Consider the following 72,089-nt stretch of genomic DNA (forward strand, 5'->3'; position numbering starts at 1 on the left):
ACTAAACTTTAAAAGCTAATTGAAGTGTACTCTGAGTGGATTTTATGGGATATGAATTATATTGCAATAAAGCTGCTTAAAAAATGCTTAGTACAATGCCTAGTACGTTTCCCAATCCATGAATGTTATTTATTGTACAATGTAGAAGGTGTCCACCCTTATCTCACCCTACACGTGTCCAAGTTTGAACCCTGAGTATTAGACTCTTAATTTATCGGCGGATACATGCGCACCTGCGCAAACTGGCCTGTGTACAAGGCAATTCATCCTGGCATTGTCTATAATAACAAAAGATTGGAAACAACCTAAAAGTCCATCAGTGGGGGGAATAGTTAAATAAATTATGATGTACTCAGTCACAAGAATACAAAATAGTCATTAAAAGACTATTAAAAGGAGAATGAGAGGGCTTCCCTGGTGGCGCAGTGGTTGAGAGTCCACCTGCCGATGCAGGGGACACGGGTTCGTGCCCCGGTCCGGGAAGATCCCACATGCCGCGGAGCGGCTGGGCCCGTGAGCCATGGCCGCTGAGCCTGCACGTCCAGAGCCTGTGCTCCGCAACGTGAGAGACCAAAACAGTGTGAGGCCCGCATACCGCAAATAAATAAATAAATAAATAAATAAATGAGGGAGTCTTAATTTACTGATAATGAAACTCTTTCCAAGATATACTGTTAGGAGAAAAAAATCAAGTCTAAACAGTGTAGGAGAAGATAGATAGATGATGAATACATAGATAGATGATAGACATATGTGTGTATATATATATGTATATTTGCTTTTTTTCCTTTGTCTTAGTTTTAATTAACTCTACAATAAATGTATAATCCGATAAAACACAATAAATTTTAATTTTAAGAAAAGATGGTGGGTTTAGAGTCAGAAAACAGAATTCCTATATAGACCTGGTGAAAATATTCATCTTAACTCAAGTGATGGCATTCCATCATACTTATAACATAATGAAGAATGGTAGATTAAAGAAGATATATATTTATATATGCATATTTGCTTTTATATGCATGAAATATACCTGGAAGGGAAGAAAAACAAAAACAATAATAAACAAAAGATACTGAGGTTACTCCTTACCTCCAGGGAAGGAATTAAGCGACCATGGGGCAGAGAACATATCACTATCTTTCACTGACTTTTCAATTACGAAACTTGTGAATGTGCCACTACTCAATAATAAATATAGACACCAAAGGTCACATATTGTATGATTCCATTTATATGAAATATCCAGAATAGATGGAGCCATAGAAACAGAAAGCAGATTGGTGGTTGCTAGGAACCGGGGGGTGGGGGGGGGGAGGCGGGATGGAGAGAAACTGGTTCCTGGGTAAGGGGCTTTACTTTAGAGTGATGAAAATGTTTGGAAACTCAATAGCGGAGGTGGTTGCACAATACTGTGAATGTACTCAATGCAACTGAGTTGTTCACTTTGAAATTGTTAATTTTATGTTATGCAGATTTCACCTCAATCATTTTTTTAAAAAAGAAAGAAAAATGGAGAGGTAGGGGAAAGAGAGAAAGAGAGAGAAAAAAGGAAGGAGGGAGGAAGGGAAGTATGCAGAATTTCCATCTGAGGCAGCTGGCTTGGAGGGGTTTTGTGCAAACAGCCTCTCATGGAGTAGCCTGTTGCTAAGAAAGGAAACGAGGGCGGAAACAATTGACACAGCGACCAGGGAGGTACCGGTGAGAGGACCAGGCACTGGGATCGGCGCCAGAGCACAGCGACGCATGCTTCCTTCTGTCTTCTGGGCCCTCCGCTGTGATGTTCAGTGTGTGTCCTTTAACTACCCGCACAACAGCTGGAATCGGCCATGGCCTCGACCTCCCACCCTCGAGAGGACTCAGAACACTACACACTCCTTCTTCCCACCCCCTCCTCAGAACCACCCTCCTCCGGCCCCTCTGCACTTAGGACCACTCCCATCCGGTTGCCTAGTTGGCAGTGGCCCCCATCACGGCCAGGCAACTCATGCTTTTAAAATTTAACACAAACGGCTGATTCTCCCAGGAGAGTAGAGGTAGATCTGCTCCTCTCCAGGGCCTCCCAGAACTTCCCCTCTGCACAAACCTCATTTTGTCATCCTCAGCAGTGATCCACCCTTCCCAAGGTGAGCAAGCCAGCTCTGACACCTCCCCACGAGGGCAAGCAAAAAATCTCAGTGGCTCCCACTGCACGGTTGTCACTCTGCCTGCCTACCAATCTCTCTTGATCCTACCCTTGTATTGTTACTACTCTACCACCTGTCGTTTGAACCTACCCTTATCAGCTCTAATTTATTTGAAGGAAGATTTCCTTCAAGTTTTCTTCTCCCCTCCATTCCCCCTGCTTCCCTCCCAGTCGGGTCCCAGTCACCTCACATGTGGGAAACTGCACTAGCTTCCTAAGTGACCTCCCTGTCTTTTCCTTGCTTCTACCTCAGATCCCTCCTGCCACCAATGCACATTTTATCACCTTCAGTTACCGTTTTCATCAGGTCATGCCTCTGACTCCAAAGCCTGCACCTGCTTCCCCCTGTCTTCACCATCAAGTCTGAAGGTCTTACCTGCCACTCAAGGCCCCTTTAAACTTCCCCAAACTGACTTTCCAGTCTGTTCCCCAAGCATAATATTCTGTTCCCCAAATCATTACGTTCCCCAAACATGATGATTTAAGCATCATGCTCTGCACAATATATACTGATTGACTTTAAACACTACACATTAAAATTAAAAATGGGGGCTTCCCTGGTGGCGCAGTGGTTGAGAGCCCGCCTGCCGATGCAGGGGACATGGGTTCGTGCCCGGTCCGGGAAGATCCCACGTGCCGCGGAGCGGCTGGACCCGTGAGCCATGGCCGCTGAGCCTGCGCGTCCGGAGCCTGTGCTCTGCAATGGGAGAGGCAAGCACTATTCCTGCTAAGCATTTATCAATTGTACGGTGTCAAGTCATGAGCAGGTTCTGATAGTCTAAGAGAACAATATTACTTGTAGGTGATTTCTGCATTTAAATGTAGCTAAACCATCCCACTAAGAACCAGGAATTCTTTCAGTGCTGCGCATAAACAATATCTATCTTTTAGTGGACTGGTTCAACAAGTTGATCAGAGGCCACTGGGTGAAATGTGCTCCATCTGATGGTTTTCCAGCCACCTCTGCTCAGGAACCTGATTCCAGAACATTAGTCATCACCGGAATGTGCTTTGTTGAGTCCTACTCATGTGCCAATCAATGTATCATATTTAGTTTACTCCTCTCAACAACCCCAAAAGGTAGATACTATTATCATAATCCAGCTTTCACAGATGAGGAAATTGAGGCTTAGAAAGGTGAATTAACTTGCTCTGGGTTTCTGAGTTCCACATTAATCAGTCTAACTCCTAAGCCCCTCTTCTAACCAAGGCTGCTACCCAGGGTGGGTACAGTGAATTTGCTGTAACTTCCTTCAATCCACTGTTCCACCATGCTATTTCATGTTAGGTTTAATAAATGTCTTCAGAGGGTTCTTTCTGACTGGGTCGCTCCACTCCCTGTAGGATCTTTGTAAACCTAAGTGTTGCCCTGCTTAAAATCTCCCACAATGTGGTAAACTGAAAAATGTCCCCTACAAGGTATCCATGTCCGAATCACTGGAATCTGGGGATGTTATCTTATATGGCAAATAAAACTGTGTGTGTGGCAGGGCATGGGGGGATTATGCAGATGTGATTACTTTAAGAACCTTGAGATAGATTATCCTGGTTTATCCAGGTGGGCCTTAAATGCAATCATATGTATCCCTAGAAGAAGGAGGCAGAAGATTTGACACAGACAGAAGAGGAGAAGGCAACGTGACCAGAGATTGGAGGGACACAGCCATAAGTCAAGGAATGCCAGAGGCCACCAGAAGCTGGAAGAGGAAAAGAAAGGATTCTCCCCTAGAGCCTCCAGAGGGACGCAGCCCTGCCAACACTTCGACTGGTGCCTTTCTGGCCTCCGGAATTGTGAGAGAACAAATTTCTGGTGTTTTAAGCCATCAGATTTGTAGTAATTTGTTACAGCATTCCCAGGAAACTAATGCACATGAGTCCCCACTACCTACAGATAAACTGTGGCTGACTCAGCAGCACATACTTTCCTTTGTGAACTCATTTCTCCCCTTTCTCTGACATGCCTGGGCCCCAAACATAAGAGAGAGTAGTTCCTGAACTCATTGCATTCCCCACCTTGTCCTCTGGGAAAACACCTGCTCTCTTCCCATCCTTGACCCCTTCTCTCTCCCAGCACACAGTACTCCCAAGTCACCTGATTCTTACCTCTATTTTAACACTTAGCACAAAATGCTCTAGTTGCTCGTATGCTGTTTCTTCCATTCACATAAAGGTCCCTACGTGGCATGGACCCTGTCTTATTTGCCTTTGCATCTCCAGCACCAGCACAGCGCAGGAACACGTAGTAAGTGCTCAATGAATGAATAAGTTTAGCACCATAGTAGGTGTTAAGTAACCTACTGCATCATTGCTATTAGCCATTCTTCTCACTCCCCACGGTGCAATGCAGAGGCAACCAGCTCCTCCAGGCTGTGTGATGCACTCCTGCGGAGCCTCTCTGTACGTCTGTCTTGCCAGGGCGGACAAGCAGGCAGCTTTTAGTTGAAATTTCATGTGTGCCTTGTCGATTTGCATCCTCAGCAAGAGCTAAAAGGAAAACAGCTTTTAGAGAGTCTCTAAGAAATCTGTATTCAGGGCACTTTACGGAGGTAGCCCCGAGGGAAGAGAAAACAAGACAGACCTCTGATCCTTAATGCATGAAATTAAGACGGAAACCGTTGGATTTATCCAATGGATTTTCTTTAAAATCACATTCCTGGTGATTTTAAAGAAAAAGGCCTAAAAGATGTTAAGATATCAAGATTGAATGTCTTAATATATCTGGAAAGGAAAAAGAGGGAGAGAGGGAAGGAAAGCCGATTCCTCAGACTGATTCATCCTAGAGGCTAAAGAAGAGTCTAAGGCAATGTTGGCAAAGCCCATTTAACCACGGGACAGGTAAGATGTGGTTCTGGTGCATGAATTCTGCCTAAACCAGGTGCATCCCCATCACACTTGTGAGAACCTGGGGCCACTGACTGTGCAAATCCTGAACTTTATTCTTTTGCCCTGGTTTCTTGCTTACCAAGCAGCTTTCTCCATTATAACCTGCCGCTCCCAGGAAGACATCAGACCTCCGAGTGGTCGCAAGTCAGGCCTTGAATATGTAAAGCCAAAAGGCTGGACTAGGGAGACCTCCTCAGGGTTATGACACCCTGTGGGGATTTGTCCGGGCAGCCAGACTTCCCCTCTCCATCCAATGCGTATTCTTGCCTTTTCTTGAATCCTCCACATGAAGTAAATAAGTGAAGTAGAAAAGGAGCCTTGGTGAGCCAATGAGGATAGCGGTTCTTATTCTCTTTTGTTGTCATAGACCTTTTTGAGAATATAATTGTATAGAGCCTCTCTTCCTAGCCCATGTGAAGAAAGGTTGCCTCCGATTCCAGGGGAGTTAACGTAGAGCAAAAGTTCAGCCATTGCTTATGGGTGCCTGGTTGAGAACGCAGGTTTAGCAGGGAAACAGACACCAGCTTTCTTTTGCTACAAGCCCTAGATTGTTTTGCGTGTTCACTTGATTTTAATGGTGGTGTGAGAGTTTAGATATATTTTTTCAAAGTCCCTTTGGGGAGAGGCAAGATCATTTAAAGGAGGAAAGAGAACTGAAGAGAAATTGTTTGACGTCCTATCATCACTCTTCAGGGATTCTCACCACCTGGTAGCCCCTTGATCAATTACAACACAGCTGGCTGATAGAGGAACAGTTAAGTGGGCAGGGGCCAGAGAAAGCATTTCAGTTCAGGAGTGCACAGAATTGGGGATAATAAAAACAAGACTCTTCTCGTCTTCGCCACAGGGGAGTAAGTTTGCAATACATGAATTTGGGGTTTTTAGTGAGGGCTGTTGATGCCCCCTTTCATATTCCTTTGCCCACCTGAATCCACTTGCACCTGTGGTAGACATCCTGCATGCAGATAACATCTCTTCCCAAGCCCTTTCTTGCACGCACGCGTGCGTGCGTGCGTGTGTGTGTGTGTGTGTGTGTGCTGGGGTGTGGCAGTTAAGGGGGGAGCTATCCCCTGGAGCCAGGTCCAGTGGGGTGGGATTATAAATGCCCCAGGCCCCCCTCCTCTGCTCGGACAATTCAAGGCTCGTTCCTTGGGACAAAGCATCTCAGAAGTCTCCAGCAAGAGGTAACCTGCTCATTCATTACACCACATTTTGCCTTGCCTCCCTATCTCCCTTTCTCCACGTTCTCACTTGTTTGTTCTTCCTGAGATCACGTCCCAACTACCTGCATCTTAGTGCTGGTCTCAGGCTATGCTTTGCAGAAAACCCAAGCCAGACAGGGGTGATATTTGCTGCAATGAGCTTTTATTTCTGTCTCTGACAGAATCAGGTCTCATGCTCACACAGAGGCCTGTCACTCTAACACTAGTCCAGCCTTCAAAGCCACTCGGGTGTTTCTCTGCCAGTGCCCTAAATACATCCTGAGTAGGAAACCCCACACACCTAAACATGTTTCCTGGAGATGATATCAGTGCAGGCAGATTTCCCATAAGCACCGCCTGACCTAATAGTTACAGTGCAACTCAGTGAAGCCCCAAAGCAAGAACAGGGCTCACATTTACAGGAGTATTAATTACAGTATTACATCCTAGGGACAACTAGGAGAGATTAGGGAAAGCCTTTGATGTTCTGTAAATGCCTGAGGGAGGCTATGTGGTTAAGCAAGTAAGGAAAGAAACTAGATGATTTCTGGTTTTTGGAACCAGTGTTATCTGGAACCTTATTTTGATAGACTTAATAATAATTCTTTACAAAGTTATTGTGAGAAATGGCTGATAAACGAGTATAAAGCATGAGGCTTTCAATCGCTTCACTTACAATAATACCAATTGTTCCACTGGTTATACCCTCTCCTGAATCACCAGTCTGATTACTGGACTATTCCCATAGATGTGACTGTCCCAGCAACACCACAGCTACCAGCCCGTTTCTGTGAAGGCAGCTTTGCTGAAAGCTCTATCATTTCTACATTTGCTTTTCACAGTCCAGTCTGGCTTCTGACGTCACTACTCCCCCAAAACTGTATCAAAACCAGCTATACCTCCATGCTGCCATTAGAAACCTCTGTCCCCTTACTAGCTGCCTTGACAGCATTCCCCACAAATGACAACTCCTACCTTTAAATATGCTGCTCTTCCCTTGGCTTCTGCTGCTTTCCCTTGGTTTCTATCTACTCACTGGCTGTTCTTTCTCCCATCTCTGGCGTCCAAGGGTTGCTCAGGGATCCCTGCAAGGCCTTCTTCATTTCCTTAAAAAATTCTCAAAGCGATCTCATTCATTGCTATGACTTTAAATGTTATCTATATTAGCGATAACTTTTCTCTTTTTTAAAAATATTTATCTATTTATTTGGCTGAGTTGGGTCTTGGTTGCGGCACGTGGGATCTTTGTTGCAGCAAGCGGGGTCTTTCGCTGCAGTGCGCCGGCTTCCTCAGGGCGTGTGGGATCTTGGTTCCCTGACCAGGGATTGAACCCGTGTCCCCTGCATTGGTAGGCAGATTCTTAACCACTGGACCACCAGGGAGGTCCCCACTGAGCTATAGATTTCATTACCCATTAAACTACACATTAAACGTTTCCACTTGGACATCTCAAAGGCATTCCAGACCTCACGTGTTCAAACACAACTTTCATTGCTCTAAATTTGTCTCTCCTTTCTGTCCGCATCACATTGCATAACACCAATATCTCCCTACTTGGTCAAAAAAAAAACTTAAATGTCCCCCTTCATTCCTCCATTTCCTCCATTCCTCATGTTGAATTTATCAGAAAACCCACTGAATTCAACTTTAAAAGTATGTATATATATATATATATATATATTTTTTTTTTTTCGGTACGCGGGCCTCTCACTGTTGTGGTCTCTCCCGTTGCGGAGCACAGGCTCCGGACGCGCAGGCTCAGTGGCCATGGTTCATGGGCCCAGCCGCTCCGCGGCATGTGGGATCTTCCTGGATCGGGGCACGAACCTGTGTCCCCTGCATCGGCAGGCGGACTCTCAACCACTGTGCCACCAGGGAAGCCCCAAAAGTATATTTTGAGTCCAGTTTTCTTAATAAGCTCTGCTGCGATCCTAGTTCAAATGGCATCACCCCTCACCTGGCCTACTGCTACAGCCTCCTTAATTGATTCTCTGCTTTACCTCTTCACACCTTCAACCCATCCCCACATCACAGCTAAAGTGAATGGAAAATATGTCAGATCACTTGCCTCCATACTTAACTTCTCATTGTTTCTCACTGCATCAAAATCTATCCTCCTTAAACATGGACTACAAACCGCTAAATGATCTGGCCTTAACCAGTTTCTTTAACCTCATTTTGTGTTCAAGCAACCCAGCTCTGTCCACTTCCCTGAATTTGCCGGTCTTTCCTACCTCGAAGACTTCTCATAATGTTCCTCTCTTGGAAAGCTCTTTCCACTCCCAAACAAATCACACGGCTAAATTATTTTCACCCTTCAGGTTTTAGTTTCAATGCCATGTCCTCAGAATAGTTCCCAGACCAACTCTTCTTGTTTTTTAAATTGCTCCTCAAATTCTTTTTGTTTTTAAATTCATGTTTATTGAGGTGTAATTACATATAAGGAAATTCACCCATTTTATGTGTACAATTCAATGAGTTCTGAGAGACCTATATGGTCATGTAACTACCACCGCATAAAAATATGGCATATTCCATCACCTCCCCCAAAGTTCCCTCATATCCCTTTGTGTTCAATAATCTCCCTTTCTCTTGCAACCACTGATCTGATTCCTGCCCAGTAAGTTTGCCTTTTCCAGAATGTCATTGTGATGGTTAATTCTATACATCGACTTGTATGGGCCAGAAGGGTGCCCAGACATTTGTTCAGACATTACCCTGGGTGTGTCTGTGAGGATGTTTCTGGAAGAGATTAACATTTGAATATGTAGACTGAGTAAAGCCAATTGTCCCCCCTAATGTTGGTGGGCCATATCCAATCAGTTGAAGGCCTAAATAGAACAAAAAGGCTGAATAAAAATGCACTCCTGACTACCTTGAGCTGGGACAAAGGTCTTTTCCAACCTTTGGACTTGAACTGAAACATGGGCTCTTCTTGGGATTGGCTTTCAGACTGGAATTTACCCCATTGGGTCTCCTTGGTCTCTAGCTTGCTGACTATAGATCTTGGGAGTTTTCAGCCTCCATTATCACATGCGCCAATTTCAAATAATAAATCTTTTATACATGTATATATCTCCTATTGGTTCTATTTCTCTGGAGAGCCCTAATACAGCTATATAAATGAAATCATACAGTGCATAGTCTTTCACGCCTGGCTGCTTTCACTTAGCATAATGGTTTGGAGATTCACCCATGTAGTTGCATGTATTAGTAGTTAGTTCCATTTTATTGCTGAGTAGTAAAGATGCACCATAATTTGTTTATCTGGACATTTGGATTGTTTCCAGTTTTTAGCAATTATGAATAAAGTTGTTACAAACATTTGTACATAGGCCTTTGTGTTGACGCGTTTTATTTCTCTAGGATTATTGGGTTGAATGGTAGGTGAAAGTTATTATGAAACTGCCGAACTATTTTCCAAAGTGGTTGAACCATTTCACATTCTCCCTGGCAATGTGTGTGTGAGACTGCAGCTGTTTCACACCTTCACTGCCAATTGGTATTGTCAGATTTTAAAATTTTAGCTATTATAATAGGTGTAGTGATATCTCATTGAAGTTTTCATTTGTATTTGCCTAATAACTGATGAATTTTTAGCATCTTTTTTTTTCTTTTTAGCATCTTTTCATATGCTTATTTACCATCCACAACTTTAAAAATTGGATTATTTGTCTTATTATTGAGTTCTTTATATATTCTGGATATGTCCTTTATCAAATACGTATCTTACAAATATTTTCTTCCAGTATGTGGGTTATCCACTGATATCCTTAACAGTATCTTTCAGAGTAGTTTTTCATTTTAATGAAGGCCATTTTATCATTTTTTTTCTCTTTATGTTCAATGCTTTTTGTGTTTATTGAAGAAACTTAAAGTCTAAACCTAAGATCTTTGTTTACCTCCACAACTTTCATCATTTTAGGTTTTACATTGAGGTCTATGATTTAATTTTTGTACATGGTGTGAAATAAGGTTCAAAAAAAATTTTTTTTGCATGTGGATGTCTAATTGTTCCAGTGCATTTGTTGAAAAGACTAATTTCATATAAAATAAACAAGGACCTACTGTATAGCACAGAGAACTATACTCAATATTTTGTAATAACCTATAAGGGTAAAAAATCTAAAAAAGTATATATGTATGTATGTGTGTATATATATACATATATATATAACTGAATCACTTTGCTGTACACCTTGAACTAACACAACATAGTAAATCAACTATACTTCAATAAAAATATTTTTAAACGTTAAAAAAAAAAAGACTAACGTTTCTCCACTGAATTACCTTGGCATTTTTGTTCAAGGTAGATCTTTAGGTCTCTTTCTTGATTTACTATTCTGTTCCATTCATCTGTATGTCTATCCTAAAACAATTGTCATGTGGTCTTGACTATTGTAGCTCTAAATGTTGAAATCAGGTAATCTGAGTGCTCCAACTTTATTCTTTTTCAAAATTGTTTTGGCTGTTCTAGATTCTTTGGATTTCCACACATATTAGAATCATCTTAAAAATGTCTAATGAAAAAGCCGCCTAGGATTTTGAATGGGATTACATTGATTCTGTAGGCCAATCTGGGGAGAACTGGCATATTAACATCTTGAGTCTTTCATTCTATGATCATGGTATTTGTCTCCCTTTACTTCTTTCTCTCATCAGAGGTTATTTGGGTATTTTCCAGATATCTGTTACTGGTTTTTACTAATTTAATTCTGTTATGGTCAGAGAACATAATTCACAAGATTTCAAGTGTTTTATTTGTTGAGGTTTTATGGCCTAGAATATTCTCTATCTTGGTGAACGTTCTAGATGCACTTGAAAACAATGTGCATTCTACTGTTGTGTGAATTTCATGCCCATCTCCCAGTGGTAGACTTCTCTTTTTGCTATCCATGTAGTATCCTGGGCCCAGGTTTTTCTGTTCCTCCTCCAAGGTCAGAGGTTACTTGCTTATACTCCTTCTCCAGCAGTAATGGTTCTTCGTGGCCTGAAGGCAGAGCATTTCCTATTCCTCCTCCCAGAAGCAGATGGGTTTTGCTTTTATTCCTCCCCCAGAAATAATGGATTTTGCTGGGGTCCTGGGGGGTGATATTTGTTGCTCTTCCCCCAGCAGCTTAAGTCTTTTGCATCCTTCAAAAGAGGGGTCTAGGACAAATGGGCAGGGTTTCATACCTATCCCTCAGCAGCAGCCAATCACCTCCTGCACGCTTGAACCACTGACAGGGACTTTCTGGTCCCCTGCCCTGCCCCAGTGTTTCTTGTGAGCACTGGGGTAGACCCCTGGGAAAGAACCTGTGTGAGCATATGAAGTCCTCTTATTTGAGACTCTCAGCTCTTCCAAACTGACAAACTAGCCCATACTAAGCCTTTCAGAATTTATTAAAATTTTAGTTAATTTTTTTCTTACCTGCTTGTACGTACAGTGGCCACCTGTTTCTCTCATGCTCTAAGATGAAATGATTGGTAGTTTCCACCTCTTGTTGGAGGGCTTATCACTCTTTGGGATTTAGTTTACTTTGCTTTGCAACCTCAGCTGTCTGATATGCTCAAGAAAAACTAATTGTATAGATTACCCAGATTTTTCTCCTGGGTAAGTTAGGAGTGACATTCTCTTGAGGCTTTATACATGCTTTTCCAGGTAGAACTCTACTTCTACCAAAGGTGATTTTGTTATTCTCTTTAAAGTCAGTATTATTTCTGTCATTGCAATTACTAAAATTTGTAATTATTTTTACTTTGTCTCCTCCATTAGACTTTAACTCCATGAAGACATATAATACAGTCATCCCTCAGTATCCACAGAGGATTGACTCCAGTCCCCTCCCCCCACCAAAATCTGAGGATACTCAAGTCCCTTATATAAGATGATGTATTTGCATATAACCTACACACATCCTCCCATATACTTTAAATCATCTCTAAATTACTTATAATACCTAATACAATGTAAAGGCTATGTAGATAGGTGTAAATACAATGTAAATGCTATGTAAATAGCTGCCGGGTACACCGCAAATTCAAGTTTTGCTTTTTGGAATTTTTTTTTTTTTTTTTTTGCCACGCCGCGGGGCATGCAGGATCTTAGTTCCCCTACCAGGGATTGAACCTGTGCCCCTTGTATTGGGAGCACGGAGTCTTAACCACTGGACCACCAGGGAAGCCCCATGGAATTTTTTTTTTCAATATTTCAATCCATGATTGGTTGAATCCGCAGATGCAGAAACTGAGGATACGGAGGGCCAACTGAATAATCTCTTCATTACTGTAACCCCTCTACCTAGCACCATATTGGACAGTACTTAAAACTAAATGGAATGATACATACCGCAAATATTTATATTTTCAAAAGCAGAAAGCATTAATCTATCATAGAGAAAACAATGGCTAATTAAAACATCCACAGAAGTACTGGGTTGGGCAAAAATTTCATTTGGGTTTTTCCATAAGATGTTATGGAAAAACCCAAATGAACTTTTTGGCCAACCCACACTAGGGGACAGAGGGAGAGGAAGAACAAGAGCCCAGTAGCTAAACTGGAGGATTATATTCTGGACTATCTGTTAGATTTTCATTTACAATCTGTCTGGAGAATCTGGCTATAATGTTGACCAAGTTCAAAACATAAAGCACAAACAAGAAAGGTATACCAAACCATTTTTTAATTAAGCTTCAAGAAAAACGAAAGTAAATGAAATAGCAAAACACAGATGGGTAATTACTTATTGTTTATTCTCCTCTTACAAAAAGACACTTGGAACAAATAAATATAAAATGGTATATGTCTTGTTTAGCAATGGGCAAATATAAGTTTTCTTGGCATTCTCCACAGGAATAAACTAATGAAGCTTTCAAAAGTACACTCATCCTATCCACCTCCCACCTTCTTCTATAGAACAGTCAATTCTACAATTTTTAACAATGGATTCTCAAAATAAGTAATTTAAGACTGACTCAGGGACTAAGACATCTGAATCAAGTTAAAAATATATGTGTAATATGATGCTGCCCAGAAACCTCTAATTCAACTAATAAATATTATTACAGTTTTTCATTTTTTAATAATTTGTATGACTAAAGAGTCTGCTCTGTTCAAATCTGCATGGCAAATAAACAGAAAGCAGAGTACAATATATACACTTTTCTGTCCTAAGGGAAAACATTAAGTACCGGTATACTTAACATACAGTGAACATGCCACGTATTTTCTCAAAGCCAACAAAATCCTGATTTCCTATACCTTGAAGGTGATGTAGCAGAGAGCAAACAAATACCCAAATCATTTGTGACCAAATTTAGCTAATAAAATTAGCTAAAAAAACAATATACACAACAACACACCAGAGTCTGAGTAATGATGAATATCCAACTGTATTTGTTTCACTAAAATTTATCTTCAGGCTAATACCTGAAGAGTTTTGCTAATACTTACAATTAAATATTCTTCTTTAATGATTTATGTATCAAGTGGAAATATGTACAAGAGCTGTTTCAAACAAGAAAAAAAGGGGGTAATTCTTTTCCCCTGCCCTTTAAAAAAAATATTTTTTTAAATCCATTTAAAGTAATTTCTTACTTGGTGCTTTATAACCACTTGCTACTTTATGGACACCATTTTAAAAGGCAGAAAAGAATATAAAATGTTTAAAGGGTCACCATCAAAATAACCAAATGGATTTCAAATTTACTTTTGTAAACTTTCTGTACTACCTAGATCTTGTACTAATTAATTACACTTTATTGGATCCCCTGTAATGTTAAAAACATGAATCTTTTTTTTTTGGCCATGCTGCACGGCTTGCTGGATCTTAGGTCCTTGACCAGGGACTGAACCCAGGCCCTTGGCAGTGAAAGCGTGGAGTCCTAACCATTGGACTGCCAGGGAATTCCCAAAAACATGAATTTAAAAAAGAAAAAATGGCTTTTAGATTTTAAAATAAGCCCCTTCCTCCTCCACAGCTACCCTTCAAATATTTTAGGCAGAAAATTAATCTGGTTGCTTCAGAGGCTGATGTAATTTTTGCTTAAAACAATCCATATTAACACTTCAAACTTTTTAGGACCAATATCAAATTCAATATCCAAAAGATTTATTCACTCTGAGGGTGCGTGGAAGCTGGAAGTAAAAAACGTCAGTACAAATAGAACCACACATAAGAAAAAGCACCTAAAGATGGAGGAGAGACAGCTCTGACATCCTGTCAGTGGCAAACCATGATTGTGTGTTTCCATGGACATAACACCTTAAGTTCTCCAAAAACCTTGTTTATTTGTTTCTATGTCTGAAACTTTCTTTAAACTTCAAAAGCCAATTAAAATTTAGGAGGGTAATTTTTTTTTTAATTTCTGGGTACAGATCATTTGAGATCAATTTCCTAGGAGGCAAGTCATGACTCTCCAGAAGTGTGAATAAACACCAAAAAACCCAAGGTAAAGTGCCACTACATCAACGTGAACAATTAGGAATCATATGAAAGTCACAAGGTGTTACGATTCACTGATTTAAAGTAACTTCCTCGTGGTAGAAGATAGTGTTTCATGATAGACACAGGTTATGGCCACTGCTTCTGAGAGATACACACATCACCCCCTACTGGTGAGACCCCACTTTGTGACAATTTAGAAATCTGAATTTAACTCCAGAAGATATAAATTTCTGGAATATGAATTTGAAGACAGAGAGTACAACAGCAGTTGAGTGGAAACTGCCTGCGACACTCTTTTATTTATTTATTTTTCCTTTAAGGCTACAGAAAATCTGCACATAGACAAGGCAATTAATTCTCATAATAAAAATACCCCCTCCAAATAGCCCCAAGGTCTCCAGTCGGATTCCACGGTCAGTATATGTTGTAATAAGTTCTATTCCACAGGTGTACATTCTTTTGAGTCTCCAGGGTTAGGATCAATTCTTTCTGGAAATATTAGCTTCTCACAAACTGCCTCCTTTATCGGCAAATACTGTGATATTTCATTAGGTTCCGTGAAGAGGGAAGGTGAAACATGCTAGGAAATACATAAATCATATTAGCATATATTAAATTACTGCACTGATAGTTTTGAAAATGCTTTCGTTCAAGCATTCCTAAAGCATGCCAATTTTAAAATGAGATGCCATATATATATATATATATATATATATATATATAGAGAGAGAGAGAGAGAGAGAGAGAGAGAGAGAGAGAGAGAGAGCGAGCGCATCATCAGGTGTTCCTAATAATATCAGATATCTCTTGTTACTGACTCAGCTCTGTTACTAGATGGTTTCCTCAAAGATCATAGGGATATATCATTTATAATGCTCCCATAAATGTTCTAAGAATTTAATACATCTTAATCTAATCCCTTTTTCCTGTTATTTTTGTACCTTGAAAGCACTAGCCTCCAGTTAGATGCCAATATGTGGTCTACAAGAGACCCTATATAACTTTTCTAACCTATGTATATTCTATATATAGACAGAAATAAACACTAAGAGTGAATAAAAAATATCAAGTTAGCAGGAAGGTATCAATTTTTAAACAACCCATTATCAAATGCTATAGACTTGTAGAAACCCTTTACAAGTCCCAGGGGAGCAAAAAAAAGCAGGGGAGATTATGCCCCCAAAAGTAAGTCATGGAAAGAACATCCTATTGCAGCTCCACCACCAACTAGCTGTGCGACTTGGAGTCACACCTCTGGGTCTCAGTTTTTCCAAAATAAAATGTGGAAATCGGATTGGATGATGGTTAAGGTACCTAACAACTCTAACTGTAATTGAGATAAGTTCCAGAAAAAATATGCTCCAATAGGATTTCTCCTATAGAGCCCTATTAGGTAAATGAATGGATTTAGGGATGTAGATTTGGTGGATGGGTGGGGCATGGGGGGAATACCATACTTAAAATAAAACATTAAAATTTAACTTCTAAAAACTGATATTTAAATACTGTACCATTAAATTAGCAATTTTGCTCTCTCGTGATGTATATTCTCGTAACATGTAGGTCTTGTCAGCCTATGTTTAAGAATCAAAAAAATTGCAATAAATTTATTTATATTGATTAACAAAATCCTTTCTATTAAACAGAACTGCCCACATTTTAGAACAGGTTGTGAAAGTACCATTAAGTCTGATAAGAACATCTAATTCTACAGTGAGATAACTAATTCAAGAATTCTGAATTATTAATTCCAATCTCTATAAATCACATTAATATCTGATACACATATGTAAACAGATTTAATAATTATCATGTAAGAAAAACACAAGCAAAGGTTTTACTTTGAAAGAAAATGTGTATGTTTGTAAATGAGATATGCAAGAGATTTTAATATTACTTCAAGTTTGGAACTACATCTTTTCCTTAAGCTATATTACCATCTACCTACATAACTGTGGCTACTTTTATGTTCCTCCCCAAAAAAGTTTAAACAAGTTTTATTCTTTCCCATTTCTAATAAATTCTTATCAAATTGTTTATTTACAGCCACTTTTTTGGTACTTCAATTTTCCCATTTAAGACTTTTTAAAGTGAGGTTTTAGAAAGCAATTTATTACAATTTGTTTTTTTGGTAAAACATTATTTAATAAAAGAAAAATCACAAGATTATGCTCCCTTAAAGTTTCAATCTTTTATATCAACAAAACAGGTTAATGCTCATTGTTAAAAAAAATCAAATACTATAAACGTATAGAGTATAAATCAGCAATCACAATCTCTACAGATAACACTAACCTTAACATTTATAAATCTCTACATAAAATCTTATATAGATTCATACTTGCATCTTAAAAGTCAACATTAATATGCGCATCTTTCCAAATCAGTTAAACAACTTTCTGCCATTAATTTTAATGGTTGCATATTTTTCTACTATATGGACTGTAAAAAATTAATAAACAGAAACCTCAATTAAATAGATTTGGGAGACTAGAATGGGGAGCTCTCATACCCAGCAACCATAGCAGAGCCCAACAGAAAAAAGAAAGACTCCTCTTATTTCCTGGCAAGGACTCAACCAATGGAAAGTCATGGATTCTCTCTTTACTGTAGCACTCCCATTTTCCTTTTCCTCTCTATAAAAGCATTCTCCTTCCCTTGCCATGTGGGGACTTGCACATGGCTCACCATGGTTACAGACCTGAATTGCAATTTTCTGCTGATCCCGAATAATTCCAACTTTGCTGGAGAAATATCTGGCAGTCTATTTGTTGTAGGCCAACAGGATATAAATGGCCATTTAATCAATGCTCATTCAATGGGCATTATAGCGCCTTCCTTCTTTCCTTTTAGCTATTATAAACAATAGCATTGCCATGAATATTTTATATATACAACTCTATACAGCTGCCTGATCAATATTTGTGGGTTACTGTATGTAAGAATCTTTTGAGGATAAATTCTGAAAAAAAAATCAATATTGTTGAGTTAAAGTATAAGCATTTCTAAAAATTTAGATTTCATTTTTTCTGAGGGAGTAAAGTATAGCTTATTTTTAGTACTTTACTATCACTTTTAAAAAGAAAAAGATCCATCACAGTGACCATGTTGTTTCAAAAGAAAAAGAAAGTGCAGGATTTAGGAAAATACCAATCCAATCGCATCTTACTGGGCTTAAATTCCAGTTCTGCCACCTATTAACTGTATAACTTGGGCAAGTTACTTAATCTCTCTTTGCCTTAGTTGCCTCAGCTGTAAAACAGAGATAATAATAGCATCTATTTCATAGGGTTGTTAGGAGAGTTAACTATTACTACGATTACCCTGACTGATACTGCTGGTTTCTTCTTTCATTCGTCATTCTATGTGATCACAAATATGACGTTAAAAATTCATTCAGAAAGGATAGGCTGCTATAAAGCTACAAGAAGAATTTTCATGACTCAATTTAAGTCTCCCCCCTACTTTCTTCACTTATTTTTTTAAAAACTTCGTATGTTAACAGTTCCTTGAAATGGAGCACAGAGCTTTCAAATATTAAAACAACTATCAAAATAATTGTATAATACAAATTTCTGGAGGCCATGAGATTGGTATTTCTAATATCAGGATATTACATAAACAACACATACTACAAAAAAAGTAAGAGTTAAGGGACAGTTTTCTTAAAGAGATTAAGTTTAAGAGGTTTTTAAAAAGCATCAGCCTCCCCTTTACCAGGGAGTGTCTTTTGGAAAACATGTTCAACTCGTAGAACTTTTGGAAAAGAAGATTTAATGTTTCGATAACTGTGCAGTCAACAGTGAATATGACACACCCAATCTTAAAGGTTAGACAAATAGCCATATAATATAAAGCACTACTGAATTTCAAACTGTCAGACTGACAACATAAAAACATGAACAAGCTCAATGTCAATTAGTACTTTCATTAAATGAGAATAGATACCTCATGGTAAAGTCTTGTGTCATTCATCCTAATAAGCACCCCATCAATTCTCAAGAAAAACCGCAACAGCAAGAAAAAGCTAGAAGGCATTACTCTCTGGAAAAGAAAAACGTAAAAAGTATTTTATGAAAATTAAATATTGTATTACTTTGCTGAAAGAAAAAACATTTTTAAGGCATCGGAGGAAGGCTGAATTAGCCCTATATAAAACTCTCTGAACTAGAGGTTCTTTGCCCTAGCGCCAACCAAGGCTCAAAACCTTGTTCATACTACGTAACATACTGGTTTCAGTTTCCTACAATAGAAAAATATTTTTTCTAGGTCAAAAGATAATGAGGTTAAAAAGATTTAAAACTCACCTAAATAATGTGAAAAAAATAATTGTACTTATAGTAAATGTCAATACCAGTAATATCAAAACGAAAGAACAACCTAGTTCTTTGCTGCTACTCATCTTTTATTAACTTTACATAAAGACAAGAGGGCTTTAATGGTATGCTCTAATTCAGTGCAACCAATTAAGTACTATTTCATACTGCCAAAGTCTGGTTTATGAGATCACTATAACACATTCTTAACATCTTTGATCTGTGTCACATCCATGTATTTCTATTTTCCAAGTATTACCACTGAAGAAAGTCAGAGTTAGTGGAGAGTGGGTCCTGGTGGCAGGGAGGGAGGGGATGGATGAGGTGTGGGGTCTTCAGGTCTTTCAAAAGAATATCCCTCATGGGAGTGCTGTCAGAAACATGGCTACCTCTGTCTCTCCCCTTCAATCTACAGCCCGCAAAACATCCACAACTCAACAAAGGTATACCTCTGCCCAACTCAACAGGACACTGGAGAATTCCACACATCTGTATATCTAAAGGTGGGTGGGCTGGAACACATGGAGGAGGCGGAACCAAGGGAACAGTGAAGTCGGTGCCTGCAATCCCAGCCCTATGACCGAGACGGATGAGCCCACAGCTTCAGAAAACCCAGTAGCAGCAGGAGAACCAGCACACATGACTTTGGTCTCCCAACTGTGGGAGCGCCCGTGGCCACAGGTAACTGGGAAGCAGTGGAAGTGGGGCCTGGGACCCTGTCCCTCCCACAGCCCTGGCCCCCATCCACAGTAGCAGAACCCTTATGACACTCAACATGGTGGAGGAGCCTGCACAACCCTGCTCCCCTCCAATTATCCTCCTCTTCCCGCAGCAGAGCCTGTGTCTCAGGGGATCCCAGACACAAGGGAAGAGCCTACCATCCTCATGACATAGCAGCTCAGGCAGAAGCAAAGCAGCAACTACCACAGAGGCACAAGAAGTGACAAAGAAGGCATGGAGCCACACCTCTTACAAAGACAGTGGGGGCTGGAAAGTGCCAATTCTCAAAAATAACCAGAGGTAGCACAGATAAGAGAAACCAAAAACTTGTGTTACAGCACCACCTACCAAAGAACAAAAGAAAGCACTCTCACTTCTAACCTGTCATTTAACTTCAAATGCACAAGCAGAGGAACATTTCATTAAGCACCATGAAGAACCACAGTAATACTATACGACAAAAAGAATGACAAATCTCCAGAAACCAAACTTAAAAGTCACAGAATATTTCAATCTAACTGATAGAGAATTCAAAGTAGCTATCATGAAGAAACTGAACGAGATACAAGAAAACTCAGAAAGGCAGTTTAATGAGCTCAGAAATAAAATTAATGAGCAGAAGGAATACTTTACCAAGAAGACTGAAACTCTAAAAGACCAAACAGAAATTCTGGAGCTGAAGAACTCAGTAAACAACATGAAGAATGCATTAGAAGACACTGGAAATAGAGCACAGCATATGGAAGAGAGTATTAGTGAGCTCAATGGTAGAAATCTAGAGATGATACAAGTAGAAAAGGAAAGAGAAATAAGATATTTTTAAAATGAGAAAATTCTACAAGAGCTCTGTGATTCTTTTAGGAACTGGATAATGGGTATCTTAAAAGAAGAAGAGACGGAGAAGGGAGCAGAGAGATTATTTAAAGAAAGAACAGCAGAGAACTTCCCAAACCTGGAGAAGTAACTGGACATACAAGTCCATGAAGCTCAGAGAACACCTAACCACCTCAATGCAAAAGACCTTCTCCAAGACATAATATTAAAACTGTTGAAAGTCAATGACAAAGACAGAATTTTAAAGACAGCCATTGAAAAAAGGATAGTAACTACAAAGGATCTCCCATTAGGCTATCAGCAGATCTCTCAGCAGAAACCCTACATGCCAATAGGGAGTGGAATGACATTCTCAAAATATTGAAAGACAAAAATTGTCACCCAAGAATACTCTATCCAGCAAAGTTGTCATTCAGATATAAAGGAGAAATACTTTCCCAGACAAACAAACGATGAGGAAGTTCATCAACACTAGATGAACCTGCCTTATAAGAGATGTTAAAAGGAGCTCTTTTACTAGAAACAAAAGAGCAAAAATACACAAAACTTTGAGCAAGGTGATAAATAGACAGAACCAGAGAATTGCAACTGTTTATCAGAATAGGTTTTAAAGAAAGCAGAAAAATAACTATCGCTATCTCAGTTTGGTAACAAACTCACAACATGAAAAAGGATAATTTGAGACAACAAAAACATAAAAAGGGAAGAGGAAAAGGACAGAATTTATACAGGTAAAAGAAGGTGAGATGCTATCGGCAGGAAAAGGACTATTTTCTCTAGGAGAGGTTTAATAAAAACCTCAGGGTAACCACAAAACATAAACATAGAGCAGAGATACAGAACAAAAAGAAGAGGAATTTGAGAAAGGTTTAATAGAGAATCACCAACACAAAATGGCAAACAGAAACACAGGGAAAAACAATAGAAATATAGAGCAACCAGAACACAAAAGATAAAGTGGCAGGACTAAATCCTCATCTATCAATAATCACACTAAATGTAAATGGATTGAATTCACCAATTGAAAGACAGAGAGTGGCTAGATGGGTTAAAAAACAAGACCCAACTATACGCTGCCTCCAGGAGACACCACTTAGCTCTAAAGAGATATACAGGCTAAAAGTAAAGGAATGGAAGATAGTCGATGCAAACAGAGCCAAAAGAAAGCAGAGGTATCCATGCTCATATCAGACAAAATAGACTTCAAGCCAAAAAGGTCAACAGGAGACAAAAATGGACAGTATCTAACCATAAAGTGGGCAATTCATCAAGAAGATATAACAGTGATTAACATGTATGTACCTAACATATAAGTACCAAAATATATGAAACAATTAACAGACCTAAAGGGAGAAATTGACAGCAACACTAATAATAGTAGGGGACTTTAACACCCCTACTATTAGCGGCCTTAAATAAAACATTAGACTAGATGGATTTGATAGAATTGTACACAACACTCCATCCAAATGCAGCAGAATACACATTCTTCTCAAGTACACATGGAATTTTCTCAAGGATAGAACATACGTTGGGACACAAAACAAGTCTCAATAAATTTAAGAAGACAAATCAAGCATGTTTTCCAACCACAATAGAATGAAACTACAAATCAACTACAAGAATAAAACTGGAAAAATCACAAATATGTATAGACTGAACAACATACTACTGAAATATTACTATTAGATCAATGAAGAAATCAAAGGAGAAATCAAAAATTACCTGAAGACAAATAAAAATGAAAATACAACATACCAAGATCTACAGGATACAGCAAAATAGTACTAAGAGGGAAATTTATAGCAATACAGACCTACCTCAAGAAACAAGAAAAATCTCAGCAATCTAACCTTACACCTAAAGGAGCTAGAAAAACAAAAACAAATAAAGCCCAGAGTTAGTAGAAGCAAGGAAGTAATAGAGACAAGATTGGGCACATTCAGGGTGGTATGGCTGTAGACGGAAGGAAGTAATAAAGAGCAGAGCAGAAATAAATGAAATAAAAATGAAAAAGATAATAGAAAAGATCAATGAAACTAGGAGCTGGTTCTTTGAAAAGACAAACAAAATTGACAAACCGTTAGCTAGACTCACTAAGAAAAAGAAAGAGAAGGCCCTGATGAATCAAATCAGGAACGAAAGAGGAGAAATAACAATGGATACCACAAAAATACAAAGGATTATAAAAGAATATTATGAACAGCTATACACTAACAAATAGGACACCTAAAAGAAACAGACAAATTTTTAGAATCATACAAACTTCCAAGACTGAATCATGAAGAAACAGAAAATGTGAATAGACCAATCACTAGTACAGAGATGGAAACAGTAATCAAAAAGCTCCCAAAAAACAAAAAGTCCAGGACCAGACAACTTCACAGCTAAATTCTATCAAATATTCAAAGAAAGGGCTTCCCTGGGGCGCAGTGGTTGAGAATCCGCCTGCCGATGCAGGGGACACAGGTTCGTGCCCCGGTCCAGGAAGATCCCACATGCCGCGGAGTGGCTAGGCCCATGAGCCACGGCCACTGAGCCTGTGCGTCCGGAGCCTGTGCCCCGCAACAGGAGAGGCCACAACAGGGAGAGGCCTGCGTACCGCAAAAAAAAAAAAAAAAAAAAAAATTCAAAGAAGATTTAATATCTATCCTTCTCAAACTATTCCAAAAAATTGAAAAGAAGGGAACACTTCCTAACTCATTTTTCAAGGCCAACATCATGCTGATACCAAAACCAGACAAAGACACTACAAAGAAAGAAAATTACAGGCCAATAACTCTGATAAACATAAATGAAAAAATCCTCATCAAAATATTAGCAAAATGAAATCAACAATACAACAAAAGGATCATACACCATGATCAAGTGGGATTTATTCCAGGGATGCAAGGATGGTTCAATATATGCAAACCAATCAATGTGATACACCATATTAACAGAATGAAGGAAAAAACCATATGATCATCTCAATAGATGCAGAAAAAGTATTTGACAAGATTCAACACCCATTTATGGTTAAAAAAAATGGATAGCAAAGGGACGTACCTCAACATAAGAAAAGCCATATATGACAAACCCACAGTTAACATCATATTCAATGGTGAAAAATTGAAAGCTATCCCTCTAAGATCAGGAAAAAACAAGGATACCCACTCTCACCATTCTTATTCAACATAGTACTGGAAGTCCTAGCCAGAGCAATTAGGCAAGAAAAATAAATAAAAGGCATCCAAATTGGAAAGACAAAAAGTAAAACTGTCACTATCTGCAGTTGACATGATTTTATATACAGAAAACTCTAAAGACTACATACACACACACACACACACACAAAAAAAAAACTATTAGAAATAATAAATGAACACAGCAAAGTTGCTGTGTTCAATATACAAAAATCTGTTGCATTTCTATGTACTACTAATGAGCTGGCAGAGAAATTAAGAAAACAATCCCATTTACAATCACAACAAAAAGAATAAAATACAACTTGTCAAAATTTCCTTATTACAGGGCTTCCCTGGTGGCTCAGTGGTTGAGAGTCCGCCTGCCGATGCAGGGGACACGGGTTCATGCCGCGGTCCGGGAAGATCCCACATGCCGCAGAGCGGCTAGGCCCGTGAGCCATGGCCGCTGAGCCTGCGCGTCCGGAGCCTGTGCTCCACAACGGGAGAGGCCACAACAGTGAGAGGCCCACGTACCGCAAAAAAAAAAAAATGTCCTTATTACATAAAGCAATCTACAGATTCAATGCAAGCCCTATCAAAAGCCCAAGGTCATTTTTCATAGAAATAGAACAAAAAATTCTAAAATTTATATGGATCCACAAAAGACCCTGAATAGCCAAAGCAATCCTGAGAAAAAAGAACAAAGCTGGAGGTATCATACTCCCTCTTTTCAAACTATATTTCAAAGCTATAATAATCAAAACAGCATGGTATTGGCAGAAAAACGGATATATGAATCAGTGGAACAGAACTGAGAGCCCAGAAATAAACCTACACATATATGGACAATATATGACTAAGGAGCAAAAAATAAACAATGGAGAAAGGACAGTCTTGCCAATAAATGGTTCTGGGAAAACTGGACAGTCACATACAAAAAAAAAAAAAAAAAGAAAAGAAACTACAGTACTATCTCACACCATCACAAAAATTAACTCAAAATGGATTAAAGACTTGAATGTAAAACCTGAAACCATTAAATTCCTAGAAGAAAACATACGCAGTATGCTCTTTGACATTGGTCTTAGTAATATCTTTCTAGATATGTCTCCTCAGGCAAGGGAAACAAAAGTAAAAATAAACAAATGGGATTACATCAAACTAAAAAGCTTCTGCACAGCAAAGAAAACCATCAATAAAACAAAGACATCGAATGGAAGAAGATATTTGTAAATAATATATCTGATAAAGGGTATAATATTCAAAGTATATAAAGACCTCGTAAAACTCAACAACAACCAAAAAACCAGACAACCCAGTTAAAAGATGGGCAGAGGAGATGAACAGACATTTTTCCAAGAAAACATACAGATGGCCAATAGGCACATAAAAAGATGTTCAACATCACTAATTATTACGGAAAAGCAAATCAAAACCACAATACAATGAGAAATCACCTCACACCTGTCAGAATAGGTATTATAAAAAAGATAAGAAATAACTGTTGGCAAGGATACGGAGAAAAGGGAACACTCGTACACTATTGATGGGAATTTAAATTGGTGCAGTAACTATGCAAGACAGTATGGAGATTCCTCAAAAAATTAAGAATAGAACTACCATATTAACCAGCTATCCCACGTCTGGGTATCATCTAAAGAATATGAAAACACTACTCTGAAAAGATATCTGCACCCTTGTGTTCACTGTAGCATTATTTACAATAGCCAAGATATGGAAACAACTTAAATGCCCATTAACAGATGAATGGATAAAGAAGATGTGGTATATATAGAGAATGGAATACTACTCAGCCATAAAAATAGATGAAAGCTTGCCATCTTCAATAACATGATGCACACTGAGGGTATTATGCTACATAAAATAAGTCAGATGGAGAAAGACAAATACAGCATGATTTCACTCATATGTGTAATATAAAAAATAAACAAACAAAAACAGAATAAAACAAACAAACAAAAACAAACACATAGATACAGATAACAGAGTAGTGGTTACCAGAGGGGAAGGGGTTGGGGGGAGGGCAAAATGGGTAAAGGGGAATCAACTGTATGGTGACGAATGAAAAATAAATTTTTGGTGATAAGCATGTTGTAAAGTATGCAGAAGCAGAAATACAATGTTGTCCACATAAAGCTTATATAATGTTATAAATCATTATTACATCAATAAAAAAATTAAATTTTTTTAAAGACTGACATAAATTGGTGTGTGACAAGTACATATTAATTCATTACTGAATTCTGTCTAATCATCAGGGAAATGCAAATCAAAACCACCATGAGATACCACCTCACACCTGTCAGAATGACTATCATCAAAAAGAACACAAATAACAAATGTTGCCAAGAATGAGGAGAAAAGGGAGCCCTCGTACACTGTTGCTGGGAATGTAAATTGGTGTAGCCACTGTGGAAAACTGTATGGAGGTTTCTCAAAAAACTAAAAATAGAACTACCGTATGACCCAGCAATTCCACTCCTGGGTTTATACCCAAAAAAACCAAAAACACTAATTTGAAAAAATACATGCACTCCAGGGACTTCCCTGGTGGTCCAGTGGTTAAGACTTCGCCTTCCAATGCAGGCGGTGCAGGTTCGATCCCTGGTCGGGGAGCTAAGATCCCACATGCCTCGCGACCAAAAAAACAAAACACAAAACAGAAGCAATATTGTAACAAAGTCAATAAAGACTTTAAATATAGTCCACGTCAAAAAAATCTTTAAAAAAAAAAGAAAAAGAAAAAATACATGCACTCCAATGTTCATAGCAGCATTGTTTACAATTGCCAAGATATGGAAGCAACCGAAGTTTCCATCAACAGATGATTGCATAAAGAAGATATGGTAATATATATACAATGGAGTACTACTCAGCCATAAAAAAGAATGAAATTTTGCCATTTGCAGCAACAAGGATGGACTTGGAGTGCATTATGGTATGCACTCCATACCATTATGGTACGGTGAAATAAATCAGACAGAAGAAGACAACTGCCATATGATATCACTTACATGTGGAATTTAAAAAATACAACAAACTAGAGAATGTAACAAAAAGGAAGCTGACTCACAGATATAGAGAACAAACCAGTGGTTACCAGTGGGGAGAAGGGATGGTGGGGGGAACACAGGGGTAGAGTGTTAAGAGGTACAAACTATTAGGTATAAAGTAAGCTACAAGGATATACTGTACAACATGGGGAATATAGCCAATATTTTATAATAACTATAAATGGAGTATAACCTTTAAAAATTGTGAATCACTATATTGTATACCTGTAACTTATATAATATTGTACATCAACTATACTTCAATAAAATTTTTTTTAATAAAAGAGAATTGTGTCTACTTTTGAACATATTTGAAAGTTTTATAATGAAGGATTAGTAAAAAAAAAAGAATACATTTGACCATTTACTAAATAAATACTATTGTCTACTAAGTGTCAAGTTCTTATTATAGTAGGTCTTGGATTTATACAAATGAAATACAACCTCAATTCTCAAGAAGTTTATCAAAGAGGGAAACAGACAGACAAAATGATGTGGTAGCTGCTATGACAGAGGTACACACAAGGTTCAATAAGCACTCAAAGAAATAAGTAGCTAAGCCTGCTGAAGAAAATCAGAGAAGGCAATCTTTGAGCTGACCATGAAAAGAAAATCTGGGGTGGGAAGAATTCTTCTAGAAAGAGGAAATAGCACGTACCAAAAAAAGAAAAAAAGTACTGGGGCATGAAATAGTAAGATACATTCAGGGAACTGCCTGTAATTCCAGATAAGCACAGGGCAATGTTAATGAAGAAAGAAGAAATAACAAGGATAACCTAGTAACCAAAGTAGCTTTACTGCCCGGAGAGTCACCAGCCACAGGCCAACCTCTCCTACCCTAGGACCTTTCAATACCCTGTTCCCTGACCTGGAGCTGTTCTCCTGGCTAACGCTTACTTGTCCTTCAGATCTCAGAATAAATGTCACTTCTACGAGGAGGCCTTTCCTACTGTTTCATAATCACAGAGATTTCTTGTTATTCTCTCTCATAGTTCTCCATTACAAATGAATGAACATACCTGTAACCATATTCATTTATGTGTTTACTTGCTTAAGGCCTCTCTCCTCCACTTGGCTGTAGGCTCCACAACAGTGGGAATACCTGCTTTGTTCATCACTGTGTCCCTATTGCCTAAAAAAGTTGCTAGCACACAGCAGGTGCTCATTAACTATTGGCTGAATGAAATAGAGGCTAGAAGCTCTTTGATGGAGAAAAGGCTCTGAGTCAAACTGTATTCTGCAGGTTAACAACAACAGACTTAAAAGCAAGACTTACGGTAATGAAGAGCTAGAGGAAGAACCTGACTTATGATAACTTAGTATCACAACAAATTGAGAAGCACATCATTAGCACTGACAGAGTGCTGTTTGTAATTATTGGAAAGACTTATTTGCAACATTTCTTCAGATTTCAAAATTAATTATTAACAGTCATACTGGGCATAACATGTGAAGCAAGTTGAAGTATCGTTTCAGCATGGCACAATGGGGAGACTAAGAATAAGGGACCAAGTTCTAGTCCCAATTCTACAATTCAGCTGTATATTTTAAGGCAGTAGTTCTCTCCAAGGAGACGTTTGGAAATTTGAGGGTGTTTTTCGTTGTCACAAAGATGAGCAGCCAATACTAACAATCAGCAGTTAAAGACCAGAGACATCAGATGTTCTGTACCCAGGACGATCCTTTACAACAAAGTCCAATTCTGCATCCCACAAAACTGTCAAATACCTCACCTGGCATTTATGTGGGTGAAAAAAAACCTGATTTATAATTATCTGACGTTTGAACCTAATTCCATTTTACATATAAATATAAAATTCACTCAATTTCCAGGAAGGCAATTACCTTGTAAATCAAGGGAAGATTATACTTTGTTTTATTTGACACTTCACTAAGAGTTGTTCACCACTTTGAAAAATTACATCACTGATGACAGTCCCGATTGTGTTATCTGAGTCACTGACTGATACCTGGCATATCTGTCAGCCTACACTTGTAGCTGTCACATTCACAGTGATTTAGTATGCAAATATAAGTATCTGACTACTTATACAGTCATACTATGCATTTACATATTGAAATTCCTATCATTTTACTCTAAATCAATTTTTAAATTTCCCTTTTATCTTATAATTAGAACATTATGTTGATTTATTAGAAAGAAGGTGGCTTATATTATCTATGAATTTCTTTCAGGATAGTAAAAGGTAGAGGGTGCTTAAAGTATTTGGTTAAAAAAAAAAATGGAGCAATGGGTCCAATAAGGTTGAGAACCACCAACTTAGAGCAAGTTTCTGAACGACCCAAAGTCTTCTCTTTCACCTACAAAGATAAGGGATGTATAGAAACAATCTCTTGGGCCCTGTGTCTGTAAAATATGACAATTCTATGGGACTACGCATCCAATAAAAGCTACCTGTGTACAAGCACTGTAGAATTCTCTGTATACAGAAATGAAAGATATGTCACTGCCCAGTATACTTGGACTCTAAATAAAACATGGGAGCAGAAGGCAGACAATGTTCACTCTTGACTCTACTCAGCATGGAATTAACCACTAGCTGTTAAAGCCATTACAGAACATCACAGTGCTGCCAGTGTTTGGTAGACAGGAAATTAATTTTCTTTGAAAGTTAAAAACTAACATTAGCACAAAAAGAGCTTCTCTTTAAATCTCTGTTAGAGCACAGCCCTACAAGCTGTAAGCCCTAACAAGGAAGTAGGTTAAGACACAAAATCCTAACCTAAAAACAAACATTGCTGAGAGAAGCTAATTTAGAAACACAAAAGAAAATTAATTTCTGAAACAAATATCTCCTAATTAGATATAGGTAATGCCACTCACACAAAGTTATCAAAATTCATAATAAACTCAATGAAGTAAATCCAAAATATCCCAGGCCTCATGGTGCACAGAGCTCTAAATCCACTCTTTCTCACTAGGGAACTGTACCACAAAGAAATTATGATAATTTTTTAATAAAAGTTGTCTGGGTTGAAATTTGAAGGTGGAAAACACACTTTAAAACCTGAAACAGTTAAATAAATTAAGAGACTCTAAAAGGCTCAATCCAAAAATATCAAGAATCTAAAGTACGTTATTTTGTTTATTTAAGCATCTTCCACATTTCAACAGCATTTCTTTTCTAAGTGTTTTATAGTTATTATGGAAACTGGAAAAACAAACATTCGTAATCAACTACTTTGCAGTTCTAATAACTTTTTAGCCATCCTCCGGCCAAGGTTAAAACACCAAATAAAAGCAATGTATGTATCCTTTGTCCTATAGTGTTAAAAAAACAACTAAATCTCTAATGTGCCTAGGAATTCTGATAAAACTCCAGGTTTAGGAATCACTGGCATAGAGGCTGACTTAACTGCATCCTGTTCTCCCTTCCTCCTATCACTATGGAAGAAGCATCTCTCTCTCTTAAGGCTAGTCCTTCTACTGATGATCTAGATCCTAGAAGATTATGAACAAAGGCAGAGAGACAAACGTATCCATTGTATGACTGATGTAGGGCAAGTTACTTAATATTTCTGAAAATAAGAATAAGTATTCACTGCATAGAATTTTCAGGAGGATTAAATCAGATAATATAGATAATTATCTAGCATGGTATCTGTGAGATAATAGAGAATCATACACTGGTCTCTACCCCTGGTTTCTGAAATAGGACTTCTGAAACCCTTATAAATCCCTAACCGATAAGAGCACTAGAAGCAAGCAGCTTTTGTTCCAATGAGGTGACTCTGGGTGGGCTCCTGGATGGGAGCTGGTACCCAGAAAGGCCAAGCCATGATTATAAGCTTGGAATTTCCAGGCCCACCTCCACTCTCCAGAGAAGGGAGAGGGGCTAGAAATGGAATTACTAATTGATCATGCCTATGTGAAGAAGCCTCCATAAAATCCCAATGGCGTGCAATTCAAAGAGCTTCCAGGCTGGTGAACACACCCACATACTGGAAGGACAATACACCTCTACTCCACAGGGACAGATGCTCCTAGGCTTAGGACCTTCCCAGACTTCACCCTATGTATCTCTTCAACCGTATTCTTTAACACAGCCGTCCCCAACCTTTTGGCACCAGGGACCAGTTTCGTCGAAGACAATTTTTCCACAGACCGGTGCAGGGAGGGATGGTTTTGGGATGATTCAAGTGCATTACATTTATAATGCACTTTATTTCTATTATCATTACATTGTAATATATGATGAAATAATTATACAACTCACCATAATGCAGAATCAGTGGGAGCCCTGAGCTTGTTCTCACTTGCCACTCACTAATAGGGTTTTGATATGAGCCTGCAAGCAATTGATTATTATGGTCTCTGGGCAGTCAGACCTCTCTGCTAATAATAATCTGTATTTGCAGTCACTCCCCAGCGCTAGCATCACTGCCTCAGCTCCACCTCAGATCATCAGGCATTAGATTCTCATAAGGAGCGTGCAACCTAGATCCCTCGCGTGCGCAGTTCACAGTAGGGTTCGCGCTCCTATGAGAATCTAATGCCATCGCTGATCTGACAGGAGGCGGAGCTCAGGTGGTAATGTGAGCAATGGGGAGTGGCTGTAAATACAGATGAAGCTTCTCTCACTCACTCGCCCCTCACCTCCTGCCATGCAGCCCGGATGGGGACCCCTGCTTTAATATTTTCTTTAATAAACTGGTAAACATAAGTGTTTCCCTGAGTTCTATGATCTGTTCTAGCAAATAATCAAATCCAAAAGGAGAATGTCATGGGAATCTCCAATTTGTAGCCAAGTCCAATAGAGATTGTGGGTAACCTGGGACCTACTACCTGCTATTGGCATCTGAAGGAGGGAGGGCAGTCTCATGGGACTGAGTGGGACCTGACGTTATTTCCACGTAGATAATGTCAGAACTGGATTAAATTGTAGGACATCCAACTGGTGTCACAGAATTGCTTGGTGCTGGGAAAAAACTCACACATCTGGTGTCAGAAGTGTTGTGAGTGGGATAGTAGTGTGAGAGTAAAGGAGAAACACAGGAGAAGACTGGAGTTTTTCCAATCAGTCTCACATACAGCAAAGGCTCAAAGCCTTCCTCTTCCTCCCACACTCATCCTCAGAAACCTCACTCCAGCCATTTTCACCCCTTTCTCTACAAGTCTACAAGTGAGTCCTTCCTGTACCTAAACATGCTAAAGTCTTCCCCGTATTTAAAAACACAAACACACACATTCCTCTGTCAACCTCATGTTCTCTCTTAGCTATATCTATTTCCCCTCCTATATCAGTAAGCTTTAGGAAAGTTTGGTCTTTATCTACACTTTGTCTCCACCTCCGCATCTTTTATTCACCCCCTAAGTATGTAACTTACCTTGATCTTGCCACAGTGAAGAACAATATCCTAATTGCTAAAACCAATAAACAAATGTTTTAGTCTAGCAGACACCATCCCATTCTAAGCTTATTAAGATCTCTTTTCAGCAAACTGACCTCCATGCCAACCTTGAGAAGTCCTACTCCCTTCGATTCCCAGGCACCACATTCCTGGTTTCTCACCTACATCCATATTTACCAGCCTAATCTTTGCTTCTATAGGAAAGAACTTCATTTGTCCATACCCTATTGCCTCTAAGCCAGAAATTATGGCATTTATTTTATTTACAGCAATATCTGTTACATTCTGAGAAAGAAACCAACCCAGAAAGGAAGTTCACTATTCTAATGAAATCCTTCCAGGCATTCTTAAAATGGAACCCTATCACATAACTTTTTAAGAGTTACACTAGGTAAGGAGAAAGCATTTTAAGATGATGTTATGCTTCAGCTTGAGACTTACTATTTACTCTGATACACACATAATACATTTATGCCCATACCCTCTCCAACTCCTTCAGCTGCAAAAAACAAGTGCTCCCTACATACCTACCCACTTGTATACACTGTAGACTATCTACGCACTCGGATACAAATGCACATCCAGATATGCAAACTCATAATGAACATTCAACATAGTCAATTCCGTAGGTAGGTAGACAAGTGGAAAGGTACATGACTGGATGAGCTGGAGAATGAACAAATCTAAACGACAAGAGATAAACTGGGGGAAAGCTATAGGTGAACAAGGAACAATCATCTAATGCTAGAATAATGATATATGTTAGATGGTACAAAGAAAACTTTGTCACTAATTAGTGTCACAACCTTAGATAAACTAACTTTTTGGGCCTCATCTATAGAGGCTAGACTAAATGATTCTCTAAAAATTCATTACAATTCCAAAATCCTATGATTCTACAGAAAAACTCAGCTTAAAACACACTTATTGCTGCTTTTGACTTATTGTTTTCATTCTTTATTATTATTTAAATCACAGTATCCATAATCATGCTCCAAGAACAATGTTTGATGCTGGGGTCCTTGTCTTTGGCAGTCGTTATGATAAGTTCTATAATAGAGGGGTTAAAAAAAAAAGTAAAAAGGGCTTCCCTGGTGGTGCAGTGGTTGAGAGTCCGCCTGCCGATGCAGGGGACACAGGTTCGTGCCCTGATCGGGGAAGATCCCACATGCCGCAGAGCGGCTGGGCCCGTGAGCCATGGCCGCTGAGCCTGCGCATCCGGAGCCTGTGCTCCACAACGAGAGAGGCCATAACAGTGAGAGGCCCATCTACCACAAAAAAAAAAAAAAAAAAAAGTACCATATAGGAGTATGGTAAAGGGATATTTGACTCTGCCTAGGGGAGCTGTGGAAGGCCTTATAGAGGAGGTGACATTTTAGCTGGATCTTAAGGATAAGGCATTTAATAAAAAGTTTCAGTTGAAGTTTCTCTGGAAAGTGTTAGAAACCCAATTATAACCTAATAGTAAACAAATAGGGGGTCTATTTATTATTCTTTTTTAGCATGTTCCACCAATAACACTGTTAATGGAAGTAGTCTGTCCTCCACTGGTAGAAAAGAATACAAAAAAAAAAAGAGGGAATTAACACTTGTCATTTCTGTTTTCCACTTCCATGCTGGAGACTAAAGTGTATTTTAACAGGGCACTGAAATTCTGACACATGGGTGACTTTTTAAAATGACATCCAGGGGCTTCCCTGGTGGCGCAGTGGTTAGGAAATGCATCTGCCAATGCAGGGGACACGGGTTCGAGCCCTGGTCCAACAAGATCCCACCTGCCACGGAGCAACTAAGCCTGTGCACCACAACTACTGAAGCCCGCACGCCTAGAGCCCGTTCTCCGCAACAAGAGAAGCCACCGCAATGAGAAGCCCACGCACCGCAACGAAGAGTAGCCCCTGCTCAACGCAACTACAGAAAGCCTGCGTTCAGCAACAAAGACCCAATGCAGCCAAAGATAAAAAAATAAAATAAAATAATTTAAAAAATAAAAACATAAAATAAAATGACACCCACTGTGCTGTCTGCAGATCCTTTCAATTATTTTTAATTCAGAAATGTGAAAACTGAGTCACAGTTTTCATTTAAATTAAATAATAAACAAACAGCAAAGTAGCCAGACAGGTCTACAAAACAATGATTTGCTAAAGTCTTAACAATATACAAAATATACAGAATATATAAAATGTAAGATTTCGTGAATTTTATGATGGATATTAACAAGATGTATTCTAGACCCAAGTGAAACTTTGCATGACATCACGTTAAGAAGGTATGATTTCAAGTTAGTCTTGTATTTCTGACCAATGGTAAAAATGGAAGAAGTTAATTTTAAACACATTCACAATACTCACAATTTTCACACTCAGGCTTGAAACTCCATGATCGTGAAGTTCATCCTCAAACAGGAGAACTTCTTCAAAAAACTTAATCTGTTCCCTGGCTTTCAATTTCTCTGTATCTATATGATCTGTTGTAGGTACAACCTAAAAGAAAAAATATAAGAAGGGGCACATAAAAAAAAAAAATTTAGACAGCTTTCCTACCAGTATTTTCTGCATAGCCAGAGCACCCGGTTCTAAATTTGGGTGTTATCAGTAGACACGAAAAACGAGATATATGCCTTGTCCCTGAAAAACCTAAGATGTCTGATATTATAGCTTCACAACACAGAGTCAAAATTCATCGTCTTTCATACGAAAATCATTAAACAGAACACATTAAAATCAAGTGCTCTATTGTGACTATGAGAAAATTAACCATCTGAAAATTAGTCAATGTGATGAACTACTACTATCATAGAAGTTCAAAGCAGTTTTGTGCCATAAAAGTCTACTTTTATGACATTTATTTGGAACTTAAAAAATTTTTTTCCCATTAGAATGATGGTATATATTTTAGATCCCCAAATCTACAAACAAAGGTGTTTTAAATTCTGAGGTAAATAAGAACTTTCAGAGAAATTCTAAGGGAAACTCGTAGCATTCCAAAGGGCTGTAGAGGATACCAGCTATTTTTTCAAAGTATTATTTTGTAGCCCCCAGACACAAACATACATAACCCAACAAAAGCACCAACAATCTCAAGGCAGGTCACGTCAGTAGCTCACTAAATCCAAGTGTCTCCTAATAGTAACACGAAAGTATGATTTGTGATACCATTCTTTACTACATTCAATTTCACTACAAAATGTTCAGCTTTTCAATTCTTTGACATAGTTGTATCATAAATAAACACAACAATGCTTGTCAAGCCGTAAGAATTCAGTAAATGGTAGCTATTATTTTACTTTACTTAGTAGCTATGACTAGGTCATTTGTTTGACTCATGCATAGAATTAAGAAATGAAGAGTAGTTTCAGAAAACTGGACAAGAATTAGAAAAATATGATATGGATGTCCAAGAGAGTACATAGATTTTGTGGGAAAATGATCTTAGGGAGTATTAAGTGATGCAGAGGGGGAAAAGGTTGCTAAGAAAGAAACTAGCAGTTTGTATATGATTCCCAAGAGGTGAAAAAAATGTCCATAGTTCTTCCATGTTTACCTACAGATAACATTTTAGCCCTCTGCAATTTTATTCCAACATGAGACCACACGTGAAGGTGAAATTCGGAGTGGGGAAGGAACGTGAGGGATAGGGATAGGGCAGCATATATAATCAGTCCCTTGCATCACTTGCATATTTGTGATCTATTTAAGACCAACGTTGGTGCCTCTAGGATTCCCTAAGAGCATAAAACTTTAGTTACTATTAAATAAACACAACTTCTAAATTCCTTACTTTTTAATTAGTTTTAGTTCAAAGGAACACATTTGAAAATCCTCCTTATAGATACATCTGACTTCCAAAAAATTAATCATTACATGAATTTTCTCATTAGTAAATGGCTGCTTCACTAATATTTCATATATGCCTTCAGTAAGTGATTGGTGAACATGAATCCATCAGTTTTGCCAGTTACTTGTTCTTATAAAATGTTTGAAAGAGAAAGACAAAAAATAATTAGATAACACATGGATTAGGGAAATTCAATATATTTATATACTATCTTCTTCATTCATAAGGACAAATATGTTTAAAACTTTGTATTTCTCTGCCTTTTCTCTTCCTCAACTCCACTTATCTCCTCCCTGAACTCAAGCATCTGAAAAGAAAAGGTAAAACAGCTACACTTAAGACATATGGAACATTTTTGGCTTCTGGTATTGTCAAAATAAGTAACCTGGACAAACCCTCTGGCTGAAGACAATTTAAAAAGCTGGATGAAAAAACAAAAACTTCTTAAAAGCATTATACGGTCAAAGCACTAAAGAATGACTGGACTGATATGTGGAAGAGGACTGGAGCCCAGAAAAGTGAAACTGAGCCTACAGTTTTCCAGTTTTGGCCTTGAGGCATCAGCAATGACTGGACAGAGGAGAGGCTGAGCTCTGCTGGCGCCATAATTGCTCAGTATTCACTAAGGGCAGAGGCCTTGGAGAATTCCTTGCCCTGCTCCCAATTTTGGGATAACATCTCAAAGTGCTATGCTGGCTGCAGAGCTTCTTATATTACATGCCCAGTAAACCTCAAACTCTGGCCCCATACCAGAGGTTAGCAAACTAAGACTTCCAGGCCAATGTGGGCTGCCACCTATTTTTGTATGAACTGCAAGCTGAGAATCCTTTTTACATTTTTGAAATGACTGGGGGAAATTTTTTCTTAAGAATATTTCATGTCACATAAAAATTATATGAAATTCAAATTTCCATGTCCATAAATAAAATTTTACCGAGAAACAGCTATACCCATTCGTTTGCATATTGTCTATGTCTGCTTTCGACTACAGCAGCACAGCTGAGTAACTGCAACATAAACTCTGGTCCTCAAAGCCTGCAATACTTACTATCTGATCCTTTACAGAAACCGTTTGCAAACCTATGCCCTTGACTATGAATGCCGTCAGCTGCCCACCAGAAATAAACAAAAATCCTCTGTGGAGGAAAAACAGGATTCAAAGAAAAATAAGAAAGCATATTAGGAGTCTAGACCCCATAAATCGGAACCAATAGAAATAACAAGACAATAAAAGACACTGGGGACTCTAGATGTTGAAAATATGAGGCCCAAACTGTAAAACAACAATGCACACTAGTTTCAAGGAAATAAAAGCTAAGGTTGAAAATTTCAAAAGATACTAGGAAATATTTTTTTTAAAAGAACTATGATCGGGAAGGGTCCTGCTTGGGGGTGCTCACAATGTTCTATTTCTTTTCCTGGGTGGTTGCATTTTACAATTCATTAAACTCTACCTTCATGTTTTATGGACTTTTCTAAGTTATTCCACAATCTTTAGAAAGCTTAAAAAACATACGGAGCACTACAAATATTCTTGATACATTACAAGAAAAATAAGTCCTGGTCACATCTTTCAAGTGGAACCTCTCTCACATCAGATGGAGGCTTATAATAAGGAAATTACTTGACATAAATATTTTTAAATTTATCATATAGTTAATTAACAGCAAACGCTAAGAACCCTATGTTAAATTCCCTTTTTAAAAACTGCTGAAAGTAGTGTGTGTGTGTGTGTGTGTGTGTGTGTGTATACATCCCATTAGGAACATAGAGTGAAACTGCTATGTTTTACTATGATTTTTATTTTTTTAAAAAATGGAGACATAACTCCCATACTATACAGTTTACCCTTTTAAAGTGTACAATTCAGTGGTTTTTAGTATATTCACAAGACTGTGCAGTCACCACTATTATCTAATCCAGAACATATCATCACCCCAAAAAGAAACTGCCATACCCATTAGCAGTCACTCTCCATTCCTCACATCCCCCAGCCCCAGGAAGCCAATACTCTAATTTCTGTTTCTATAGATTTGTTTGTTCAGCAAATCATTCTGGAATCATATACATGTACCCTTGTGTCTGGCTTCTTTCACTTAGCATACTGTTTCCAAGGTTGTAGCATGTATCAGTGTTTCCTTTCCTTTTTCAGGACTAAATAATATTCCACTGTCTAGATATACCAGTTCTGTTTATCCACTGATGAACATCTGGGTGGTTTTCACATTTTAGCTATTATGAGTAATGCAGCTATGCATATTCATGTACAGGTTTTTATGTGGATATATAGTTTTCAATTCTCTTGAGTGTATACTTAGGAGTGGAATTGCTGGGTTACATGGCAATCATGTTTAACTTTTTTTCTAATTGCTGGCCAAAAAAAAAAAAAAAAAGGCATAACAAGACATCCACCATCTTAACCATATTTAATTGTACAGTTCAGTAGTGTAAATTATATTCACATTGTTGTAAGATGGATCTCTAAAACTTTTTCATCTTGCAAAACTAAAACAGTATCAGAATTGTTAACCCATACCTCTGAGGAAAACAACTATCAACAAGCATACAGTACTCATATGCAGTTCTTTTTGCCTTTTGTCTTATAAACTCCATTCATTTCCAATGTTTATGTCAGCACATTCCTGCCCTAAAGTTACTTTTAAAAGCTCAAGATATTAAAGATGATATACAAATGGCCAACAAGCATAGTGATGTTCAACATCACTAGCCATTAGGGAAATGCAAATCAAAACCTCTCATACACTGCTGGTGGGAATGTAAAATGGTACAGCCACTATGGAAAACAGTACAGGGGTTCCTCCAAAAATTTTAAAAAAAATTACCATATGATCCAGCAATTCGACTTCTGGGTATATACCCCCCAAAAAAATGAAAGCAGAATTTTGAAGAGATATTTGCACACCTATGTTCACAGCAGCACTATTCACAATAGCCAAGAGGTAGAAGCAACCCAAATGCTCACTGACAAATGAATGGAAAAACAAAATGTGGTATATACATACAATGGAATATTACTCAGCCCTAAAAAGGATGGGAAGTCTGACACATGCCACAACATGGATAAACCCTGAGGACATTATGCTAAGTGATATAAGCCAGTCACAAAAAGACAAATAATGTATGATTCCACTTATATGAGGCATCTAGAATAGTCAAATTCACAGAAACAGAAAGTAGAAAGGTGACTGCCAGGTGCTGGGAGAAGGAAGAAATGGGGAGTTGCTGTTCAATAAGTATAGAGTTTCAGTTTTTCAAGATGAAGAAGTTCTGGAGATTAGTTGCACAACAACATAAATATACTTAACAGTATTTAATACACTTAGAAATAACTACGATAGTAGATTTTATGTTACACATTTTTTTACCACAATGAAAAGAAAAGGAAAAAAGAAAGCTCAAGATACTGAATCACACTAAGTTGGGCAAATGTTCCAATGTGCTTAAAAAAAAAAAGCTTTTTAAAATGCATGAACACTAAGCATGTTTTATTCCTAAAAAGCAGTATCAATAGAAGAGGCAGTCTTCTACTTATATTTTCCTGCATATTCAATTTAGTTATTTAATAAGAAAACAGCCAAACGTTGATAGGTTACTATAGGCCAGGTACATATTAGGCATTTAACCTGTCTTCTCATAACATTCTCATACCACAAACTGAGAGAAGTACCTATGGTAGCCCAGACAACAAATGACAAGGCTGGATATGAATCCAGCCAGGTCAGTACAACTCTGTGACTGGCTCTCTCCTCTTACACCATGCTACAACTCAGAGTAATAGGTTTAACAACCTAAAGAGTGAGAAATCATTAAACACACACACACACACACACACACGAACAGGCCCCAGCAACTAAAAACCAACAATTTAAGGGCAAAGGAAAGGCTTCATTCTAATGCCTCATTCTCTGATATTCTTACTGTACACATAAAATACCTTCTCCCACACAGGCAAACACTTCCTATACATACCAGGGCTTCTGAATAGTGTTTTAAGGAAGAACTAAAGGATTAAATAATTTAAAATCTCAAATAATATTACAGGTCAAAAAATCCTTAGGTATTAAAACAAAGTTAAAAGTAAAAAATGTTCCTATGAAAGTGATCTTCCACATATAACAAATGTGCTTAACAAGAAGCTCTAACATCGGTGTTATGTTACTAAGAGACACATACTTTAAGATCTTGAACCCATTTCTTCGTCTACAAAATAAGGATAAAAATGCCTATCCTACAAGACTATTTTGAGAATTAAGCAACAAAGTCCTAACAATTTTACCTGGAAAATAGTCACTCTATTTTTTAAGGCAATAAAGGAACACATTCATCAACTCTGTTTAGACCATAAAGCAAGGGTAAATACTATTTAGACAATATAGCTACTTTTACTCTTGGTATTTCAATAATATTAACTTAGTTGCCTTGACATTTGAGATATGATATTATCATAATAATAGCAGCTGCCATTTATTAACATCTTATTGTGTTAACAGACACAGTGCCATAAACACTTAATACATGTTATCTTATTTACTACCTCACAACTGATATTATCCCTAGTTTACCAAAGTGAGAACTAAGGCTTAGCAAAGATTAAATTGCTTTTCCAAGCTGTTAAGTGATGGTGCTGGGATTTGAACTCAGGTTTGCCAAAGCCTGAGCTCCTTACCACTAGTGAGTGTTTGATCGCATTGACATTTGTCAGCAACACCTTAGAACAAATTACATGACAGGCTGACGTGCCAATAAAGGGTACTGAGCACATGTCTTTCACCTCCTACTACTCTCTCACTCCCTGTCTCTACTGCCGTGGATCTTGCTCCTTGATCACAGCTAATGCTACTTCATAGCCTCCAGAGGCTTTTGTAAGTCAGCCCACAAAGTAAGTCATCATCATTATTGCATTGGGTTAAAACAAGCTCTCGTTTCCTCACTCCTTGAAATGAAATATCAAAAGGCCTACACACTTTGCAAAGTTTTTCAATCAGGAGTGAAAAGAGAGAATATTAATCTATGAAGTATTAATGGACTAGAAAAACCTTCCTCCCCCATTAGACTGTAATGGAAGGATTTTTTTGTCTGTTCCCTGCAGTATCCATGGCTCTATGTAGCTAAGCTCCCAATATGAGGTCTACCAATTCCACCGTCCTGGGGTCATTTACCACGAAGTGAATCTCTTCCTAAGCAGGGCTTACACAGATGCAACTTAACATTAATATAGAGATTTAGAATTCATTAGGAATTTTCCCTTAGATTTATCTTATATCTGCTGTGAGGTAGACATTTCTGTTTATCCAATTTACTGATAAAACAAAACCAGTCAGATTAAATAACTTGCCTGAAGTCACACCAGGTTCACACATAGTGTAGGCAAAACAATAATCCAAGCTGTCTGACCAAAATTTCTATCTGCCCACATATCTGTTCATCTGTAAAACTGTAAGCTACTAGCTAGCAGGTTCTGTCTAAATCACCTAATACATTACACCAAGAACAGACACATTTTAATGCTTCTTGATAGCGATAATGATAACATTAAGGCAGTCTGCCATTGCTACCAGCCACATTTTTAGCAAAAATTGTTCCACTATGGCTTTCTTTTATTTTGTGCTGATAATCAACAAGCAAAATCCCTTTACATTAGGTTCTGAAGCCTCGCACAATAGAAAGTAAAGTAGCAGCATAAAATAACCCATTACTAGAAAGTTCTAACACTGAAACTGTCCAAGGCAATGACTCATAAAAGCAAAAAATAAGATTTACCTTTAGCTTAAGTGATTCTCCAAGTAACGTTCCCTTATAATCTGTTGTATAGGTCCAGTCATACGGCTTAATAACCTCCTTAGAGTGCTCACCCTCCGTCCTCAAACACCAAAATGAGAAGGGTCAGTCAGTGATGTAGAATACAGATCATCTGTCTTCATTTATCACACCAAACTACATTCTACAGATAATATAAAATATCCTACTAAATACATATACTTGTCATAATTCACTAACACAAGATCTGTCTTAGTTTCTCTGCACATTTATTGTTATTTAACTTGTCATGTACTGATAATGTAGTCTCTCCAATTAATCTGTACACTGCCTGAGGACATGGTTTAAAGGCTTATACTTTTTTCAAAGAACCTAGTACATAATAGGCACAAAGTAAATAACTGCTGATTTGATTATGAAGGAAAATACATTTTTCTTAATTTCAGTACTCCTCAAATTTTCAACGCAAATCATAAGTAAACACTGTTCTTCAAAAATAGGAACATTAAAGTACACAGTGTAATGCCTCTTCACTAAAGAACACTGAAAGCTCAAAAAAGTAAACCCTACATAGCTCAGCTCAATTGTAATTCAATTTAATTCAAGAAGTATTCAAGAGCAGGGTAATTAATCTCCATTTTATGGATGAGAAAAATGAACTCTAGAATGATTCAACTATCATATTTAATAATAGTACTAGCCATTCTAATAAAATACACATATCACAACTGAATATTTTTTCAACTCTTTTCTGTTTTGTTTAACCCATAACTACCCAGACTCTCACCTGCTTTCCTGCCACTCTTCAGCGCAGGCTACTTTAAGCATTCCTTGGTAGTTGTTCACACATCTTAATGCATCTGTAGCATTGAACTCAATCCCAAAGCCAGAGCCATGCTGGATTCTTAAAACGTTGTCTCCAAACATCATTTCAGGGAGAGATGGCATATGCAATTCATCAGCTAACCTATGTATAACCAAAAGTCAGCAGGATTATTTTATATCACTGTTGGCACTTTTGCTTCCTTCTGATCCCCACAGAATACCTTCTACTCCTAAACGAGTTAAATAATACATGATTTAATAAAATGATATATTTGTAAAGTCTGTAAGTGGTTTCATCATCCATTCTCTCTGTGTATATCTTTTTGGCACTGTATTAGGTAGTGGGCTAAATTAGATAGATAATAAATATACAAATAAATACACAATATAATGTCAGCTAGTAACAAGTGATATACAAAAATTAAAGCAAGGTGATGGGGGAGGTACTGTTTTAGGTAGGATGATCAGAGATCACATCTGAGACACTTGAATTTGCGCCTCAAAACTACCCTGGGGGGCTTCCCTGGTGGCGCAGTGGTTGAGAGTCCGCCTGCCGATGCAGGGGACGCGGGTTCGTGTCCTGGTCCGTGAGGATCCCACATGCCACGCAGCGGCTGCGCCCGTGAGCCATGGCCGCTGAGTCTGCGTGTCCGGAGCCTGTAGCTCCGCAACAGGAGAGGCCACAACAGTGAGAGGCCCGCGTACCGCAAAAAAACAAAACAAAACAAACAAAAAAAAACTACCCTGTGAGCTAAGAAAGGCTCAGAGAGTTTAAGCAGCTAACTCAAATCACAGAGCCAGTTAAGTGGTAACACCAGGCCTATTTCCATTATATTAGACTGCTTTTAAAGACCTGGACCTCATCTAGCTAGCCTCGTTACATAAGAAAGTTATATTAGACATACTATAAGACCAGGATCACAAATTATTAACCCACAGATGTGTTTTGATTAGCCTACACAATATATTTTTTAATATTTGAAATAACTGGCAAAATTATTGAGGTGCCAATAAAAATTGAGAGATTTTTGAGAAATCTGGACTTCTAGTTTCTCTTAAAAAAAAAAAAAACACTTGGCAACATTGGATCTGTATTTCCACGTGACACCAACTGGCTGGAGCTGAGTGGAGGTTGCCCCCTTCAAGTGGGGCATAGGCTCTCTGGTTCACCAGTCTCCTTGGTCCTTTAAAAGCTGAGTCTGTGACCCCTGTTATAAAGACTTTTAAGTGGCTACTCGTTACTTCTGAAAAAAGTAGGTCAATGTATAGGTTACCATGCCTTATGACCCCAACCCCTGAGTTACAACCAGGACTGTCAATTTAGGGATGAAAGTTTGGCTTCTCAACCAAAGGCAATTATCTATGGGCTGGCAGGAACCCCTGAATTTTAGCCTGAGAACTCTGCCCGAAACACTCATGCTGAATTGAATAACGGCCAATTAAACTTACTCTGATCCCTCTTTTTATAAGTCTGAATGACAGTTAAATGAAGCACAGACCAAGAGACATGGCATGACACAAAACCATGAGGTAGAGAATAGGGGAGAGTGAAATTTTTAAGTAATAGCAAGAGAAGCAGATAGAGCAAAGTAGAGACTGAGAAATAAGGGTGACAAGAAGATTAGAGACATCTGTAGTTGGGGCCACAAGAACTGCTGTTCATTTTCTGAGCTAATTCCTGTGTTTAGTTATTTCCTCGTGTATTATTAAATTCTCATCACTTGAGGCAACACGGGGGTGGGGAGTGGACGGGAGTCTCCGTTCCTTGCAACCTGAAAGCACAACTAACACAGAGGTTCCATGGAAGTGATTTTCTGGTTATCTTATGTACCAATTTTTTTCTGTTAATACTGATTTTGGAAAATTTTCAAAATGTATTGTACACTTCTCTTTGTTTTTAAACAAAACATATAAAATGTTATTTTACCTTTTCTTGCTGACCAGAGATCATCATATCTAACAATCTTGTAAGACAATGTCCTCAAGTTAAATTGAGTCTGTATACTCTAGCTACTCTAGAATGTAGGTATCTGCCCCTGAAGCACCCTCATCCCTTTTTATTTGGTTTCTTATCTATCAAAGGATGGAAAATCAAACAATCATACTCCTTAAAATTGCATAATGAATAAAAAGAGAACATGAAAAATGCTAACAATTCATTTACTAGGGCAAAGTGACTATATGGAACTCTTTTCCTTCCTTACATTTCCAATATGGTTACAATTATAAAGTATGCAATAGAGTCAAAAGTGTAAATATGCTCTGAATGAAGTTCTAACGGATCCTGAACAAAGCACAGAATTTTAGTGCAAGTGTTATATGATAGCTACTTTAGCAGAACCGAAGGCTTTTTCTTTTTTCTTTTTTAAGACTTCTGGATTTTTGAACAGCTACATAGTTATACTTGTTAGGTAAAGTAAAATAATGCTATATTAAAGAATATATTCTGACATAAAACTAACAAAGGATCTATGCATATCCCAAGACCACAATTACTCTCTTTCCAACTGCTTTAAGTCTATTTCCAATCAGACACACCAATCAAGTCTTGTATATATATTAAAAACAAACAAGCAAAAACCCTGCATAAACAAATTAAAATACTTAAGCCTTAAATGGAAAAAATATTGATTCTGATTATAAACATCTACTTCATTCCTGGATCATCAAAGCCCCACCACTTTCAAGAATAAAGACGGGTTCTAATTCCACCATGACTGCCCAGGAGAGGACTTAATGCACCACAGTCCCATGTTTCCATAAGCTTCCTATCTCTGGTGAACTTTTTGTTCTTACACAACAATTATATTAATTTTGGCTATGAAGAAGAGATAGCAATTAAAGATCCTGTTTCTTGTAGGAAAACACCTTCGCCAGTAAAATTCTCTACTTGTTGCAAGCTTTAAAAAAAAGCAAAAGCACCCACTGAGGGAAACAAGCACTTGCTCACTTGATTTTCAGAAGAACTGTATCAATTTACATTCCACCCTGGGGCAAAAATTAAGAAAAAAGTACCAAGAACTTAATCAAATTTATATTCTTTGACCCAAAATATCAGCTTTGGGAAATCTGTAATATAGAAATAATCCCCAATGTAGGAAAAAAAAAATTATACACATTAATACTCATAATCATCTTATTTTTAATAGAAAATACTCTAATTATAAAGAAATAAATGGTTATGTAAACTATAGTATATCTATATGATGAAATATTATGGAATCATTAAAAATACTTAAAGGGAGAATATAATGGAGAAAAATGCTTATGATACAATAGTAAAGAAAAAAACAGGCACACTGTATGTTTATTTTATCTCTGTGTTTATGTATATGTGCACATATCAGTGATCTAACCTTTTAAGTTGTCCATCTTTAGTATGATATCTAATAACATTAATTTTTCATCATAAATTTAAGCGAAGTTTATTCTTTTGTTATTAGGAAATAGAAATTTTTAAATACTAGAGAGATCAACACTCCCATGCAAATGTCCATAGACATATGAATGGATAGAGAAAACGTGGTTTAAAAAACAGAAACAAAAAAATAAGAAAAGAAAATGTGTTTTATACATACAATGGAATACTATGCAGCCTTTAAAAAGAAGGAAATTCTGCAATTTGTGACAACATGGATGACACCTGAGGACATTATGCTAAGTAAAATAAACCAGTCAAGTAGTAAAGTTTTAACGACTTTACTGGATAATGCATACCAAACATGAGCTAATATAAGATGTGATTCTCTGGATTTTTCCCAACGTATCTGGAAAGAATCTGGTAGTCCTATGAAATATTCCAGTCATATATGTAAAAGAATCACTGCCACTAACTTACACTTCTTCAAATGTCCTAAATTCCGAGTAGCTTAAACACAGGCCAAACACAGAGTATCTTAACCCCATTTCTAATGTCAAGCTTCACCATTAACAAATAGGTAGGACCATTTATAAGGCAAGGAAGACAGGAAGCCTCTATGGGATTAAGATGCCTTAATTCATTAAAGGAAGTTTCGTTAATCCAAAATTTCCCCTAATTCGTTTATATAGCACCCAAGAGGTTTCTATACCCTAGGGCAAGGCATCACGGAAAAATTTAGGTTGAGAGCAGATAAACCTTTCTTTTGTGAAGGAAAAAGGACTAAGTATACTCAGGCAGAGCTGTTTTAGAAATAATAAACAAGGAGACTAAAGATCTGGAATTTGATTCCCTTAGAACTCTCCATGCATCCAGCACCTCTTAGGGAGTCTGTAAGTAAATTATATGGGTAACCGCAATTTGAAGCTGACTGCTTTATATACCACAATTATATATATGGTGCAATATGTAACAGAGAAAGTTATATGGAGAGGAAAACTCAGAGAGTAACTCAGTCTGTGGTGGGATGAAGGGAATTTTTTCCCTTTCTTTTCTGTATTTTCTCAATTTTTCTTAGTGACTCTGCAAGAATGTTACTTTTTTTTTTTTTTTTTTTCAATCAGGAAGCTAAACATCCTTTCATGACTCTCTTCTCTTCCCTGGTCACTTCCCTCTGCCTAAATCTTAAAATGTCAGTGCTCCCTAGGGTTCCATCTCATGACCTTTTCCTTTTCTTCTGGATAACTTCTAGATGATCTTAATTCACTCCCAAGGCTCCAGGTATCAACTATAAGCTGATGATTCCCAAACCTAAATCCATGGACAAGTCATCTTTTTTAAGCTCCAAAATAAACGCCTAAGACACCTCCACTTTATAACCCACACACAACTCATATTTCAACAAAACTAAACTCATCCTCTATCCAACACCTGCCCCCAATCTGCTCCTCCTCCTGGGTTTCTCACCTTGTCCAATGGCAATGAAATCTTGCCAAGGGTATAGATTCCTCCTTCTTCCTTCCTCCTCCTATCAAGTGGCCATCAAATTCAGGCACTTAATCTTCTAAAAACCTCTCCTCTCACCCCTTCTAACTGGTTTCCTTACCCAGTCCTGCAGCCCACCAATCCATCCTCCGCATCACCTCCAGAGAAATCTTTCAGAGTGTACATCTGATAATGTCGATCCTTTGTATAAAATGGCACCCGGTAGTAGTCAGATAAAATTCAAAACTCCTGAGCCTGGCATAAAAGTTCTATCAGTGGTATCTCCACTGCCCAGGGGCCTACCTGCCTCTGGCTTCTCACTACAGTACTCCCCCTCTGATACCTCACACTCCAATCACACAGAAACAGTCCTTCATGGCTCCCACTCTCTCTGACCCACCGGCTTGCCACGTGCCCCCGGACCCCGCCCCACACCCCGACTTTGTCAAGATTCAGTTCAGGCATCACAAACGCATCACAGCTGTCACTCTCCCTGGCCTTCCGACTTTACACAGGCCCCCAAGCCCCACCCCATCCCACCGACTTTATCAAGATTCAGTTCAGGCATCCCAATTTCCCGGATGCCTTGTTCCCTTAAACAATCTCAAATAACCCTGCATATACACCTATATCAATTCACACTGTATTATAATTGTCTCTCTCTCTCACAAGACTGTAAATTCCTCGAGGCAGAGGCTGTCTTTCATCTTCTGTATCTCACGTGCCTGGCACGGCACCTGACATGCTAAAAACCAAGCACATATATCATCCCCGTTATCAATCCCTAAGAAAACAGGTCATAGCCACCCAGAAAGAAATAGTCTAAAGGTGGCGCAGGCTGCGGCAGGTAGAGACCTACGGGAGGGGAAAGTCCACCGCAACAATCATGCTCTGCTCAAATCCAGGCGGAGTGACAATTTCACGAAGGCAGCGCCTGGCGGCCCGAACCGAAGGACAGGAGGTGGAGACAGGAATATTTCCTGGTGTTGTCAATTCAAAGGTCCCGTCCGGAGGGACCCGAGCCTCCGCCCCCCAGAGAAGGGCTGGGGCTCCGCCGAGCTCGCCCTGCCTCCCGCCCAGGCCCAGCTCCCCGGCTCGCGCCCGAATCCCAGCCCCGGAGCCTCACTTCTCCACATCCGCTGACTTCATGATGTGGGTCTTGGACGCCGTCAGCTTCCAGGGCCCAAAGGAGAAGTCCTGGTGGCTACTCTGGAAGCCGTGGATCATCATGGCCGCAGCGGGGCCCGCGTGGGCCACACGGAACAGGCTGGAGCAGCGGCGGCAGCGGCGGCGGCTACCGACACCGGTGCCTCCGCCTCCCCCCGACCCAGCCCCCTCGGCTTCCGAGCCGTTACCATGCCCGGCCCCACCCCGCCCCCTGCCGGCCTACCCGGACGCAGGCCCTCCTTTCCGCCTTCTTCTCCGCCCCTCGGGTTTTGCTTCCGGGACCAGTTGCCAAGGTTGCGTGACCTACGTCTTACGTCACGACGCACCTGAAAAGGGGAAAAACTGCTGAGGGGCGAGGCTCTGGCAGCAGGGGGTGTGGTCAGGGACGCACCGCCCCCTGAACTCACTGGATGACGTCGTCTTGGGGCATTTCAAGGAAGGTCAGTGTTGGAAAAGGCGAATACAACGTGATGCTAGACGACTTTGCAAAGCAGGGAATTACCTCTCGTGTTGGCGAATTGGTGTAGAGAGGAAATACCCTACATTTTTCCGTTGAGGACAAAATTTTAAAGTCACCTAGAATTTAGGAGTTTAAGCATCAAGTGCTGCATGACAAGTGGACATCTAGCTACTATAGACTAAGACTCCTATCAAAAATTTCATCCTTCAAGGCTTCCCTGGTGGCGCAGTGGTTGAGAGTCCGCCTGCCGATGCAGGGGACACGGCTTCGTGCCCTGGTCCGGGAAGATCCCACATGCCGCGGAGCGGCTGGGCCCGTGAGCCATGACCACTGAGCCTGTGCGTCCGGAGCCTGTGCTCCGCAACAGGACAGGCCACAACAGTGAGAGGCCCGCGTACCGCAAAAAAAAAAAAAAAAAAGATAGAGGCTTACTAACTCTAAATAGCCTGTACCCTTTAATGATTAGAGCTTAGGTTGAGGTAAAAACCTGCTTCCTTGTTACTTACAGTATTTGAACTTGGTCTTGCCCTCTGGGGCATCATAGAACAGGCATATTCCCTCTTCTTCATGACTGTTCTTGTTCTTATTTTAAAACAACTTTTACACCTTTCCCTTGTCTTTTAATTCATCCATTTACTTATATATCTACCTATCCATCCATTCACCTGTCTGCTTAGTTAGTCAATGAATATTTACATTTCTAAGGTCTGAAGCACAGTACTTGGAGAAAAGCATTAAAATGAAAAATATGAATATGCTATGACATTCCCCAGCCTCAAGCAACTTTGTTCATCTGTGCCACATGCTAAGCATATTAGATACATAAGACATTGTCTATAATTTCTAGTATGAGATCAATTGCACTCAAGTATAAGTAACAAAGTAAATACAAACAATACCATGTGACATCTGGGCAATAAAATGGTATGTGTACATGGACATGGTACAGGAGGCAAGAGTAATTAACTCTCTCTGTGTAGGTTAGGAATGATTCACAAAGAAGATGATGCCAGAGCAAGATTTTAAAGAGAAGATAAACGGTTTCACCAGGAGGAGACAGTCCACTTCATGGACAAGAAACAGCAGGTGCATAGGCATGGAAGCATAGAGCAGCACAGAATAAGTAAGGAGTAAGAAGTCGTTGAGAACAACTGGAACATAAACTTTTATGTATGTAGGAGGATGTAGGGGATGAGGTAGGTGTGGGCCAAATCAGGAGGGAACTTAATGCTGTGCTAAAGAACTTGGGATTTCTTCCAATGGATGATTAGGGGTCATTGCCTAGATGAGCAATCTTGATGGCCTAAACTTGTATCTTCAAAGCCAGATACACACACATACACCAGGGTATCTACCAAATGCACTGGAATGGAGGAAGAAAATATTTATATTTATCTCATCTTTTTTGAATTCTATTTCTGTGTATGTTTCATAATGTACATAATAAATCATATTCACATGGCTTTTATTTATAAACAAATATTGGGATACATGCTCGGTTTTTTACAGATATTGATGGCAAGTGATCAAAAGACTTTGTGGACCATTGGTCTAATTGAAGGGAGTAGTAGAGGGGTTAGAGAGGACATGTATGGGAGAGGAGTAGGGGACTGACTGAATGTAAGGGGAGAAATATCCAGTCTGTGGTCTGGAGATCACAAAGCCATAATCAGGGTATTGTTCAACTGGTCTGTGTATTCTGTAATGACGAGGAGGAACAGGGACCACCAAGAGAAAATACATGGCCATATGAAAAGAGAGAAGAAAACAGGATTTTCTGAAGAAGAGCCAGTGGAAAGGAAGTTTCAGATCTGTCTGAACTCCCTTTGTTCCCCCTCATGTGACAGTTCATATGATGCACATTGGCAGTGAATGCTAATACCTGCATGTGGGGTCACTTCTGAATGAATGATCATGATTATTAAAGAGAATCAGTATTGTTCAAATTTGTATACTGCATCAGTTATAAATTGATTTAACTGTCTCTTCTATCTCAGAATGATTTCTTTCTGCACTATAGAATGGCATGCAGAAAGACTGATCTTGAAATTGCTAATAGTTTGGCCAAATTGCCCATCCTCAAGGCTACCCAGCTTCTCCTTCCTTCAAGGAGTTCAGGATCTGTGAACTGACTCCTATCTGAGAGTTGGGGGAGGGCTCTGGCTCCCATGGTGACACCATCCAAGTTGGGGTTCTTTTTGGTTTTGTTTTTTAACTATACTCAGGGTTGTGTTTGTAATATCGATCAAGTAGAACCTTAATGATCTGCCCATCTATTTCTGACCTAGGGACCCATCAACAATTGCCCCTGCCCAAGATCTCTGTGGGTCGATTCATTCTGATGATCACTTTGTCCTTGCTGCCTATTGTACTTACCGTATTCACATTGCCTCTGGTCAATTAAACGCTCCTATTAGGCTTTTGCCATCTTGGACATTCCAACATCTCTATGGAAATCAAGGAGTCTATTCCAATGGAACATCTCCCACCTCTATCCCTGCACTACAGAAGTAAGCCATCGAAGCACTTTCCAAGGACGGTGGTCCCCCTTTCACCATTGCATTTCTTGGTGAAGAACATGTCCTCTAATCCTCGCAGGGAACATAATTAGGAGGTGGATGAGCAGGTAACATGTGAGAAATTCACTCCCACATTCTTATCACCCTATGTTTTTGCTTTACTTCTACGTTAAACCAAGGAAAATCTTTATCTCTAGTTCTGTCACCATCGGTCATGGCTGAGTTCAGGTTTCAGTCAGCCTACTGAGCAAACGAGTCCCAGCTGTTCACACCAGCCCTGAATGGACATATCAACGCACTCAGCTCACTCTAAAATTACATTCCTCCCTCGCTGGATCAGCATCCTCGGATTTTATTCCTACACTTGTTTCCTGGGACTTTGCCAATATAAATTAGCAAAATATTGCCATTTTCTTGCTGTTTATGAATTCTGGATTTGACTTTGCAACTTGTTCTCTGGATATGCTGCGAATGAGTATAGTTAAGGATCTAGAGGGAATGAGAAGTGCTAGGTGTGGGGCACAGAGAGAACCGGAACCCTTTTGCAAATTACCTGCCTCAGATGAGGTCATCCTAGAGTTTTCAAGCAAGGCAGGACTATCTCATCTGAGAGAGGAAGAGGGGCTGGGGATCGCAGGATCAGAGTACTTGAAGTTTTCCATAATCTGAATAGTCCAACTCTAAATTTCCCACTTCTGGTTTAATAAATGTCCTAAAGTCACACAGGCAACCTGCACACGGGCAAATTGAATCTGTGTTTATAGTCAGCTACCACCTGCAGGACCGTCACTGAAGCTAATTTTTTTTTTCTTTCGGTACGCGAGCCTCTCGCTGTTGTGGCCTCTCCCGTTGCGGAGCACAGGCTCCGGACGCACAGGCTCAGCGGCCATGGCTCACGGGCCCGGCCGCTCCGCGGCATGTGGGATCTTCCCGGACCGGGGCACGAACCCGTGTCCCCTGCATCGGCAGGCGGACTCTCAGCCTCTGCGCCACCAGGGAAGCCCCCACTGCGCCACCAGGGAAGCCCCATGTGCACTCTTTATTCGTGGTAAATGGAACCTCGAAAACTCTGGAGAATAATAATAAAAAAAAAAAGACATGGAGATAATCTTCTTATGTGAGCTCCATGAAGGCAGACTTTGTCTACTTCCCCTTAGTAAACCAGCCACCCCGAGGGTGCTTAGGAGATATCAGATGTGTGAAAGAAGGGCTGAGCAAGATAAATGCCTCGGGAGTTCAGAGAAAAGAAGGCTGCCCAGTGGTCAGGGAAGACAAAAATGCTTACATTAGGACTTGAAGGACAAAGTACGATTCAAACAGCAGAGGAAGGGAAAATTACTCCAAATGCTGAAGCATCATGTCCAGAGGCCAAGAGCTAGGAATGCTCAAAAGAATGAGAAAAGGGGCAATAAAAATGGCCAGTGATGGGCTGTTCTGGACACTGTCAGGAGACACACTCCCATCCAATCTTCACATGCAACAACTCTGTGAGTTATGTATTATTATTGCCCGTTGTACAGATGAGGAAGCTGAGAATAAGAGTTAAATAACCTACTTGCCCAGTATCATACAGTAACACAACCAATAAGAAAAAGAATAAAAATATGATAGGTATTTGATATAGCCTATGTATTTTCTTTAAATCATATTAAATCCAACTCAGACCCTTGCCAAATAGAATAGGGACTCCTCACCCCAATACCATTCACCACTATCCTTAGGATAATACAAAGGTCTAAGGATCTAGACCTTAGGCAGGGGAAAATGCTTGAGGCAGCTTCTCTGGTTTTGGCCCACATGCTCACCCTGAGATGCCCACAGCCCCAGCCTGCAGGCTTCCAGAAGCTCTGCTGCCTGTGCTCAGCCTCCTGGGTGTTTCCATCCCTCTAAGACTCGGCTCTCTCCCCAGGCTTCAGGAGGGGCGGGGATGAAGGGGGGTGGGGAATGGAAGCGGAGGAGGAGGTCTCTCCCCCTCAGGGTTCCCCCAACTTTCCATATCCTTCTCAGTTTGGAGAACTCTTAGTGTCTCTCTTTATGCCTATCTCCCACCTACCCTCCCCTCTCCCTCTCCCGCCAAACACAGCAAATCTCCCTTGAAAGTAGGAGCACAAAACCTTGGCTGCCCTTTTGGAAGAGTGGAAGGAAAATACTGAGAGCACAGCACAGATAGCTTTTTCTTTTGGACAATTCCACAGTAGTAAAAAGAAAATGCAAATTAATATCTCAATAAATTACTCTACCACAAATAGCTAACATTGTTTTAAAAGTTTGCTGCATGGCAGGGACTATACCAAGCCCTTTACAAAGGAGATAGATATAATTATTATCCCCATTTCATAGCTGAAGAAACCAGAGCTTAGAGAAGTCAAATATCTTAAGATCACAGGGCTCCTAAGTGATAGAATCAAAACTCAAGTTTAAGAATGTCTGGCTGGAAAGCCCAGGTTCTCTTCCCTGCACCATATAAGGGAAGCAATCCTTCCCCTCTAGAATCCAGAACAGAGGTTTTTTGTTTTTTGTTTTTCCTTTCTCTTTAAAAAAAAGAAAAGCTACCTAATTACAGACACTGCATTCAATAACAAATCCAAGAAGAAACCTTCTCAGTCTCATAAAAAATCAAATCAAATTTCATATCTTTGTCACCTTCTAGAACTTTGCATTTACATACTTAATTTTTACATATTTACCATAATATCATAAATAGAATTTTATAGCCTACCTTTTCAATTGCCTTTATACTGCTACAGCCTCATTGTTTTAATATATTCTATATACTTTATATATATGTACATATATCAACTTTATATATTTTATTCTTTCATATATGCAAACATAAATATATTTCTATAATTTTGCTATTGTTTCTCTTTAAATACCCTTGCCCTCTTCCTATGCCCACCCCTGTCCACAAACAAAAACAATTGCAGTCTGGTGTGTATTTCCCATACACTTCTCCATAGTCATACAATCACCTAATAATACAAGCATTGGGGGATTGGCCACTGATTATTTTATACACTTCCTACAATACATAGTTTTATACACTTATATACTCTTATGAAATATCTATTTTCACTTATTGCTTTATTTTTTTTAACAGTATGCATTAATGTTTTCTTGTTGAATAATATAATCCATAGGAGGGGCTACCCTACAGTTCATTCAGCCTTTCCTCTTTGGATGGGCATTACCCTTTTTACCACAATAGACAATGGTGTAATAAACTTTCTTGCATATGTATAGTCTCCTGTACTGGTGCTTTTATTTCTATGGGATAGATTCCTGGATTTCTGGGTCAAAGGGCATATAGTTATTTTAATTTAATAGATATTGCCAGATTGCTTTTCAAATTGTTACACAGATGTACACTTTTACCAGCAGGGCCCTAGTTTCAAATGCTAGTCTGAGGACAATCACACCTCCAGAAACGTTCGTTTAGTAGTGTCTCCTTGTACATTAGTAGTGTCTCCTTGTACATTAATAGGTTCATTAATAGGTTCATTAATAGGTTCGCCTCAGTGCAGGATCCGCCACAAGGGAGGAATAAGGGGCAGGGATTAGGAAAGTCATTCGACAGGGACTCCCTTTTACAAAGGGCTTCAGATTTAGACTTTACATGTTATCACCAAATAAGTCATAAGTAACAAAGGTACCCTGACAGGACTAAAAAAAAGAAAGTATTAATAATTCAACCTTAAATTTATATCTCATTATCGATCATCCTCACTGGTAATATTTATCTTTTAATAAATTTTTGTCATCAGCACAATTATATGGTAGAACACTGCCACTTGTGATGGAATATTTTAAATTCAGTTAAGTCTATAGCTTATGTATGACATATGGCCATCATTCAAACAGTAATTAGAACAATTCTTCTGCAATATTACTTTTCTGTATTATTTTTCTTTATATCAATCAAAAATATTTCAATGTTCTAATTTTTCTGGGTAGAGAAACAAATTATTGCATCATTTTGGAGAAGATTATTAAAACTATTTATTTACTAAAAATAACTACTGAATATACCATATGTTTTATAAGCCTGTACAGGCATTTCTTCATTCTTCTTTCTTCTCTTTTTCTATTCTTTATACTCTCCCTCCCTCCCTCCCAATCTTTCCCTCGCAGCTATTTTCCTCTCTCCCTGCTTTCCTCCTTCCCTCTCTCCCTCTCCCTTTCTGTCCCTTCCCTCTCCCCCTGCCTCTCCCAATGCCCCTCTCTCATTTAGGAGCACCAGATCCACCTCCCAGGCCCACCAGGTCTTAGGCGGGGCTACTGCAGCTCCAACATTGGCCACTAGGGGCCCTCTGTTCTCCTGGCCTGAAGGAAGAGAAACATGCCTTTTCTCTTTTCCAACTTTCTTAATAGAAATAGTCTCACGGGTATTTTCAAAAAACTATCCCCAAACAAACCAAGGGAAAATAAAAAGAAATAAAGAAAAGATGCTCCAAACAGCACATGTGGTTTCCGCGTTTAAGCTGACTAAAACCTACTTTTAGCTGTCTTGATTGAGACAGCTGACTGGGCACAGCCTTTGTTCCTCTCGTACCCTATCTGCGGAAACAGACCAAAGATAGTTAAATTGGCCATGATATGAAGGTTAACAGGAAACTTACTGCCTCCCAACTCTTCGCTCTTAGTCATCTCTCTTGGTATGACCTTGGGAGGATTCTCCCAGCTCCTGCCTCTCCTCTTGGGGGAGATTTTCCTCTGGAGCCATCCTGGTCTCTGACTATCCCTCCACTGGCCCAGAGGGAAGATCTCTGGTCCTCCAGCACCAGCCTCACAGGTGTTTCTTTAGCCTTCTTAGAGGTCTTTAGGACTGTCGACATTGGCCGTCATGGTCCCTTCAACTTCTTCCCTTGCTAGTTTCTGACTTGACCCTTTTAATCCCCATCTCACTGTGGAGTCACCACGATCAGCAACCTGGGGGCAGAGTCAGGAGCAGAATTCAGGTCTTTTGACTCCCAACCTGTGGACTGCCATGTACACTATAATCTCTCCTTCAAAGGGCCATATGTAGAGGTGATATATATAAATAGATATAAATACACATATATATATATGACAGTGTCAATAAGAACAGAAAGGTATGCATTTAACATAACTAGCAACACTAATGGATCTTGAGCTCTAAAACTGAACAAATTAAGTGTGCAAAATAAAATACATCTATGTCTTTTCAGCTGGTTCAGATTTTCATTGGAAAAAAAAAATGATTTTCTCCACCCTGCAGTGTACTGGTCTTCAAAGACTCACGTTTTAATCTGACAGGATACTTTCAATGTACTCTGGATTTACATTCCATTGCTGGCCAAAGCCAATTGCTAAGAGGCAACTCGAAATTAGCACTGCAGCAAACCGACAATAAACAGTGGAGAGAAAACCTACTCAGGGTAAAAATCATAAGGCAGGTGGAAAAGTGTTGGTAATGTTCCTGACTTTGCCTCCTATTCCACTGGGCCTTTTTTCTCAACTGACAGTCAGTTAAATCAGTAATTATTGCTTCAAGTTTAGCATAGCCAATTTTTTGTCTTTTCTTTTCCCCTTGCTCAGCATCCATCCCCCATTGTAACATTTATGCAAGAATACTTTCTAGATGGTGCTCTGCACTTTTTATTGCATATTGCATCCCATTTTTTTTTACGTGATACGAAGATTAATCATTTGTCCATCAACCATTCCCCTAATGATTTTAGTATCCATTGATGGTTGTCGCCTACAACTATTATTTCATGAAAGGATGAAAAATGGTGATTTTAAAATTCTATTCTTTCTGGAGGATTACAATGGAAGGGGCAAGCTGTCATCCATTTCAGATGGGGCTCGTCATGCCAAGGGCTCAGGGGTCACTGGTTCTCCAAGTGCCAGGGATGGGCAGGTGGTGGCACCGAACCCCCTCCAACACTGTGCCCTGGTGGAGAAAGCACTGACCTGTCCTGCCCCCGAGTCCCTCTCTTCTGACATGCCTTTTGCACCCCTCCCATTAGGATAATCAGTCCCCTCCCATTTGGGAGCCCCCTTTTCTTTCTGTCTCCTAGCCCCTCCTGGCACCCAGCCACCTGCCCAGGGGTGCCCCTCCTCTCCCATCCTCCCTACCCTTGTGGCCAGCCCAGCTGGTTTTGTAACATACTGGGTTGGTATACAGTGATTTTTGTTTCTTGTAATTTAAATAGGCCCAGCATTGTTGGTTTTATTTGATGGACACGAGATGTTAGAGGTTTTAAAGTGATTAAACATGCAGACTATGAAAAACATATAAATAAATATAAATTAAAAATAAAATTCTGGGCTTCCCTGGTGGCGCAGTGGTTGAGACTCTGCCTGCCGATGCAGGGGACGCGGGTTCGTGCCTCGGTCCGGGAAGATCCCACATGCCGCGGAGCGGCTGGCCCCGTGAGCCATGGCCGCTGAGCCTGCGCATCCGGAGCCTGTGCTCCGCAACGGGAGAGGCCACAACACTGAGAGGCCCGCGTACCGCAAAAAATAAATAAATAAAGTAAAATAAAATAAAATTCTATTCTTTCTTGTGCATTTATTTGCTGGAATTTTAGTATCACGAACTTTCCCTCACCTACCCTTAGGTTACATTGAAATGCAATTCTTACAGGAAAGGTGGAATGAATGTTTGATTTATTCCTTTTATTTATTAATTTTTCAGAGGAATGAGTTGGTTACCTAGCAATCACCAATGGTGACCAACAGATTAAAAAGAAAACTACAAACACAAAGACTGTTATATATTGGATATGCTCCACTCCGTTGCAATTATTATTCTTTCTGATGCTCAAATTGTCCCTTTAGATCGACTCTTGTATCTTTGTGAAACTACTTTATCAGTCTTTGAAAACTCTTTTCTTTTTCTGTTCAAGAAGATGTTCCGGACCCATTTTATACATTTTCTAGTCCAGAACAGTAATATGCCATTTCTGCAAAGAGCCTTAGTATTTCTTAATGAGAAATGGTATTTTGAGACCACATCTGGTTGCTACGGGTATTTGTTGCTGCAAAAGTGCTCATGACTTCCGGGTTGTTTTTTCTTTTTTGCCTTTTGAGTGGATAGAGTTAGAAAATAGACTTTTTAAGAGGAAAAAATCATGAATTCATGCTAACATTTCCAATTCAACTTACTCTTTTAAGGCTTTTGCTTAACTTTCTCAATTTTTTACTTGATCTCTTTTTTTTTCATCGCTAAAAATCTCAGGTCCCACAACATAAGCATAATTACTTATTTGCTTTTTCCTACATTACAGGTATAATTATTTCAAACAATACCAAATTACCACTGACATAAAATGACTAAATTAGATTAAAATTTTTATAAGGTTCTTTTTATCCTTAGAACATATCCCACTAGGGAAGTACAGTCAAAATACTATATTCTAAACTCATTTTAAATTCTTTCTCTACTTTGTTGTGGCAGAATTTGAAGGAAGATGGCGTCACAAAGGTGTCCCACCATAATCCCTGAACCTGTGAATATGATATCACGCCTGTGATTATGTTATGTGGCACAATTGACTTCAAAATAGGGATATTATCCAGGTAGTCTGACCTAATCACATGTGCCCTTAAAAGCAATGAGGTCTGTGTAGCTGATTGGGGACTTAAGGGGAAGCCAGAGAGATTCAGAGCGTGAGGAGGACTTGACATTCCTTGGTTGACTTTGAAGATGGAGGAAACCTTATGACAAGGATGCAGGCAGCCTCTAGGAACAGAGAGTGGCCCTTGGTTGACAGCTGACAAGGAAGTGGGGACCCCAATACCCAAACCATAAGGAACTGAATTCTGCTAACAACTTGAATGAGCTTGGAAGCAGATTCTCTCCTAGAGCCTCTAATAAGAGACCAACCTAGCCAACACATTTTTAAAAAATATTTTATTTACTTATTTTCTTCTACTATTTTTTTGGCTGCATCATGTCTTAGTTGCAGCACGTGGGGTCTTCTTTGAGGCATGTAGGTTCTTTTGTTGCAGCGCGGGGGCTTCTGTCTAGTTGTGGCGCGCAGGCTCCAGGGTGCGTGGACTCTGTAGTTTGTGGCACTCAGGCTCTCTCGTTGAGGCACGTGAGCTCAGTGGTTGTGGCGCGTGGGCTTATCTTAGTTCCTCGACCAGGGATTGAGCCCCCGGCCCCTGCATTGGAAGGCAGATTCTTTGCCACTGGACCACCGGGGAAGTCCCCTAACCAACACCTTGACCTTGTCATTGTGAGCCCCTATGAGCAGAGAACCCAGCTGAGCCCACCTGGACGTCTCCCTAAACTGTGAGATAATAAATAGTTGTTTTAAGTTGCTAAGTGTGTGGTAACCTGTTATGCAGTGCTAGAAACCTAATAAAGGTCTTCTACCACCAACTTGAAGTTTTTTTTAGTTTTTCTTCAGATTTTATGGGTTAATTTCTTTTTGAGTTAACTTTTTTCAATTTTGTTGAAAAAACTACATCTTTCAATAAAGATATAGTTAGTTTCTAAGTCAAAATTGCACAACCATAATATTTCCAGAAATCTTGCTTTCTTTTCTGTTGCCTTTACCTATTTCTCCCTTTTCTTTATTGGAAACCACCCTTTTATTAGCTTTTGGTTTGTTCTTCCATTTTTTAATAATTTTAAAACTATAAGCAAATACCCATATATTCATATTCTTTCCCTTTCTCACACTAAAGATAACATATAATAAATACTCCTACACGTTTCATTTAACAATATATCTTGGTGGCCACTCCATAATGGTTTACAGAGATTTTATTCATTCTTTTGTACTACTGAATCACAAATTATTCAATCAATCCCCTATGGACAGACATCTGGAACATTTTGATGTTTTCAGTCTTCTTTAATTACAAATAATTCTGCCTTTTAAAGGCAACATTTTATATTTTGAATAGATTCCTTGAAGTGTTACTGTTATAGATCAAAGGGTAAACGTGTACGTAACTGAGGGTCTCCCACTCCCCAATTCCAAATGCATGGTGTCTTTTCCAACACCAACAATTCTCTGAATCTCTGACTCCAATCTGGGTGTCTGACAATTCAATTCAAGGCTGACACAGGCTCCTGGATTTAGCTCAGGTCCCGGCAGTCAAGGGCTCAATCCCACAAGACTCCCTCCACTTCAGATGCCAGCCATAAATGAGGTGCCCAGGCTACTCACAGTTCTTTCCGGGGACTACAAATTCAGGGGTTTCCATGGCTCCCCGACAGGTTCAATAATTTGTTATAATGACTCACAGAGCTCAGGAAAATACTTTCTTACTATTACTGGATACTGCTTTCTTATTATTACAAAGGATACACTCAGGAACAGTCAGATGGAAGAGATGGATAGGGCAAAATATGGAGGTGGGCAGCACAGAGCTTCTGTGCCCCCTCCAGCTATGTGTGAGAGTGCCTGGCTCCCTAGAGCCTTCCCATGAAGTATGGTGTAAAACTTTTGAATTCTTGTCAATCTGATAGGAGAAATACAGTACGTTAGTGTCGTTTTTAAAAACTATCTACTGAAGTGTAATACACATATAAAAAGTGCACATACCAGAAGTATACAGCTCACTAAATTTTCACGGTGAACACCATTGTACAACCAACACCCAGCTCACAAAACAGCAAGTGACCCGCACTAACCACCACTGCTACCCACACATTCCCTTCCAGTCACTGCCCGCCTCGCTGCACCCATGAACCCAAATTCTAAACGCAGAGATTAGTCTTACGTCTTTTTGTGCTTTTTATAAACGGAATAGTTTATAATAGCTCCTTAGGGTCTTCTTTAAAAAATGTATCATTCTGCTTGTGAGATTCACCCATACATTTGTGTAAAACAAAGAATGTTGCCCGCAAGGATCAGGTCATTAACCGCTGCAGTCAGTCACTGACCTGCTATCCACCCTGAAAGGAGTTCAGGATGAAAAACAGGATGAAGCATTCTGTGTTGTAGATATGTGGGTCCCTAGACAGTTAACATGCATATCTAAGGAAGAATTTCAGTAACCCCAGATTCTTGCGTCTTCCCGTACATAGATAAGCACTAAAATCATTAACTTGAGATGTCTGTTTCTTGTGATGAGCAGTCATATTTTACCAGGATGTATGCTTGACTACATGTATTTCCCAGCCAAAAAATTCACAAATCCTGGTTCCTTCCCAGTTCCTCAGAGCTCTCTGAGAGGCTCTTTTCTGGGCTCTAGTCCTCAGTAAGGTTTCCAAATACAACTGAAACTCACAGCTCTCATGTTGTGCATCTTTTATTTTAGCCAACAGTTGTATGAGGTTGTAAGTCATTCATTCTCATCACTGCATAGTATTCCATTGTGGAAATATTTTAGGATTTAGTTATACATTCTGTTATTGATGGGCCTCTAGGTAGTTTCTACTTTGGGGCTATTATAAACAGTGCTGTTATGAACATTCTGATACATGTCTTTTGTGAACATATGTACACATTTCTGCTAGAAGTGGAATTGCCAAGGCATAAGGTATGTAAGTTTAGGTTTAGTAGACAATGGTTCACATTTTTGCAACGTGGCTGTACCAGTTTACACTCCCAACGGCAGGGTGTTTGAGTACTGGTTGCTCCACTTCCTGGTCAACACTTGGTCCTAGAGCAGTTTTAATTTGCTTTTCAGTTATTAGCAGTGAAATTGAGCATCTTTCCCTGTGTTTATGGGGCATTTCACGTTTCTTTTTCTGTCTTCATCATTTGCCCATTTTTAATTGTTTGGCATTTTGCTTCTGAATTTTTAACAGCTCTTCACATATTAGAGATACTAGCCTGTGCTGGTTATTATCTGTTTGCCACCTCCCAACCAACTGTCTGGATGTATGCCTGGGAGGTTGTCCCTGACATATTCCATCACCCTGACTCCCCTGATAGTTGGCTTCTGGTTGGGTGTAGTCAGTGGGGGACACTGGCAGAAGAAGGGAGGGTAGGATGAGAGAGAGGCTGAGTTATATTCCCCTTCGTCTTCCTGGTTCAGCAATGACTGCATGCCCCTTGATAAAGTTCTCATTAGCACTTCCTTCTCAACAGTGCAGCTCCCAGCAGACTCTGATAACAGTATTTCCTCCTCGTCTCTTCAGCCCTAGGGGAGCTGAGGACATCCTGATGCTACTTGTCTCTGCGAAGGTCACACCCCTGGTTTGCTCCCTGCTTATAGCTCTGCCTGTAAACCCTTCATTAAAATATCTTTATTTGAGCCATTTGGGAGTGAATTCTCATGCCTGCCAGGACCCTAATTGTTACCTATTGCTTTGTTTGTGACACAAGTTGCAAATATTTTTCCCCCATTTTATCATTTTTTTCTTTGACTTTGCTATGGTGATTTTTCACCAAAAAAAAAAAGTTTTTTCAACTGTGTGGTCAAATTTATCTTTTTTATTATTATTACTTCTGGATATGATGTCATAGGAAAGTTTTTCCCACTTATAAAGGAATTAATTCTTATTTTCTTCCAGAATTTATTTGGGTCTCATTTTTGACATTTAGATCTCTGATCCTTTTGGGGTTTACACTTTACACAAACTCTTGAGCCACCACCTGCGCAAAAACTTTATTGGTTTGGTATATGCTACTTTCTGGGGAGAGTCGTAATAACGGTGAAAATTATTTTACGTTCCTCTTCAGTACATTACAGTTTAAGACAGATTCTAATATAGTAATAATCTTGATAATAAACTAGATGACAATAGCTAAACTTAACTAGAGCTTTAAATAACTAGAGTTTGCTAAGTTCCAGGCATTTTGCAAGCACTATATCATTTAATCCTCATCACAGCTCTATGAAATAGGTCCCATTGATATTATCATACCCATTTTTCAAGGGAGGAGAATAAAGCTGAGGGAGAGTAAAAGGGAGTAATTGCCCAAAGATACTCCATCACCAAGTGCCGGTGATGGGGTTTCAAGCTAGGCAGTCTAACTCCAGAGTTTTCAGGTTTTAAACCACTGTGTGTATGACCATGTTTAACTCTCAGAAAGAATCTGTGAGGTACTTTATTACTATCCCCATAGTGTATTGGAGAAACTGAAGTGAAGAAGCATTACCTGAATTAGCCAAAGTTTGCATTTTGTAAATGGGAGATCTGGGTCTGGCTGGAACCCAGATCTGGGGACTGGGAGACCTGGGTTTTTGACTCCCACCTCTGCCTCCCATACCTATGTAGACCATCAGAGTCAGGTCCAGCAGAACCCTGCAGATTTAAGCTGAAGAGGGTGGAAGCAGTTAATCCTGGCTGTCTTGAGCAGTTGCCAAAGTCTCCCTGGCCGGAACCTGAAGACCCCTCACTGCCCTGGGAACCCAGGTTTCCACTCTACTTGTAACCAGAGTGATGACCGATAACATTGTAATATGAAGTTCCTTGGGAAAGCTAATAAATTGTGTGGCAAAAAAAAAAACCCCAAAAAACATTTTCACTTAGCAACATGGAGAAAATTCGTTTGAATGAACTGAGAGACCTCAGTAAGCCTTAAATCAAGGCATTCAAGGGGAACACAGGGTATCCTTAGTAAAAGGGTCCAGAAAACTGGCTTGGAATAGAGCTGGGATATATGTATATCGGGTGTATGTGTATGTATATGTAAATTGCGTGTGCGTGTGTATTACTATGTATCTATGTATATGTATATTGGCATATGTATATACATATAGACGAACAAACGTATCCACATATATTAGGATATATGGATATATTTCATCAGTTTTTAAATATTTTCCACCTTTTAACATCTCTGAAATCATAACATATCTTACCATCAGTGGTATCTTGGATTCAATGAAATACTTTATATTCACACCTGAATAAAAATAGCTACCCTGATAGGTTCCACTTTAAATTCATATCACGAAACTAATGGGTCCTTGAGGCTGACCCACAATCATACACCAGACCATTTGTTCACATACTCTCCTGGATGATATTTTCACAACTTCTTTTCTTAGCCCATCCCAACTCTCATTCTCAATCTTGGCTTTTTACCTTGCTTCCTTCTTCATTAAGAAAATTGAATCATTCAGAAGAAAACGTCCACGGACTCTCACCACCACATGCACTGCAGCCAGATCTGGGGACTTCCCACCACTTCCACAGATGACCCACCCCTGCCGCTGCCTAAGCCAACCCCTCCACCTACGCACTGGATCCCATCCCTCCTGCCACTCAAGGGCATTTCTCCAGCAATTCTCCCCTCTCTCTCCTACATAATTGTTTTCATTCTACCTGATTATTCCTATCAAAATAAAAGTATGCTCTTTCTGCTCCTATTTAAGAAAGAAAGAGGAAAAAAATCTTCTCTGGACACCATTTCCCATGCCAGGCAACACTTGATGTCTTTGCTTCAAAACTCCTCAAGTGAATTTCTATACTCATCTGATTTCTCTCCTCCCTGTCACTCTTGAACTCACTCCAGTCAGGCTGTGGCCCACACACTCCTCCAAAATGCTCTTGTCAAAGTCAAGTGGAAACTTTATGAAATGCAGAGATGAATTCTCAAGCCTTCTCGTCCTTGACCTGTGTTCAGCTGATCACTCCCTTCTCCCAGACATGCTTCCTCCACTTAGCTTCCAGGACACCTCCCGTCTCAGCCTCCCTGAACAAGTCCTCCTTTTCTCAACCCCTCAGTGTTGCAGTGTTCCAGGGTTCAGTCCTGGGTCCTTTTCTCTTCTCTACCTTCACTCACTCCCTTGGTGATACTATCCTCAGTGTTATGGGTTGAATTGTGTCCCCCAAAAGGTATGTTGAAGTCCAGTACCTCAGAATGTGACCTTGTAATTTGGAAATAGGGTTATTGAAGATGTAACCAGTTAAGATGAAGACAAGATCCTACTGGAATAGGGTGGGTCCTTAATTCAATATGACCGTCGTCCTTTGAAGAAGAGACATAGAAATAGAGATACATGGGGGAGAGCAACATGTGATGACAGAAGTAGAGACTGAAGTGCTGCAGCTGAAAGCCAAGGAATGCCAAGGAGAGCCAGCAAACCCCCAGAAGCTAGGAAGAGGCAAGGAAGGATTCTCCTCTACAGGTATCAGAGAGAGCATGGCCCTACTGATATTTTGTTCGGGGATGCCTAACTGCTAAAACTGTAAGTCAACAACTATTTTTGGTTTTAAGTCATCCAGTTAGTGGCACTTTATTACAGCAGCCCTAGGGAACTAACACACCCAATCTTGTAGCTCTAAAAACCATTTATATGCTGAAGATTCCCAAATTTATGTCTGTGGCTCACACTACTTTTCAACTGTTTACTTCCCATCCCCACTTGGAAAACCAACAGACATCTCAATCTCAATGTGTCCAGAATGAATTTCTGACCTCCATCACTTACCTCCACCTCCAGGCTGCTCCATCTCTGTTGACGGCAACTCCTTCCTTCCCCCTGCTCAGGACAATAGCCCTGGAGTCAACCCTGACACTTTTTTTCTTATCCTCCACATCCAACAAATAAGGAACTCTTATTACCTCTACTTATGAAATATAGCCAGAATCCAACTCTCTCTCACCTCCTTCACTGATTGCATCCTGGTCCAAGACACCATCATCCTCTGTTCAAATTTCTTCCAATTCCACTCCTAGTAAAATTCAAAGTCCTTGCCATGAGCTGTGAGGCCCTAGACGAATCCCCTCTTCTCTCTTATCTCTTACCTGTCTGACCCTGTCTCAGACTGCTCCCCTGGCTTGCTCGCTCTGCTCCAGCCTCCCAGGTTACTCGCTGTTCCTTAAAGATGCAAGGCACACTCTTGCTTTAGATTCTTTGCCCTAGCTGATCCATCTGTCTAGAATGCCCTTTCTCAGACATCTTAATGATTCTCTCCCTCACCTTCTTCAGGTCTTTGCTCAGGTATCAAATTCTCAATAAACCCTATCCTAATCACCCTATTTAATGTCCTCTGCATGCAGATCTTCCTTTTCCTGCTCTAATTTTGGTTAGAATGTAAGTCCCCTGAGGGCAGGAATCTTTGTCTGTTTTGCTCACTGATGTATCTCAAGAGTACTTGATATGTGCTCAACACATACTTGCTGTAGATAAAAACACGTATTAATATGCATATTTGGATATATTTATCAAATGTTTAACTGCATTTTTGCTTTAAAATTATATATTGAAAATAATGAACTAATACATCCTTTCTATAAAGAATTCAATACAGAAAGTGTATAAAGTAAAAGTGCCTGTTTCCACATTCAAATGTAATCACTGTTTCTGGTTTGGTGTGTGAAAATTGATAAAGGGAAACCTCACTGAAATAAATTCCGGAGGCCAGAAGGAGGAGCCCTCAGGCAGAATTACTGCACCTCAATCACAGGAAGAATTGTCAATTACAGAGGAATCATCAACAGGAAATCATCATCACCTACACGTCCCAACAGGGAAAGATGAACATTGTATCTCCTAAGAAATCAACTACCCCAGCAATTCAGCCAATGAGAAACCGGTCATCACTCTGAATTCTCACTTTTCTCCAATGGACTGTCATTCAAACCAACCCCTCCCAACTTCCTTTTTAAAAAAAAAAAAAGATTTATTTATTTATTTTTGGCTGCGCTGTGTCTTAATTGTGGCATGCGGGATCTTTCGTTGCGGCGCACGGGCTCTTCACTGTGGTGCACGAGCTTGTGGCGTGTGGGTTTTCTCTTCTCTAGTTGAGGCACACAGCCTTATTTGCCGTGGCATGTGGGGTTCCCTGACCGGGGATCAAACCTGCGTCCCCTGAACTGTAAGGCAGATTCTTTACCACTGGACCACCAGGCAAGTCCCTTTTTTTTTTTTCTATAAAATAACGTTCCTCTCCTTTGTCTGTTGGACTTCCCTGTGGTTTTTTGCTGTGGCTTGCTTGTCCTGAATTGCAATTCTCTGCTATTCCTGAATAAGCCCATTTTTGCTGGTAAAATGACCCACTGTTTCATTTTTAAGGTCAACAGGTATATACTCTTCCAGACTTTTTTTAGTGCACATGCAAACATGCACACAGACACATATATGTTTACAAAAATGAGATCTTACTAGTTATATATTTCCTGGAACTTTTAAATTTCCTATATCATGGGCAGCTTCCCATTTCAGCACAGATAGATCTATTTCATTATTTTTGTCTCGTGTGTTCTACTGCATGGATAGCTAAGATATTTTTTAATGATGAAGTCACTGGTCTGTGGAGATGATTATTACCTAAAGTTTAATTCTAGCAAAATGTCATCAATTTTAACTTGAGAACTGAGATATTTGGCAAAGAGATTGTTCCAGTTTACATTTACCTATAAATAAATTGTAAGAAGAAAAGTCATTTGTAAATAGTATTACTAATGAACAGATACTTTAAGAAAATAAGTACTTTTATATTACCATCTAATAAAGGTCATACTAGAGAAGGCCCATTTATTTTGAAACTATATATTATATATATTAACCAGAGGCCATTCTTTACCATTTACTAAACTAGTTTGGGACTGTAAGGTCAGAGCTCTTTGGATGACCCATTTGTGCTTCCCTGTCCTACTGCACCCAGAGATAGACACTGCAGATACAGGTCTGACTGAAGCATGGCAAGGCTGCAGAGGCAGCAGGGTGGAACACAGTTCATATAGTACTTATCCAGTGGCTGGGAAGTCCAAGACCGAGGTGCCAGAAGATCTTGGATCTGGTGAGGATCTGCTTTCTGGTGTGCATATGGCTATCTTTTTGTATCTTCACAAGATGGAAGGCAGAGAGAGAGAAGCAAAATCTCTTGCATCTCTTCTTATACAGGTACTCATCTCATTTATGAGGGCTCCATCCCTATGACCTAATCACCTCGCAAAGGCCCCACGTCCAAATGCCATCATATTGGGGATTAGGCTCCAACATGTGAATTTTGGGGAACACAAACATTCAGTCCACTGCAGTGTGTGTAAGTGTATGTGTGGGTACACATAAGTGTACCCACACACCTGCATTTATTGAACACCTACTATGTGTGGTATTTTCATTTGTTACTTCATTTAATCTTCACAAGGATCTAGTGAGTTAAGTACAAGCATGGTCCCCAGTTTACAGACGTGGATACTGAGGCAGAGAAAAGTTACATAAAATGTTCTGGTGGGGGTGGGAGAAAGGACTGATTACAGAATTGAAGTTCTCACCTTTGAATTTGACGAACAGAGGTCTCTGTCAACTAGCAGCTCAAAAGTCATTAATGGGACTATGAAATAATACAAATAAAATACCCAGTAGGGACATCAGAACATAGTAGGAGCCCAATATATATTTGTCAGATCTGAATATCTGTGTACTCTGTACAGACCATCTTTAGAAAAAGTTGCCTGGGTTTAACCAACAATTTTACACACATAACCCACCATCCTAAAAGCAAAATGTTTCTACAGAAATTTTCAAATGCCCGTATCTCCTGTAATTTTGGACAGATTCTTCTCCCTTTTCTTTTTCCATCCTATACACACACACAAACACAGAGCAGATGTTGCAAAGTGAGACTGTTGCAGGTGAGGTCTGCAGCCCATAGAATCATGGATGGCTTCACTCACAGGTAGACACAACCCAGAGTAAAACCCACCCCCAAGAAACCGGCTTGCGGGAACACTTGCTCCCTCTTCCTTTCCTGGTTTTCAGTTTTCTAGAGCTATTTTATCAGTCATATTGGTCCATGTCTTCTTTTGTAAGACTTCTCCAACATGTTCTGGAAGCATGCACAATGCAAAGGCAGAAGAGAAAACTGCTTACGTACGAGATATCACAAAAGAAGAAAGAACTGAGCTGGAGGTTTGAAGGCTTGTTCTCCAACTAATGGGTCCCGGCCATGTGCATCACGATCACCTGGGGGTATGTGACAAGATGCAGAATCCTAGAGTGCCATCCCAGACCTGCCATATTCGTTAGTGGAACAATTCTCAAGTCTAACATACCCTTTTAAACAAAGAACAAATATTTGATAACAACCTTTTAGTATCCTGAAATGAAATTTATAATAACATAATCTACTTACATATGGAATTTCAAAACTTCAAAATGATACTCTTAATGTTAATAATCATAATGAGTGCTTAATTCACATTTCTATCCATAACTTTTCTCACCCAGAGAAAAGCCAAAGGATCTGTAAGACATCTGGCCTCCTGTTTCCTCTCTGAACTCAGATTCTATTTCTCTACGTCTTACTCATGCTTCTCAAGCCACACTCGTCTCACTGTCCCTTTAACAACCTAAGGATGTTGCCTCCTCCAGGTCTCTGCACTGGCTCTTCTCCATGCCTGAAACACTCTTCCCCAGATGTCTACTTGGCTGACTCCCTCACTTCCTTCAAGTCTTTTCTCAAAAGATACCTTCTCAGGGAAGTTCTCCGTGACTACCCTATTCAAGCCCCATCCCTACTTCTGAGACTTCATCTTCCCTTCTCAGCTTTATTATTTTTCTTAGTACTTATCACTACCTAAAATAGAATATATTTTGCTTTTTTATTGTGTCTTCACCCAAATATCAGCTCCACGAAAGCAGGGATTTCTTTCTTGTTTCCTGGCATATTGTGGGTACTCAGAAAACAGTTGTTGAATGAATGAATGAATAAACAACAAAATTATACTCATTTCAATATGTTAACCCTACTAGATGACACTATAAAGTGGTCAGACACTCGCAGTCATAGATAGGGTCACTGTGAACATGACATATAAAAATGTAGACCTAGTCACCTAACTTGTATTGGTAAATCTGATACCTTAAGTGACAGTGATTTTCCAAACTGATGAACAAATCTTGGTGAAGTCTGAACAAATCAAAGTACACTCTTCCCTCAGTTTACACAGTAATGGCATTCCTGAACACACTGGTGTGTAACAGAACCATGCAAAACAAAGCAAACAACACCTTTGTGATCAGATTAAGATAGTTTGATTCTAGACTCAGAAAATGGTAAACAGTTTTTTTTGTGGGTCCTTCAAAAGTCACAGCGTTCTTTTTGCCTAGGACAGTCCCACATACTTCGAGACGTCTGGTATCCTTGGCCCCCACCCACTAAATGCCAGGAGTGCCCTCTAATTATCGTGACAACCCCCAAATGCTCCCACAGATTTCCAAAATGTCATATTGAGAACTACTCAGTTCGACGCTTTGTGTTCCAAGTAACAGAGAAATAAACGCATATAAGCTTAAAAAAATATTTGTTGGGTCCTGTAACTGATGGGTCCAGGGGTACATCAGCTTCAGGGAAGGCTTCATCCAGGATCAAATACTTCAGCCAGGGCCTAAATTCTCCTATTTCTCACCCCCAACACATACCTTTCTGTACTTCCTAAGCTTTGGTTCCACCCAGCATTGTCAGCAAAATGTCCTTGAGGCTTCAATCTGACTGGTCTCCATCCCTGAACCAATTATGTGGTTGAGAAGGATGGGAGATGCTGACAATCAGAGTCCAACCCTGGAGAAGGAGGAGAGGTCAATTCTATGTAAACCCCATGGCTGACCCCTAGGGGGAAGCAGTGGTTTCCCGAAGGAAATTTAAGGGTACACCGCCTGCAGGAAAGGGAATGGATGCTGAACAGCAAACAGCAGCTACCCACACTCCTGAAGAGTCATTCTCTCTGGGAATGCAGCCTGAAACTCAGCAGCTTAACAAATCTCCCAAGCGATTCTTTTGATTTTTTAAAAGAGCTTTATTGAGACATAATTTACATACCATAAAGTTCATCCATTTAAAATGTAGAATTCACTGTTTTTTAATATATTCACAGTTGTGTAGCTATCGCATGATCAAATTTTAGAACATTTTCATCATCTCTGAAAGAGACCTTGTACCCCATCATCAATCACTCGCAGACCACTCCACCTCCAGCCCTAGGCAAACACTAATTTTCTTTCTCTCTTTAGATTTACCTATTCAAGATATTTCACATAAATGGAATCATACAGTGTGTGGCCGTTTGTGTCTAGCTTCTCTTATTTAGCATAAATAATGTTTCCAAGGTTCATTCATGTTGTAGCATGTGTCAGCACTTCGTTCCTTGTTATGGCTGAAAAATATTCCATTGAATAGGCCACATTTTGTCTATCCATTCATCCACTGACAGACTTTTGGGTTGTTTCTACCTTTTGGCTATTATGAATAATGCTGCTATGAACATTCATAAACAGATTTTTGTGTGGGTGTATGTTTTTATTTCTCTTGGTTAGATATCTAGAAGTGAAATTACTGGGTCATACGGTAACTTTATGTTTAACATTTTGAGGAACAGCCAAACTGTTTTCTAAAGTGGTTGCATCATTTGACATTCCCACCAGCAATGTACAAGTATTCTAATTTCTCCACATCTTCCACAATACTTGCTATTGTATTTTTCATTATAGCCATCCTGATGGGTGGAAGGTGGAAGCTTATTGTTTTGATATGCATTTTCCTAATGACTAATGATGTCCAGTAGCTTTTCATGTGCTTATTGACCATTTATATATCTTCTTCAGAGAAATGTATGTTCAGATCCTTCACCCATTTAAAA

General features: G+C 39.3%; 1 protein-coding gene across 2 annotated transcripts; it reads right to left on the reverse strand.

Moving 5' to 3' along the window:
• Window positions 1-12,986: 12,986 nt before the first annotated feature.
• Window positions 12,987-48,948, reverse strand: TIPRL (TOR signaling pathway regulator). 2 transcript variants are annotated; one of them, XM_029230903.1, is made up of 7 exons: window positions 48,596-48,948; window positions 42,589-42,768; window positions 41,805-41,904; window positions 34,538-34,669; window positions 18,648-18,743; window positions 16,211-16,273; window positions 12,987-15,279 (listed from the first exon to the last, which is right to left on the reverse strand). In XM_029230903.1, the coding sequence occupies exons 1-7, from the start codon at window positions 48,697-48,699 to the stop codon at window positions 15,136-15,138; spliced, it is 819 nt and encodes a 272-aa protein (XP_029086736.1). In that variant the 5' UTR covers window positions 48,700-48,948; the 3' UTR covers window positions 12,987-15,135. The 2 variants fall into 2 exon arrangements, with proteins under 2 accessions (XP_029086736.1, XP_029086738.1); XM_029230905.1 differs by lacking the exon at window positions 16,211-16,273 and having other exon boundaries at window positions 48,596-48,777.
• Between the last annotated feature and the right edge of the window lie 23,141 nt (window positions 48,949-72,089).

Source organism: Monodon monoceros, unplaced genomic scaffold (assembly GCF_005190385.1).
Source record: "Monodon monoceros isolate NGI ecotype Baffin Bay Population unplaced genomic scaffold, NGI_Narwhal_1 Super_Scaffold_18, whole genome shotgun sequence".
NCBI lineage: Eukaryota > Metazoa > Chordata > Mammalia > Artiodactyla > Monodontidae > Monodon > Monodon monoceros.

Excerpts from the sequence above, each read along its gene's own strand:
- TIPRL (XM_029230903.1), bottom strand. The coding sequence starts at position 48,699 with ATGATGATCCACGGCTTCCAGAGTAGCCACCAGGACTTCTCCTTTGGG. Across the intron at positions 18,744-34,537 it reads CAAGCCTGAGTGTGAAAATT|AGAGTAATGCCTTCTAGCTT; the intron begins GTGAGTATTGTG and ends TTTCTTTTCCAG. Across the intron at positions 16,274-18,647 it reads ACACAAGACTTTACCATGAG|GCTGACAAGACCTACATGTT; the intron begins GTATCTATTCTC and ends TCTTAAACATAG.